At 40.9% G+C, this 69,212-nt stretch overlaps 1 protein-coding gene across 1 annotated transcript; it reads left to right on the top strand.

Moving 5' to 3' along the window:
• Positions 1-10,374: 10,374 nt before the first annotated feature.
• On the top strand, positions 10,375-65,377 carry TUBGCP3 (tubulin gamma complex component 3). The gene is made up of 22 exons (XM_082756259.1): positions 10,375-10,613; positions 19,610-19,717; positions 21,552-21,619; positions 22,592-22,669; positions 23,250-23,467; positions 29,010-29,182; positions 32,229-32,347; positions 35,808-35,933; positions 39,335-39,403; positions 43,572-43,704; positions 45,042-45,208; positions 48,822-48,932; positions 49,326-49,434; positions 54,215-54,404; positions 56,243-56,378; positions 56,791-56,859; positions 58,022-58,157; positions 60,677-60,765; positions 60,902-61,033; positions 61,455-61,595; positions 62,261-62,377; positions 64,070-65,377. Exons 1-22 carry the CDS (start codon positions 10,538-10,540, stop codon positions 64,226-64,228), a joined length of 2,724 nt encoding a protein of 907 aa, XP_082612385.1. The 5' UTR covers positions 10,375-10,537; the 3' UTR covers positions 64,229-65,377.
• Positions 65,378-69,212: the final 3,835 nt, after the last annotated feature.

Here is a 69,212-nt window from a genome sequence, read left to right as displayed (position 1 = left end):
CATCTCAACCTCGGGCTCTCATGCACAGGAGCAGCGAAAGCAGGTGCTCTGCACACCTCATCTCACGCACCCTCATGTGACATTGTGATTTTTTGGCTTGGCACATCTCCTCTGGCATGCCTGCCAGTGCCATGTCCTCTCATGCACTTGGAGAATTTGTTGATCTAGGAGAGGAAAAAATAAAGATTGATTATCTGCAGTTCCTCTGCATAGGGCTGAGACATGATGGTTTGATAGACTCCAGGGCTCAACGCAGCCCGAGAAGCGTGTCATTGTATCAGGCTTCTAAGGAAATGACGTTGGAGGTGCTCAATTATATATTGTCTATAGTTAGATCTGACTTCTGCAAACCCTTTTATTAGCGTCTGAAACTGAACATCCTCTTGAGATTTAAATTGGGAGTGTTATTGTCTCTCCTGACCAGCACTGATGTCACCAGCCGAAATCTCGGATATCTACCTAAAAAGCACTGACAAGTCATTTGACACCGAACAAATTGCAATCCTCCAAATGTATTTCTGTGCTCATCCTCTTTCCACAACCTATTCTCCTCCCCCACTGCTACAGAGTCCTGCTGCTCTGGTTCATATGTGGCAGAAGCACAGCCCGGCAGATGGGCCTGCTCCATATTTAATGCCTTCGGGGGAGAGGAACCCAGGGAGATGCGGAGCACGTGTGCGGTCCAGCAGCAGTCTCTCAAGTCAAACCCTCTTATGTGAACGAGTTGAATGGCCCAAGCAGCTCAAGGAGCCGCACTTCAGGTGCAAGGAAACTCACTTCTCTCTTAGGAAGTTATGAAGCGTTCAATAAAGAGCAGCAGAAAGAAAAGAAGAAATGCAAGATGCATTTTTTTACCAGCCGAGATGATGATGTGCGAGTCTGGAGAGCGAAGCTGCTGCTGTGTGGTTTTGCCTGAGCAGAAGCAGCAAAGCTTGGGGAGGAGCCCGAGCCCTGGGGTGCCCGTCGGGAGGTTTGCTTGGTGTCTGGGCTGTCTCTGGGTGGGCACCACCAGCCGCAGCCTCAGACAGCGGGCAGGAACCAGCACGGCGCGGTAAGCACCTAATGCACCCTGTAACAGCGAGGCAAAACCCAGCAGCCCTCTTCCTCCAAGTGAGACATACAGTTCGCACTCCCAAAACCAGCACCACATCCGTACGGGCTATTTCCTAGCTGGATGCTGCGTGCCCTTCATCTTCGCTGCTGTGCAGCAGCCGCCTGAGACCAGCGCTCCCCTCCCTGATGCGCCTCGGTTTGTGCCCTGCCTGTGGCAGAGGAGCCCAGCCGTGCGGGAGGGTTTTCTTCCTTCTTTCTGCCTTCTGCAGTGCCACCTGGCGTCCTCGCTTTGAATGGGGATGAGCTTCAAACCGCTTCTTGCATTTATCTGTTTATTTTTTTAATTTACAAGGCACGCCGGAGCTTCCTGCCCCGTCTTTTGTACGTACGTGAGCCTCCTCTCCCTCTGCTGCTGCAGGTGCACAGCTCAAGGGTTTGGGGGCAAAGCACGTGGTTTCCTTAACCACAGCTCTCCTCCTTTCTGCCCGCTGGATACCTTTAGCTGGAGAGTCCAAATAAACCTGCTTTTACATTCCTACACCAGCCACCCTATAACAAGGCTAACATGAGCATCACCAATTTCGCAGGTTCGTGCTGAGAGGCAGCAACAGGTTGGTGATGCAGCTTACCAGTAAGCTGCCATGGCACAGAAACAGCTTTCAAACATGAGGTTTGCTTTCTCTGGACAACTTTTCCCATTCCCTAAGCCAAGGCTGACTGCGTGGCAGTACTCCAGCCTTGCTCATGCAAGGTAGTCCATAGTTACACAGGCACAGGCTTTCTTGAATAACACCATTTTTTTTCCCAGCAGCTCCATATTTGTGAAGTTCTCCCTCGATGAGAATGACTGCCGTGCTCTTAGCCGAAGATACCTGGGCACCTGGAGTCCTGAGGTGCCCATAACCGAGTGCAGGTGCCTCACATTACGTTAGTTCAGGAAAATTTCTGACTTTCATCCAACATTGATGTTTCAAGTGTTAGCTCATGCAAGTCGAGTTGTTGAAATTCTTCCTTCTTTTCAATCAAGTGGACAGCGATGGTCTTATTCTGCGTAACGCTCTCCATCTTATCTGTTCGATCATCAGTTCCGCCTGTTTTCTGTTCTGTTTCTCTGCAGCAGAGGAAGCCACTGGGAAATGAAATGAATCTGCATAGTGTCCTGGACTGGACTCTGCTTTGTTTGATTATTTGATCACGTATTTGTCTCATGGTGTCTGTGTAAGGTAGGATGATAACCCATGCTATTCAGGTCTGTAAGAAATCTGAGACAACTGAAGGCAAGCCTCATTTATTCAAATTACCAGCAACTCATGTGGAAGAAAAGATTTTCCTAAAGAAGATTATTAGAAGACTTTTACACAGAGATTATGTCGCTGTTACTGTACTCTCCTTCATAAAGCACTAATAGTAGCTGTAATCATAATCCTGTGAATCCCAATCTTCACGAGAAAAATGAATAATTTCCAATTATTTGGAATATAATGTTCACTGTTCTTAGACTGAGGAGAAGAGGAGTTTCTGACTTTTAGAATGCTTTTGGCATTAGAAAGATAATAATGATTTCTTTCCTCAGGTTTAAGAAACGTGAAAAATCTGTTCATAACAAACATCTGTTGCTGGTGTGTGCTCTCGAGATGTGCCGAGTACAGAGCCCCATCTTTAAATAGAAAGCAGTCAAAGGATAATTGCAGCTTGTAAAAACACTGAAAGCATTCTAAGTAGGAAGGAAAAATGGTTCTGTGGTTAAAGTATAAGAACAAGAGAAGATCGGGGTTGTCTTCTGGGGCTGGCCAGATATTTCCTTTATAACCTTGGGCAAAATGCTTCACCTGTGCCTGTCCACATTTCCACATTTGATTCTCTGTGAAATGGTGACTCTAACCCTTGTCTGCCTCCGAGAATGCTGAAATTGTTTGTGTAGGGCTGAATGCACTGAGATAGAAGGTGTTATCAGATTATTGTTATAAATGGAAACACAAGGTATGTCCACGTAGGTTCTCCGTTAAAAGCTGATCCAATTACACGGAGGAAACCCACAAAACAGAGTTAACAAACCTCATTCTCAGAGGCTCCAGTTACTATCTGCACGTATCTGCTCCTGTGTGTTTATGTCTGTCTGTGGGAGCCTGACTCTTCTAGAATATGCTTTCATCTCTCCCAGATTTTCAGGAGGAAGAAAATGGTAAGATTTGTTTCTAACCCACTGTAATTAGTACCTTTAAGAAACCTTTCAACAGCTGAATGCAGTGGAAGTTACCTACAGAAAAACTGCCCTCCCACAGGAGAGGGAAATGTTCAGCAGTTAGGAACCAAACGTGGCTCTCCTGCTAAACCACATGCTTCAGAATCAGCAAACTTGTAGTTCCAGTGCTGCTCTTTTTATCTGTAGTCCCACTATTGCTGCCTGTTCAGCGGTGGTGGTAACAAGCAGCGCTTTGACGTTTTATAGCATCATCTGCTCACCTCAGCACCCAGAGCATGTGATTTAAGCTTCAATGCACAAAGACACTCACAAGTCTGACCCCCACCGATGTTATAAGCTAGGTTTAAGACAAGGAATGTATTCCTACATTCCTTTGTAAATTCAGGCCTTAAAAGTCACCTTGTCGGACCCAATTTATTGCACCTCTTAGCTTAACAGAACATGGTAGCTTTTTAACCAGGCATAGCAAAGTGATTCAATAGTTTAGTATAGGAAGCAGAGAAAAATACCATATTCACTAATTTAGATACACAGGATGTTAATCATCAGGTTACAATGTGGCAGGAACAGTAGGAATTTTTCTTATTCTCTTAAGAGGGCTACAGACTGAAGTTAGTTTATATCCTTCCTTAGAAACATCCACAGGTTCTTCCTAATACTGTGACTGAAGCCAGTGATCTTCAAGATTTCTCATGGAAAAAAGCTCAGGCTGGTATCAGATGAGCTTTATAAGACAGATGATCAGCTTCAGGAACATAAATGGTTCACTGAATGAAGAGCAGTTTTTATTCCAATATTTGTAGGAAGATGAACCTCGAGATGTGTTCTGCAGGAGATATTGTTACCTTGACAATCAGTTCTTTCTGGAAATGCACGTATTGTCAAAAAAATGACTAACAGCTGTAGTCAGAATAGACCTGCAGGAAAGAAAACAGTTTTAATCTAGTTTTTGAAATTGTTCAACCTGTCCATTTAACACAGCTAGAGATATAGTTAGTTTCATCATTTCCTGACAAGTTCATTAGAAAGGAAAAGAACAAGTATCAGGAAAACTCTCTGAACACTGAGAGGGCAGCAAAAAAATCAATAAACATTTTTAAAAGCATTACAGAGCAAAATCTTCAGACTGACCCCTTAAAGAGTACCCTGTCAGAAAACTGCATAAATAAAGCTGGTTCAAATACAATCAAAAGATGTCATTTGTTTATCAATTTACACTTTTAAAAAAGCACGGGAAGAATTGGTTCCTCCTATCCCAACTGGTTGCTGTCTCTTCTCCTCTATGATAGGAGGAAAAACCTAAACCTTGACCTTGAGGCTTTCACGCAGACGTGAGAGTTGCTACTGGCATGAGACACATGCACCTGGGGAAAAGAGTAAACAAAGTAAGGTTAATCAAAAACAAAAAGTATCTCTGACCTTATTGCTTTATATTGAAATTAGCTACAACAACAACAACAACAAAGGAGAAAATTGATCCCAAAACTCCAATTACCCTGTCGTTCCTGCTTGCAAAGTATTGCAGTGCTTTGTAGAGCTTTGTTATTGACTTATGCTATATTTAATGAGTTATTTTTGCCTCGTGATATTATCACATTTATAGAAGTAATCTCATTACAAATGCACAAGTACATATTTTTTGATTGGTCTGCTAGATAGCATCTTTGGATTCAGCATCTTATTTTGGTAATTTCCCCTCCTCTTTCTTTTAGGGCTGGGAATAGAGCAGTGTCAGTTGGGAAGGACCTTCAACCTTCATCATCGAGTCCTGCTGTCAGACTGCTGCCAGGCAGACCCCAAGTTAAAATGTTATTCAAAGCATTATCCTAATGCCTAATAATCCTAATATCTTAATATCCTAATAATCAGGACAAGTAGGCATCAACCACCTCTCTAGGAAGCCTGTTTGCCCCCATGTTTGACCACCCAAGTTTTACCAGCCTTTTCACCAGCTTTGTTGCCCTGGCCTCTGGATGCATTTGGGTATCTTCACGTCCTTTTTAAATTGTGGAGCCCAGAATTGCACACAGTATTCAAGGTGAGGCCACACCAATCCTAAATACAATGGGAGAAAGACCAAAAGCCTTTGCTCTAAAATACTGAAGCCAGATATGGTCAAAACTCGTATTGAGAAGCTGATGTTGTACACCGAATGAAACATGTATTTGGAAATATTCATCCAGCTTTATTACAGAGTTTAATTTTCCAGGCTCCTTTCCAAAATTATTATTCTGTTTTAAAAAATGAAATACTTGTCACATTTTGAAAAATATTTTGATGGCATTTTTTTTGGACGAAGTAGAAGTGTTCTTGCAAAACGTTCTCACCAAATCACTTTGTGATGGAAGATGACTCAATGAGATTTTTTTTTTTTTCCTAAAGCTCCATATATGTAGCATGACTGTGATACTATGGGCAGCACAGGAACTTAGAAAATGTCCAAAACGTCAAAAGTAGTTTGAGGTTGTTGGAATACCTATTTGCTGGCTCCAGTTATACTATTCATTAGAAAGATATATAATGCCTATGTAATCAATAACATCTAATATTGAGTGAGTTTCAGTGTACATCTGTGTATCTTCATTTTGGAAAGGAATTCTGTTCATGGCTAACAACATCTTTCCTGTGAGAACAGGCTGAGAGCTGGGACTGCTCAGCCTGCAGAAGAGGAGGCTCAGGGGGATCTCATCCATGTCTGAGGGGAGGCTGCAGATGGGACAGAGCCAGGTTCTTGCCAGAGGTGCCCAGTGCCAGGACCAGAGGCCCTGGGCACAACCTGGCCCCCAGGAGGCTCCCTCTGAGCTCCAGGAGCACTTCCGTGCTCTGTGGGTGAGGAGCCCTGGCACAGGCTGCCCAGAGAGGCTGTGGGGTCTCCTCCTTGGAGGCCTTCCAAAGCCGCCTGGAGATGGGCCTGGGCAGCCTGCGCTGGGTGGCCCTGCTGGGGCAGGGCTGGGGCCTGGTGGCCTCCAGAGGGCCCTGACAGCCTCAACAGTTCTGTGGTGCTGTGAAGTACTACATTGGTCTGAACTTATCAGAGGAGAAGAAAGACAGATGTGCTGAGAAGCAAAACACAGTATGATAGCTAGTATTATTTGTCAAAAATGTTATTTTACTATAAATACTCAAAAAAGTTGCAAAATATAAAATAAAAATGTCCTTCATTTTGCCTTCACATAGCATACATCAAAGCTTCTGACATCTCTTAAGTACTTCAAAACAGGTTTCTTTTTGGATATATCTGTCAATTCAATAGACTTTGTGTAGGTATACAGCATTACGGAACACAGTTCAGGCTCCTCAACAAACAGAACAGCTTAAGTGAAGAGTTTTGAAAAGAGAGAAGTGGCTGAGATATTGTTAAAGTTGCAACAAATAGGCTGCAACACATAGCTATTAAGCTTAGGATGATGGTTAAACTGTTCGGATCAAACTATCTCTTCATCTGAGCCCTACTCTTGCATAGGGAAAATTTCAACTACCCAAAATTGAGTTGCAACAGCTCACCCTAAAACACTCAGAATTTGTCTGTCTGGCACAGTGAAATGCTGGAGGCGTCGGCATGATGTTCTGCTGATCTTGGTGTGTCCCACCAACAGCTAAAGCTGTGTAAGGTATTGCACCCTGCAGACATAACCATAAAGAAGTTAAGAAAACAAGAGCAATTAGCCCTCAGGGTTTTTATAGTAAGAAGCATTTTCTTAGCATTGCTGCTTTGATTTAAACAGATGAACACCAAAAAGGGCTGTGATGCCCTCTAGTCTGATCTTGTGTGTAACACACACTCAACAATTACTCAGTAGCTTCTGCGTCAATTTGTATTTGATTGCTAAGTTTGTAACAGAAGGCTGATTTAAAATGCTGAAGATATGGAGAGAGTGTCATGCCCTTAAATGTATTTCTCTACCGATTAGATATCCCTACTGAATTTAAACCACAGATTTTTCTAGCCTTAGTCTGCCAAGCTTCAGCTTCCATCTTCTGCTGGATCTCACTGTACATTCTTCTGTTACAAAGCTAAATAGCTTTGTATCAGGACTATCAGAACTATCTCCCTTATAAGCTTCCTTCTTTAAGCTTCTGTGGATGAATTAAATTCCTTGTTTCGTCATTGTCAGACATTTAAAAGCACGCACTCAACTACACTAACTGATGTATTTTCTTCTGCATTAAAACAATCTGAAGGGTAATTACTTTTTTTTTCTTTCCTTTTTTTTTTTTTTTTTTTTAATTGTGCAATGCTCAGAGGCCAAGCACAGCATTGTGGATTGAGCTTACAGCTGTACAATAGGAACAAATACTTGATATTTTTTATTTCTCTTTTCAAAAATAAAACAAATTAAGACGTGATTCTGTATGCCCATAAAAATGCAGGGGAATATCTTAAGTTGATTTAAGTGACCATAGCTGTGCTGGAATTGGTAGAGCCATGACAACCTCCATATGCTAGCAGACTGCTTCATCAGAGCTAGCATTTCTAAGGCAGGATTGCCGGGCCACTTCTTTTCATGAAGAAGAAAAGCAAGGAGCTCTGCGAGCAGTGGAATTAATGAAGCTTTGTCTCCTGTATTTCCCAGCAGCTTGTACCTTCCTGTGTCTTTCTGACAACTTCCCATGGTATTTCAAAAGCTCTCTGTCCCGTACATCTTCAGTTCCTGCATCCTGCAGATCTGTTGGACCAGACAAGAAGTAGCTGGTACTTCAGCTAGCTCAGATCTAGCTGCAGCATGCTGACCTGGACGTGCATACCAATTGGGCAGTTTGCTAGCAGCAAGCAGAATAGGGAGAACCAAGTCCTCCTGTCCTTTCATTTTGAGTAGGCACTAACTTAGACTTTAGTACTCTCAGCCACTGACTTCTATAACATTTTATTAAGTATATGTATGAGCTCTCTCTACTAATTTTGTTTGAAGTTGCTTAAAAGATCCAGCAGTTATGAGGAGGCACTGACACATACAGCAACCATATAAGCCTGATTCCTTGGGAAAAAGAGGCTAGAAATTAAATAATATATTCCCAGTAATGTAACAGAATTGACTGCTGTTACACTATTTCAGCAGCATAACGTAGGATGTAGTTTTACTGGGGCTGAAAAGCTTAAATTAGTACTTTTGCTTGCAGACACACTTGAGTAAGGCCATTTTAACAGCATGTTCCTATTGGAGAATCACAGAATGGTTTGGGCTGGAATGGACCTTAAAGATCATCTAATTCCAACCCCTGCCATGGGCATGGACACCTAGGCAGGGCCCTAGGCAGGGCCACCACTCACTAGATCAGGTTGCCCAAAGCCCCATTCAGCCTGGCCTTGAACACCTCCAGCGATGGGACATCCACAGCTTCTCTGGGCAAACTGTGCCAGTGCCTCACCACCATCCGAGGGAAGAATTTCCTTCTAACTTCTAGTCTAAATTTCCCCCCTCTTTTAGTTTAAAGTCATTACTCCTTGTTCTATCCCTACATCCCCTGAAAAAAGAGTCCTTGCCCAGCTTTCCTGTAGTCCCCTTTAGGCACTGGAAGGCCACTGTAAGGTCTCCCCAGAGCCTTCTCTTCTCCAGGCTGAACAAGCTCAACTCCTTCAGCTTGTCTTCATAGGAGAGGCACTCCAGCCCTCTGATGGACTTGCTCAAATACATCCATGTCCTTCTTATGCTGGGGGCCCCGGAGCTGAACACACACTCCAGGTGGGGTCTCACAAGAGCAGAATATAGGGGGGAGAATCACCTCCCTCGACCTGCTGGCTACACTTCTTTTGATGCAGCCCAGGATGTGGTTTGCTTTCTGGGCTACAGGTGCATGTTGTTGGTTCAAGTAGAGATTTTCATCCACCAGCAGTCCCAAGCCTTTCTTTGAAGGGCTGCTCTCAATCGATGCCCCATTGCTGGAGGTGTTCAAGGCCAGGCTGGATGCGGCCTTGGCCAACCTGATCTAGTGGGTGACATCCCTGCCTATGGCAGAAGGGTTGGAACTAGATGATCTTTAAGGTCCCTTCTAGCCCAAGCCATTCCATGATTCTATAACTCATCACCCAGCCTGTATTCACGTTTGAGATTTCCCCAGCCCAGGTGCAGGAACTTGCACTTGGTCTTGTTGAGTGGCACGAGGTTCATGTGCGTCCACCTCTCAAGCCTGTCCAGGTCCAGAGGGATGGCATCCCTTCCCTCCAGTGTGTCGGCTGCACCACTCAGCTTGGTGTCATCAGCAAGCTTGCTGAGGGTGCACTCAAATCCCACTGTCCTTGTTAATGAAGGTATAAAACAGTACTGGTCCCAGCAGACCCCTGAGGGACACCACTTTTCACTTTTTGAGTTGTTGACATCAAGTCCCTGCCTGCAGCCATCCAGCCTTTTCCTTATCCACCCTTCATATCCACACCTCTACAATTTAGAGACAGCCTTGCACCTCTGTAACATCTTCAGATTTTAGAAACATAACAGAATTAGCACTGCTAAAATGGCCAGAAGGGATTTGTAATATCCATCCACAAGAAGTAACAGAGGATTTATTTGCCAGTGACCGGATTCCCTTAGAGCTTTTAAAGATTTTGTAGAGCAACACCACTTCCTGACACTTTTTATTATTATTATTATTTATTTATTTATTTGTTTATTTATTTTTGTTTGTTTGTTTGCGTGTGTGTAAACGTGAACAAACTGTTTTTGCTGCCTGGTGGAGCAACCCCTTCCACGACACTGTGCCCACATCAGGTAACGCTGGCAGCGGTACTGCGATAACCACCCTTGGCAAGCCACGGAGAGCCGAAGGGAGGCTCTTTGGGCGTTTGGCACCAAAAATAAATACATTAATTAAGATTTGAAGCCTTCCCTTCACCTAGCGGAGGCGCAGCCCCCGTTTATTGACGCGGGATGCCGTTCTGCCAACCCCACCGAGTTCCACCTTGCTTCCAGCCGCCTAAACCCAGCACCCCGAGGCCGTGCAGAGCCACCCCGTGCGCTCTAAGCCCGCCACACTCCCGGGCTGTCCCCACCGCCCCTGCAACACCGCTCCCACCCCCGAAGCCGGGCGCCCGCCATTTCCCTGCCGAGGAGCCCGGGGCGGAGCCGGGTCTCGGGGCGCGGCGGGGCCGCCCCTCGCAGCGGCGCGGTGGGCGCGGGCCGGCGGCGGCGGCTGCGGCGCTGGGCGGGCTCCGTTAAAATGGCGCCGTAGGCGAGCGGCCCAGCGCGCTGCCGGCTGCTGGCGCGGGGCGGCGGGGGCCAGCCTCTTCGCCTCCCTCCCTGCCGTCTTCCTCCTCTGTCCTCCTCCTCTTCCTCCTCCCCGGCAGCGATGGCGACTCCGGACCAAAAATCCCCCAACGTTTTGCTGCAGAACCTGTGCTGCCGCATCCTGGGCAAGAGCGAAGGTAACGGCTGCCCGCCGCCCACTGCCAGCCCTCAGGGGGGGCGGCGGGGTCCCCGGGTCCTTTCTGAGTTGTTCTGTGTGTGGGCAGTGCTCGGCGGGGAAATTCATGACCTAGCTTTCGTGGTATCCCTTTTATTATTATTATTTTATTTTTTTTTTGAGCGGGAGAGGGCTTTCTGCCATGTTATGGGTCGCTCTGAAGTGCCTCACGCCTTCGCTTGTCTTCTGAGAAGTCCCTCCAGGTTGCCTTGGGGTGTTTGCATGGCAGTAGCTGATACCTTGGGGTGTTGACCTGTTGTACGAAATGTGCTTCAGACTAAAAATGGCCTATAAACGAGTTTTCTTTAAAAGGTAGAAAACAAGTGATGAGGTATAAATACTCCCGCCCCCCCCCCCCCCCCCCCCCCCCCCCTTCTATGCTTTTAGAGATCTGAGCCCATCTTCCCTCTCCATTTTAAAAAAAAAAATGACCTGCAAAGCCATGAACATCCCGTTTCCAGACCTGTCAGTCTGGAGGAATTCAGTGTCAGGAATCTCTGGTGTGGGGTTTCTCTCAGGATGCGGCTCCTGCTCTTCCCCTGCCTCCCCCAGATCGCTTCTAGCTTGTAAGCTGTGTAACACCTCGTGTGCTTTTATGTAATCACATTTATTTTGGTAAACTGGTCTAATTGTATATTAAAGGATATTTCACATCAGCCTACAGTTCCAAGCTGCTGTTAGAGCTTTGCTTTTAAAGCTGTTTCTCACTTTTAAAATCCCTTAGAAAACATTTCCCAATACAGTTGATGTATGCTCATATGTAAGAGCGCTTCAAACTTTTTCGCTACCAGAAATTCCGAATTTGTTGTGCTATTTCTGCTTTAAAAAATAAATAAATTGTATTTATGGGAGCGCTGGAACCCTCTTCTAGGCCATTATCTCTATATTGCTGATGCTGAATTGCCTAATTCTGTTCTCTTAGATTTAAGGGTGAATTTCAACGTAATCCAAGCTTGTTTCTTGGTATTGGACATCTTATTTAGGTTTATTATGCTTAGAAAAATCCGTGTTTGTCAGTTATGGTACAAGTATTGGGGAGAGGTGGGCCACTTATACTGACTTTACGTGTAGCCTTCTTTTTCAAGCCTCAGTTTCTGTACATCTTTTTGTCTTCTGACTGGAGTGTGCCGGCAGTACGTGTGAAAACATGGAGGAGAACTCTGTTTATTTTTAATAATAAATGCCAAACCTATTCCTGTACGGTGAGATGCCACTCATGTAACTAAGATGTCTCGTGTGTGTGACAGGAGAAATTTTGCCCCAAATCATGGTAAGCTGCTGTGTGCAGCCAGTAGTTCCCTGTCTGCTCACTTCCCTGAGCACTTGAATCCTTCAACTCCTACTGAAGGATTTCTTAAAGTAACAACTTTTTCTTTTGAAAAGAAAGCATTATCTGTTATACTTCCTGTAGCCCATGCTTTTATGTCTGTGGCAGATAGGAGGCCTGTCCTTACCTGCTCTTTATTCTTGTGTTATGAGGGACTTGAGCACTAAAGGCTCCCCCTTCTAACATGAGGCTTCTGAAACAGCCAGCTGTAGCACGTGTTAGTGTGTCAGCAGCCCAGCTACTGATGGACAGTTCATAGAGACAATAATACAGGAGGCCTTTAGATGAAATCCCAGTCAAGAAAGGTGTGTACGGCTTTTTTCTGTGTTAAGTAACATCTAACTGGTTTTCAAGCTTTTAACTCTGATTTCATTTCAGCACTGGACAAGTCTGAAGTACGGTACTGGTGTGCAGTTAGTGGTGTGTGTGCAACTTCTCCCATCCTTGGGTACTGATGAAGTTAAGCTGCTTTGTGTACACATTCTTTTTTTTTTTTTTGCAGCAGGTTTTGCAAGTATGATCAGTTTGGTTTCTGTTAAATGATTTATGATGTTTAATTCTGTGGAGTATTTTTTTAAGCATAGCTTCTTCAGTGATTCTACTAGAAATTCCTGTAATAAATTAGAAGCAAGAAGCTGTAGCTGGGTCCACCCAGTCATCTTTAACTACTTATGTGGTTATCCTACTGTGAACTTCTGGAAATGCTAGCTTTTGATACCTTCCTAGAGTAAGTGCTCTAATGATCTAATGGATCTTCCTGCCTGTACACTCCCTGTGTTTCTCTGTACTTCAGAAGGCTTCAGCTGCTTGCCTACTATTGTGCTCAGCACTTGTTTGCTGTAATATTTGCAAGGAAACTATGGCTTCAGTGGGTGCTGAAGGGTTCAGTTTATGTGATGTCTGTGTTCTAGTAGTGTGCTGCAGTGGCCTTACTCTGCAATGCCATGCCTGAAGCCTTCAGCAAATCCGATCGAGCACATTGTCAGCTGGGGGATCTGCTTCTACATGTGATATCCTGCGTTCCCCACTTGTCCGAGATCTGTGTTGAAGTGAATTTGTGCAGAGCTGTCCAGCAGTAGAGCTGTTCTCTCCCTTCATCCCTGATTTTTGGGACCACCCACTACATAGATGGATTCCTGCGTTTCCAAAGTCAATCAGCTGCATAGACCTAGCTGCTGTTTTTTGGCACACTCTTCTGCCTCTGAGAAACGTGTTTCTGTTGAGGTATGTAAAGAACTCAAAACAAAAACAAATCAAAAAAACCCACATACATCAATACTTTTGTTAGAATGAAGGCTTGAAAGACCTCTGTTCCTGCGCAGTAGCCTCAGTGAGGGTTTGAATCCCTCTCTTTTGTGGTACCATGTGTCTGCAGGGACCCTAGTGCTCTGTGGCAGGAGCGAGTGCCAGCCTCGCTCTTCCTTACGTCCTCACAGCATCTAAGAGCTGGTGGGCAAGTTCTGCATCATCGACCTTTCTGGGTTTATCCAGCTTATCTGCCTCACTTTTACACTAACACCTGATCTCCCAGAGAACTTGTCTGCCTGCACAGTAACTTCCGTAACTTATTTTCGTCCTTATCTGTGGACTCCAGCAGTTGTACGAGGTTGCATGCTGCTCCCCGAGCATGAATTTAATGCTCCTGACAAAGCTTCTTGTTCTTAGCATCTTTCAGGAACCTCTTGGAAGTCTCAGGCAGTCAGACTTTGTAGGCTGCTGTACTAGCGTGTCAGTTTTAAAAACTTAGTACATCAAATGATACAGCTGTTAATATTCAAGCTGTATCTCCCTGTTTTTGAAGCCTAAAAAGATCTCTGTATGTCAAACTCATGTAGTGTTTGGAGGTATGCGTGCTCTAGAAAGCGATATTTCAGTCTTTAGAGAGGAATTTGCAATCAGAGGCCCATGCTATGGCCTTAACTTAATCTGTCATCTCAGTGGTTTTCTTGTTACATTTTTATAATAATAATGTTTGTGGGCTTTTTTTGGGGGGGAGAGGGGGTGGGAGGGGAACACTGAGTTTATTCAAAAGTTGAAATGGAGGTTTAATTGTATATACTAATAGAAGGAAATGCAAAGTGACAAGTTAGATGAAAGGTCATAGCAAGGGGAAAGTTACAAGCAGACCACCTACCGATGTTGCTGATAGCTCACTGGGATGTTCCTCAAACCTATTTCCAGACAATGCAACGAGAACCAACAATATTAACAGAATTAAAGAATAGTTGTGTTTCCTGTGCTGTGTTGCAAATTTTGTGCATCCTGTAAGTAAGGAAAGGTGTGCGTGTGTTAAGGACAGGCGTGTGAATACTGAAAGGACTGTTAATTAAAAATAAACTCTCAAACACTAGTTTATTGAAGATTTAGACTATTTTTTCATATAAATGTTATATATTTTTATTACTCTTAATGAATTTAACTATCTTAAATGTCTTTAAAGCTGAAGGCCAATAGAAATAGAATCATAATGTTGCTTGGCATTTCAGACTGGTATTTTAGTCTATCAGTATGTGGCATCTTTATAGTAATATAATTGTATTCTTTCCTGATGATAATTCATACTGGCATAAAACTTTTGATACAGCTAAAATGCATAAAGAAGACATAGCAGCATTACTATATGGATGAAATCAGGAGCTTCTCACAGCGTGTGTGAGCAGCTTCTCAAATTTTACAGCTTTGATGCTTAGTTTTGCAACAGTAGCACATTAGGTGTTTAGCAAACACACTGCTACTATTAAAAAACCCTTTTTTTGTGAGCATGTGTTAGCTTACAGTAATGGTGTTTGAGTATTTTTCAGTATTTTGTTGTTCATCACCACCCATGGAACATTGCATGCGGTTTAATGTCATTGTTTTACAATAATGCTGTATCTCTATTTGAACAGAGCTCTTGTTTGGGAAGAGGCAGCTGTCTGGAAGGGGAAATAATGGAGAGCTTGCTAATTTCTGAAGTGTTTCAAGAAAGTGATTATTGACCGGTCTAGATGAACTTTTTTTTTTTCCAGAGATGTTCTCTAGGGTTAGCTTACAGGAAAGTTAAAATAATCAAGTGTTTCATCTCTAACAATCTTAATATATTCATGTTTTGAAACAAGTCCTGAAAACAAAAGCAGCAATTGAAACCTTTTTTCCCCTTTAAACTTAGAGGCCCATAAACAATGATGCTAGAAAAAAATGTAAGACTGAAGTGAATTTCAATTCATTTCCTAGAACTACAGGTAAAGTTAGAAGCTTCTTCTTAGCAAAAGACTTGCTGAATTTCAGCATTTCCTCTTAAATACTGGCTTCTTGGAAGTATGCTGGCCAAGTGATTCTACTTTTTCTTCAACTTTTCCTTAGAACTTCACTTTCTTGTACTATTCTCCATTCTTTCTTACTACCAAGTTCTTCTTATACTGCTTGTTTTTTGCTTGTTCTACACTTGCACTCTGTGTGACTTTAAAATGTTACCTACCTTTTGGAAGCAGTTCGGTTTTTACACCTCGTTGTTTTTAGGAGGGTATAAACAGCTGGGTGGACTGTGGAAAATCTGAACTATTGATAGCTTGCTCTGCTCAAATGAGAGACTTTTTAACTTTTCTTGTGATTTGCGAGTGCTATTGCTTTGTTTAACTGTATGGCTGCCTACAGGTATAATTAATTTTCTGTGTATGTACATATTACTTAAAGGGTAATGTTTGTCTTTGTCTGCTTCGAATTCTTTGATCAGGCCTTTGGAAAATGAGTCCTGCTCAGTATGGTTTCCCCCTTTTCCGTGTGAACAGCTGTATCAGCTCTGTGCATCGCATCCCTTGAACTTGCTCTTTCATAACAGATTTATATTGAATCACTTTTTGATGGAAAGGCATGTGCACATACATAGGTACACACCTGTGTATTTTAAACCTGCCTGCTGTCTCAGTAAGTGGTTTTTGAGGAGGGATGCTATTAAAAGTATCTATTAGTTACACATGATGCAATTCTTTATTTTACTGACAGAGATCAGTAGTAAAGTCATGTTTAATCGCTTTAGGTACTGAAGTTATTTTACAGACTTGTAAGAAGTAATTTGCTGCTGAGGAAACTCCCTTAGCAAGTTTTGCTTGTAAAAACAAAAAACAAACAAACAAAAAAAAAAAAAAACAAAAAAAACTGGACTCTATATGACTAAAGTAAGAGAAGCTGAATACAACATAGTAAAAATAATAATAAAAAAACCCACAAACAATGCTTTTATGACAATGCTATTGAATTTCCAGTGCAAATCTGTATGTGTAAAGAGTGGATAACTTTGGGCCATACCATTAATAGTGTAGTAGGTTTAATCTCCAGAGCTTTTTTGATAGAGTTGTAGTCTTTCAAATAAAGATCTTTCTCACATGCCTTCTTAGGACAGTATGGAAAAACTATACTAGGTTTCTGTGTTTAAGTAGTCTTGCTATAGTTAATGTTGAAATAAGTTATTTATGATTTTTGTTAAAGCTTCCCCCATTAAGTAGCAGATTTTTTCTTGTACTGTTGATAAATTAACAATTGTTTTTTTTATTAGATCAAGAACTTAGGTTTAAATGTTCAAGATTTTTGGAAATCTGCATGAATATTTTTGTCTGTCTTGCCATCAATATTCCATTGTAACAGAAAATGAAAAACATAGCTAGTCTTACTGACTCCAGTGTCAGAGGCAGATTGGAAAACATGCAGATAGTCAAGTCCATGCTTTTTCTTCCATTATTTTGAAGATAAGCCCTTACTCTGATATCTTTCATTGTGCACACGTGCATGAGAGATACAACAGCAACAAAAAAGCCTTGCAACCATTTATAGCTTTCTTCCTGAGTCAGGTCTTTGGAGAAATGAGACTCCAGAGAGTCTTCAGAGGCTTTGTACGTATCTTTGCTGTGTTTTGTGATCATTGCATCAGGTGATTATGAAGTACCAGATAATAAACTCACTTGATTTCTCTTCATATGAATCTTGGTTCATTTTAATTTAATCTAAACCTGTAAAACCACAGGGAGCATCAGAGAAGAAGCATAGCACATTAATCTTTTTGAAAGACTGATACTAACTTCTTTTTTCAGAAACAAAAGAAGTGAGTTAACAGTAAATACACCCTTGCTTACAAGGGAAGAACATTATGTGTTGCTGACTGGTATAAAATAAAAACAATGCTCTGATTTCTATTTTTTTCTCTAAGCACTAAACTTAGTAATAATCATAACATATACTAAGAAGTTAGCAGAAGCAGCTGAATGAGTAATGCTGAATTATTCAGATGTAGCAGGATGTTGAACAATAGAATATGTAGTAGAGTTCCAAATAAAAATACTTATATCATAGGACGTGCATCTTAATATTGCAAGATTACGAATGTGTAGGAAATTAGTTGATTGTTTCAGGTCTTCTCTTCAGTAGGACCTCAGCATTCTTCAGCTGCAGTGCTGCCAGATTTCCCTTTCTGTACTTTCTCTCTTCAACAATTTCTCCTGTCAAACATCTCACATCCTAAATGTCTTTGTTCCTCCACGCTCCCTGGCTTCTGTCTGGGCAGGAGGCAGTACCTGACATTGCTAAACCTGTGCTGACAGACCAGAGACTGAGCTTGTGCTGCGTGCTGACCCCTGGCAAGGTTATTAGGGTGGTTGTTCTGCTAGTCCCCTCATAGAGACCTCAGGGACTTCTGGTTTTTGTTTTTTCTTAAAGGTTGATAAGAGAGGGTAGTGGGAGTGGGCGTAGAAATGAACTTCCAAACATCATTTTTCTTAGAAAACCAGAGTAATACAACTCTTTAGTGAAGAGAAACTCTATGGGAGGTGCTTGTGGCTTTGCTGTGGCTGAATTTGTGTGTGTTTTTAAGACATCTCTCTTTTTTTAATTGCTTCCTTTTTATATTTTTCTATAACATTGACCTAGCTCACTGGTAACTTTTTTTCACACACTTTTTAGTCAATAATCAGTTTTTAATTATTTAATCTAGGCACATTTTGTAATGATCAAGTACTCTGACATTTAACCCTTGGCCTCATCTTGGCTTCGGTTAATCTGGGTCATTTGACTTGAAACTCTCTTTAGCAATTTTATTTTTAAATTGTAGTTCTAATCGAGCCACTATAATTAAAGATATCTAAGAAAAGATGCCTAAGAATAAGTAGAGAAACTGAACTGTCCCAGCTGCTCCTGAGGACACAATCAAGGAATTAATGAAAGATACAATAACTCTTATTGTCTGGAATAATTTAGTGCAAATAGTTAACTGGCCCAGCATGGTTTTTAGGGGTCTGTTTCCCTACCTGCCACTTCAGGAAGTCAGTGAGTATCTTTGTTTCCAGTGGACCTTTGTCCTATTCCATTTCCCTTTTCCTTTCAAATGTGTCTGTCCAAACCAGGATCCCTTCTTATTTTCTTGGCTGAACCATTGCTGTACCAAGTTGAGTTTGCACTTTAGTTTTCTCTGTAAGTTGACTGCTTAACTGAGTAGAACATGCTTTGGCATGCAGTGTTTTTATATATAAAACAGACTTAAACACTACTGAATCCCAGGTATTTTCCCTGAAATCAGGAAATGTGTAGCTGACACTACACTTTGCCCAGAGAAGCTGTGGCTGCCCCATCCCTGGAGGTGTTCAAGGCCAGGCTGGATGGGGCTTTGGGCAGCCTGGGCTGGTAGGAGGTGTCCCTGCCCATGGAAGGGGGGTAGAACTGGATGGGCTTTAAGGTTCTTCCAGCCCAAACCTTGTATTATTACAGTTATTCCTATATGAGGATTAGAAACTTATCCAGCACTTCGCATTTCAAAGGGCACGCAACATGTCCATAGGGTTACTGCTTGACTGTCTTTCATATCAATACGTGTGACTGTGACTATGCTACAGAGGCATTAATGCTGAGCTGTCCATATCTCCGTGTTACCAGATTAATAATCTTCCCACAAAGAATACATTGATGCAAATACTTGCATTAATGTTTTTGGTAACAAGATTATAATTTCAATCTTTGCATGATGAAAGAGCAGTGCAGGGAGGTGACTAGCTTGTGGGTTATGCATTGGAAGAAGAGCATAAGACCTGAAGTGATAAAACCATGTAAACTGTTTTTAAGACAAACTAAAACCACATCTGAAAACAACACACAAACTGGTAAAGCCACTGTTGCAGACATCTGAGTTCACATCCATAGGTAGGATAATCCAGTTTGGTGCTGGATGAGAACATGGTGCTGGTGAACATGGCTGCGTTGTTGCTATGTGTACCCAAACTGTGTGACTTTGTGCCCAGTCCTGCACCTCTTCAGGCTGTGGAGAGCTGCAGGACAGCTTGAAGATTGCTGATGCTCTCTTAGACTAGGCAGGCCTAAATCAACACAGAATAGGAAAGGTTTATTTACAAGTTTCTGTGCAATTCTTTTTGCAGAGTATGTACAGGTGAGTATGTTTGAAATACCTGCTCATGGGTAAACCTGACTTCACTGCCCTCTGGTTAGAAGTGTGTCTAAGGAATATAATTCAACAGTACGTGATCCAAGCTGGGTACATCTATGCCAAATTCAGTCATAGCAAAGCAAACTTGTGTCTAAAACTTTTGTTCTTTCACTTCTAAGCAGACTGCTGAATTTCTATTAACTGAGAGGGTTTTTTTCTTTCTTTCTTTCAGCTGATGCAGCCCAGCAGTTTCAGTATGCAGTGAGAGTTATTGGAAGCAACTTTGCTCCCACCGTTGAACGGGATGAATTTCTTGTAGCAGAGAAAATCAAGAAAGAACGTACGTGCATCTTTGTTTCTTAGATATAATGCATGGAAGTCTTTCACTAACTTATTTTATTCGTCTGAAGACGGGACCACTCTGCCTTGCAGACAGTTCTGTTGTTATGGCTGTCCTTGAAAATCTTGTGATAAAAATTCCAGGAATCCCCTAGTTACTGTCTCTGAGTGGCTGTTTGTATTAACAGTTCGGATGCTTCTGAATGCTCAGCTTAAATCTTCCCTTGCTGCAGTATGAATCATTTTCTTTCTCAGCCACTACAGAAAGAATGATTTAATATTGTACTTCTTTAATTTTAATATTTCTTGGAATTCATAAATTCATATTTATTTTTGGAAGACTGATATTTTTGAGGTGTACCTTAGCAATATTACCATTTGGCATAATGAACTTCATGAGCAACTGTGTGAAACCTAATGAATGAGCATTCTGGGGATGGATGGAGTGGAGTCATTGTTCATGCAACTTTCCTGATATTTCTTGACTTCAGTTTTTCTACAAGTTCATCTACAACCACCTTTTCAAAGCCAAAACATTAGACTGATAGTGTAAGTGAAGCTGTGGTTATATTATGTTGAGCTCTATGCTGCTTTTTCAGTCAAGTGTTACTCGGTGAATCCAATGAGGTTGTGAGGCATTCCTTTTAAAAAGCCAAGTAATGCTTTCAACAGCTTCTCAGCCCTACAGTAGAATGTCCAGAAGCAATTACTAATTAACTTAAAGCCTCCTATTTATGCTTGGGAGCTTCAAACATTCAGTCAGTAGGGACAATAGAGTTAGGATATCTGAAGCCAGTGGCTGTAACCTTTTAAAGCATGTTTGTTTGCTTTTGATAAATTGGAGCTTCCATTACTTCCTGATAGGCAAATAAGCCCATCAGAATTTCTCCAGATGGACCTCCAAAACACTGTACTCTACAATAAACGCTTCTGCACATTGAATTTCTGTATGATTTGGCCAGTACTAGGCAGCACGTCAGCATATATCCTTGTTCTGCTGTTGCCTATTCCCTCAACAGGCAAGGAACAATGCAGCTGATTATCTCCCTCATCTTCTTTCTCCCCAGCTTCGCCTCGTAGTTAAATGTTAATGGTCATGGAATAACTGACTGGGTACATCCCTCTAACTTTATATTTATTCTGGAGTTGTTTTGCAGTAGGTGACTCATTTGTTAAAATGTACTTTGCTGTGGCCTTTAATATTAATTAGCATTTCTAATGTTAAGCATCAATTGTTTTCCTATTAACGCTTCCTTAGAACTTGTCTTACCTCTTTTTTAAATGTGACTCTTTCTGATATAAAGTTGGTTTTCTGAAGACATCTTAAAGCTTTAAAGTACTCTTCTGGGCAAAGACTTCTATTATATAACTGGCTGTGATCAAAACTGTTACTTTCCTTGATATATGGAAGTTCTGTGACATTGAAGTTCTGCTTGACTTTGACCAAATGACATTGCTATTTTTGTTTCTTTCATTGCCTAATATGGAAATCGTGCTTTATGGCATTCTTACCCGTATCTGTTTGCAGTTGTGTTAATTCCCAAAACCTACAGAAACGTAAGCTAGACTTTAAAAATAAAATAATAAAAACTTCTTTAAAAGATATCTCTTGTTCTAAGAGAAACATTTGCTTGCATTAGGTCACTCCCACTGCAAGAACTTTCAGGGGCAGGAGTGCAGATAGCATGAAAACAGGCAGAAGTCCGAGTGACAAAAGTGAAACAGTTACCCAAGAAAACATAATTATGCTTATGTTTTCCAATTTACCACAATATGATTTCTGACATGGTTACTATACTTGTTTCAGTTCTTTAATCTATATATTTTTTTTTCAGTTGTACGACAAAGAAGGGAAGCAGATGCTGCTTTGTTTTCAGAACTCTACAGAAAACTCAGTTCGCAGGTAGTGTAATAAATGTGTAAAGAAACAAAGCACACAGGCATTCTTTTGATGTTAGAGCTGTTTCTGGACAGCTCTGTCGTCTCTGTTTCTTCTTCTTTTATGGCAATGCCTTGCAAGTTTTTATTTTTTATTAATCTAGGGTTTAAACAGGCCTCATGCTTCTGAATTTGTGTCACAGGTTTTTATTGTGAAAGGTTAAGGGTTTGGCTTTGGTTCTACTGACATAAATATAAATCAAAGAGCACTGTGTTGGTATACTGATTGGAAAAAAATGTTAGTGTATAGAAGCCCATGATTCAGGGTAATGAATTGGGTAAAAGGAGGTGAAGATGTGAGGACACATTTATCTGAGGTAGGTGAAGAATCCAGAACAGATTAGCAGCAGTCAAACATTTAGCACAGTAGAATATGCTGGGCAGTAATAAAATAGTTGTCATTTGTACGTCTTTTTCACAACAAAAAATAATGTAAAAGATGTCTTCTGTGTAACAGAAAATTTACCTTCAGCTTGCTCTCACCCTCAAACTTCTGAAGCCTCCCTGAAAAGGAGGGTGAAGGGGAAAGGGGAGAAGAGACAGTTCTTTTCTAGCTATTGTACCAAAAGTTTCTTTACTTTTAGGTTAGAGTTGGATCCAAGTCAAAGATGTTTTAAGTAGTGAGAGTGTGGAGGAGTGTTGGTAAAAGTTTAGATCTATGTAATTGTTTTTCTTAATAGCAATGAACTTTAAATTTAAATACTTGCTGATCTCAGAGCATGCGATAGTTCATGACATGAACACAGTAGAGAAAGTTCATAAAATAGTGTTACAGAGGCTATACTGCACATTCTCAGTTTATTTAGGAATGCAGCTCCAAGTTGGTGTTATCGTATGTTAAATTAATTTAAACGTGCACATTTTAGTAGATTGGATAATAAAAATTATAAATCAATGAGTTGGTTGTAACTCTTTATAAATCCTTTTTCTTTTAAAGGGCATTTTGAAAAATAAATGGTCAATACTCTACCTCTTGCTTAGTCTCAGCGAAGACCCCCGTAAGCAGTCTAATAAGGTAAGTGAGGAGATAATATGCTTAGTTTTCTGAGAACTAACCATTGCTTAGTTCGTGTGTCACTGAGTCACTATCCAGACTGAAATAGTTCTAGAAACCAGATCATGTGTGGTGGTTGTGTGTGAGGCTAAAAGGAAGAAGACATTTGGCACAAGTGTTTGCAGCTTTTTATATTAAGTGAATGCAAAATTGAGCTGTCTATCACTTGTAGCTTGAGCTGTGACTTCGCTAGATGGTTTTGTTTTCTGCTTGGTGGTGTAATGTCTGCTCATGTACTAATGAGTTTGAAATGGAGTAAGGAGAGGAAAATTCCTTCTCTGGTTGCAGCTCTGCTAGAGCCAAAGTGCTTTTACACTTATTGCTATTGACAGTTCACAGTCAAAAATAAGCGATGTTGCTAAAAGGGTTTTTGCTTACTGTAAGGGACTTGCTCTTTTGTCATCTTAATTTTAGCAAAGAATTTCTTTGCATAATCATAGTCTTCAGTTATTTTTTGCGTTCTTGAATATTACACTACATGTTAACTTGAGACATGACTTACAACAACTCACAACTTTTTTCCAATCCGCTTCCTTTTCAGGTATCAAGTTATGCCACGCTTTTTGCTCAAGCATTGCCACGGGATGCTCACTCAACCCCTTATTACTATGCCAGACCTCAAAGCCTTCCACTGAATTACCAGGACCGCAGTGCTCAATCCGCCCAGAGTTCTGGCAGCATGGGGAGCAGTGGGATCAGCAGCATCAGCCTATATGCCCTCAATGGGCCAACACCAACTCCACAGTCGCTCCTTCCAGGGTAAATTTAGCCTTTTAAGTTCATAAATAAGTATGGAGAAGCCTAGAGATCATCTGCTTTATTTCCTCTTCTAGCTTCCTCCACCACCACCACCTCTGCAGTTTTATGTAATCTAGGATAAGCTATCTTTGATCACCTCTTGATATCACCTCTTGATGATTCTCATACAGCTAGTTGGAGAAGAAACTGGGGACTGTTTAAGTATCTGTTCCTAGGGGTCACGGGGACAGGGATTTCCCCTTGGAAACAAGGGTTCCTATATGCTTCCTTGTTAGGATGAAAAGAGTCGGAAAAAGCCATCTCCTATCTTGAAATATATAAGTTTTTAATCTTTGAGTGGTTTTATGGGAATCCCATTGCTTTTTCAAATTATTTTTACTTGAAAGAAAAAAATCAAAAAATTTACTTTGTTAATGTAGGATACTACCAAGCAGTACCTCTTCTACCAAGGTCATGGGATGATGGCCTATTTATATTGAAAAGAATAAAGGCATGCCATATCTAGGTCAATGTCAGCATCCTTTAACTGATTTTAGTATCAGTTTAGCGTTTTTGACCTGTGATAAATGATACAGTACAGATTAGTGTCAAAATAGATTATCTGTGCGGGGTTTTGTTACAAAATCAGCTTTTCATCTAGATTTTCAGTGTTCTGTTCTTCTTATTGAATCAGTTAAATCCTTAGGACGTCTTGTCACTGTATTTCCTTTGTACAGTGTTTTTTTGACAGTTACAATACACAAACCTGATCGTACTTACAGGCATAGCTCATGTTCTAGTGGGAATTGCCAGGGTTTGTTTCTGGCTTCTGTTTAACATGCAAATGTTCCTAAGAACAATGTTTTGGAGAACTAAGTTCTTTGTGCCAAGGATTTACCTCTCTTTCACCATGCCATTGTTTGTAAGAGTAATGACAGGTTTATTGATGTTGGCCTGAGGAGTTGACTTCTACAAAAAAGTAGACTACAGCAAACAGTTTAACCTAGATTTAAAATCAATATGCTGAGTGTACGAGCTCTTCTAGTTGCTTATTTGTAGCTGATGTGTACGACTCATCAGAGAATAATCTTCCGTGTAAACAAGCAAGTGAGAGCCATGTCCAGGCATATTCTAAATTCTCAAATTGCTGTGTTCACATCAGTCCAGTCCATTACTAATATCTATAGTCCTCTTAGGTTCCATGATGTAGTGACACAGCTGATATTTTGATGTTGAAAATGCCCATCAGAAGGTCCGGTTGTGACCAGACTTGTTCAAGTGCCCAAATATCTTCTAAAGACATTCTCATCAGGTTGATGGCAGGTGCCTTTATGGTGACTTTGGTTTTGCATAGGTATATAAATGCAGACATTGGACTTTACACATCATATGTCATATTAGTAATCAAGCTGTAACTGGTTCCTCCACCTTCTCTGGTTGTCAGCATACTTCCAAACTTGCATTTTTTTAATTACAGCCAAAAAGCTGTAATGAAGTGACTCATTAAAGCACCCAGTAGTTCATGGGTTTGATCCAAACATTGGAGAAGGTGTGGAAGAGAAGGAAGGAGTTAAGTGGTCTTCTTGACAGCCAAGATATAGGTTGAATGGTTGTCTGAGGTAAGTAGGAAATTGTTGAACAGACCCTTCTCAGAGCCTGGTGTTCAACATTTTTTACTCAGGCTGGCAGCCTGTCATAAGTTGTGGTCCCACAGGGACAGCTGCTATGCCCCATGCTGTTCAATATCTTCGTAAGTGATCTGGATGATGGGACTGAAAGCACACTCAGCAAGTCTGCTGAAGTAGACGTGGTGGTTTTACTCAGTTGAGCAGCTGAACTCCACCACAACCACTCTCTCACTCCTCCTTAGAAGAAGAGGCCGAGAAGAAAATATACTGGGGAAAAAAACAACTCATGCTGAGATAAGGATAATTTAATTAAAGGGAAAAGGGAGGGGGGGAATCAAGCAAAGGCTGCATGGAAACATAGAGAAATTACTTTCTACTTCCCATCAATGAGCAATGCTTGGCCATGTCCCAGGAGGCAGGGCCTCAGTACACATAGCTGTCGTTTGGAAGGATGGGTGGCTTCATAATGAGAGGCCCCTTCTCCTTCCCTTTAATTTCTGAGTGATGCCACATGGTATGGAATATGCCTTTGGCTGGTTTTTTAGGGTATCTCCTCCCTACCTCTTGCTCATCCCCAGCCTCCTGGCTCTGGGTGGGCTGGAGAGAGTCCTGCTGCTGTGCCAGCACTGCTCAGCAGCAGACACAGCACCGGTGTGATACCACTGCTGTTCTAGCTTCATGTGCAGAGCTACACAGCAAGCTATGCAGCACTCTGTGGGGCACTGCATGGGAAGTCCCCTCCATTCCAGCCAGACCCAGTACAAATGTCAGTAGGGAGAGCCATCTTACTGAGAGACCTGAACAGGCTCAAAGAGTAGGCATGCAAGAATTGTACTAAGTTCAATAAAGACACAGACAAGGCCCTATGCCAGAGACAATGTATCTGAAGAGCTCAGTACAGACTGGGGTCTGTTGGCAGTGTGCTGCAGTGATGAAGGCAAATCAGAGGCTGTATCTGCAGGGTTATTACTTGCAGAGATAGAGATGTGATCATCCCCCTGTACTGCTCAGTGCCTGTCAGCCTACAGCTTGAGTACTGTGCCCTCTTTGCATCCCCAGAGTTCAAAAAAGATGTGGGCAGACCAGAGAAGCTCCAAAGGAGGGCCACAAAGGTGATTGAAGGGCTGCAGAATGTGCCCTGATACATGAGGGGATAAAGTGGCAAAAAGAAATATTGTGCAAGAACCAGCAAAGCTGACTTGTCTCTACACTCTGTTCCCCTTAAGCTCCCTGCACCCTAACTGTTGCTTTCTGCACATTGGATAATGCACCTTTGCTCATCCCTTTTTAATGGCAGTTCACAGACCTGCCTTCAACATGCTTGTCTAATCATCTTTTCAATCTGTTGATACTGCCGTCTGTCACAACACCATAGGGAAATATACTTTGCAAGATGGCCACTCTTCTCTGTTTGATGCCAGTCTCCCCCTCATTTAACAGAGTGTGTCCTTTCCTCCCACAGCCATTCATCGCATCCCACAACTTTGCATTGGGCTTGTCCTCCATTAGCCTGGAAGCTTCAGCCACAGCCCCCCTGAGCCTTTCCTCTTCAAGTGTCACAAAACTCATCCTAGCTACCCCCACAGCACTTGTCCACGCTCCTGAGGACTGTAGCTGACCTTCTCCCTCCTTAGTGGCCCCCAGCACTGCACAGAGCCCTCCAGCTCCCCCTGACACCTGCTGCCTTGTCCCCAGTGCCCACCTTCTTGGCTTCTGACTGCACAGCAAGCCCAGCCGTGCAGATAACCACCTGTGAGGACACCAAGGTTTTTCCCTGAGCTGGGCCTGCAAACAGCAGAGAGTCCAGAGACCAGACCACAAAGCTAATGAAGGGTTGGAGCATCAGACACGTGAGGGGAGGTTGAGGGAGCTGGGACTGTTCAGGCTTGCGAAGAAAAGGCTCAGGGGATCTAACCAGTATGTGTCCATACCTGACCAGGGGAGCAGGGAGGACTGAGCTTGAGTCTTCTCAGTAGTACCTAGAGAAAGGGCAAGGGGAAACCGGCAAAGCTCGTGCCACAGGGAGCCCCACTGAAGCATAAACCTTTTACTGTGAAGTGGCTCATGGAAATACGTGTTGTGAAACACTGCAGTGGGTTGCCTGGAGAGGTTGTGTAGTGTCCAGGCTTGAAAGCATTCAAAACCTGACTGGACAAGGTCCCAGGCAACTTCATCTAGTTGAGCAGGAGTTTGAGTACGTGATCTCCAGAAGTGCCTTCCAGCCTCCACCATCCTGTAATCCTTATACAGTATAGGCAGGTATATCAGTGAGGTTATTTCATCTGTCTGCCTGTTTAGGAATATCAGCAGAACCTGTGATGTTCCCAATTTATTCTTCGTCTGACCTGTTCAAACTGTTTCGCTTTATAACAATTCCACTGCTTTCTCCTGAGTCCTGTAGCCAGTGAACTGGGCAACCCAAATTAGATCTTCCTGTGAGCATTTGACCCCACGTGGGCCCTACTCCTGCATTCAGCTTTGGGGTCCCCAGCACAAGGACATGAATGTATTAGAGCAAGTCCAGAGGCTGGCCACAAAGATAATCAGAGGCCTGGAGCACCTCTCCTCCGAAGACAGGCTGAGAGAGCTGGGATTTTTCAACCTGGAGAAGAGAAGGCTCTGGGGAGACCTTACAGCGGCCTTCCTGGGTCCTACAGGAAAGCTAAGGAGGGGCTCTTTGTCAGGGAGTGGAGTGATAGGACAAAGGGGAATGGTTTTGAACTAAAAGAGGGGGGAGATTTAGATTAAAAGTTAGTAGGAACTTCTCCTCGGATGGTGGTGAGGCACTGGCACAGGTTTCCAGGAGAAGCTGTGGCTGCCCCATCCCTGGAGGTGCTCAAGGCCAGGCTGGATGGGGCTTTGGGCAACCTGGTCTGGTGGGAGGTGTCCCTGCCCATGGCAGGAGTAAACTTCTCTGTATATATCACACCCTTTTGTTTCTTACTGTGCTTTCTTGTTGAAGTATAACAGCCTGAATTCAGTGTCATGCTCTTGCTGAGGTGTTACAAATGCTACACACAACCCTGTTGCTGTCTTGCTTGCTGCGCTCTTGTTCATCAGTTACATGATGCTGCGTGGCCATGCCATGAACTATGGTGTGGTGAGTGAGAGGGCAAATTCCTTCACCTCCATACATGAATGTTTGCATTGCAGTCTTGTTTTATCTCTCCCTGCAACTGTGTTTTCACAGCTTTGTGGTATTGTTTTAGTGCTTTTTTAAAAATTATTATTTTAAATAAGTGAATATTTCCAGATGTTTACATTCCGGTAGGGGAAGATGGAGGATCTATTGGGGTAAAAAGTCCCTTGCAAATATTTTTAACTTTGTTTTCATCGTCATGGTACAGAAATCAACTTCATCACTGTGGTACAGAAATAACCAGGAAGATAACTCCTAGTCGTAACATTTTTTGCCTTTAAAGCTGTTTTAGTGAGAGGAATGACAGGTTTGGAAGGGAGGGAAATTGGAACTATCTAGATGCTCCCTCCTCCATCACATCTTCAGGCACTTGATACAAACTACCTGATATGCAGTAGCATGAAAGTGAACTTTTTCCACTTTCTCTACTTTCCTTTAATTCTGTCTTGTGTGTAACTACAAATTCAAGTAGCAATTAATTTTATTTCTTTGTGGTTCGAGATAGGAACAATTGTATTCGCTTCTAGTCCATTTCAGTGTATCCACGCAATTCTGTAAATGAAGTATCTCATCCTCTGATACGAGGTTATATTTATTGAAATTCATTTTCCCCTCATTGCTTTTTTTTTTTTTGTATGTGTGGATTTTGTGTGTGGACCTTTGTTAATATTCCTATTTTCAATAAACAAACAAAAGCCCTCAAGTTTAGGGCATCTTTCGTAATTTGCATACCCCAAACCAGCTGATGGATATAGAGTCAAGGTTTTCAAGATGTTTCTTCCTTTTGTCCTTTTAGACAATCCTATCAAGCTCCAGGTGTTGGAGACTGCCTCCGTCAGCAACTAGGGTCACGCCTTGCATGGACTCTAACGGCAAGCCAGCCTTCTTTACAAAGCGCTACCTCAAAAGGCTTTTCAAATACCGTCTCCCGTGGTGTGCCAAGGTCAAGGCGAGAAGGGGACACAAGTGGTAAGCAAAGATGCATTTGTTGAATTTAACTTTCTACAGCTCAAATTGTTTTATCTACAACCACCAGTATTTTTTGAAATAGTTTTATAGCATGTTGAATTTTTTGAAGAGTTTTTCTAAAATGTATTTGATAGAAGGATAGACATAAATATGCAAGACTGTAGTATATTTAACCACAGTTGCTTTAGTTGGTTGCTAATTCGTTTTTGCAACATTTGATTTGATGTGTTTTGTTTTTCTTAAAAGATTATGACTTTATTGCAGTGTTTGTCAGAATCAACTGATTGTGGTTACATGGAACAGATACTTTTGTGACGATCAAAAGATGCTACAGCTTTTAAAAAGTCAGAACAACAATTCAATGAACAGAACTTGCTGAAATCCACTAAGCCATTTGTGATTCAGTCTTTTAAAACTTGGAACTGTGCATTGGGATACAGAGCCTTTAAAACTATTTATTTTTTAATTAATAGATTGTTTATGGTGGTTTTATTTAGAGTAATTGCCATGTTACTGTCAATTAAAAAAATAGACAAGTATTACTAATTTATTTCTTTATGTGGCTGTAAACTTGAAACTGATGTCTGGAGGATGTATTCTGAATTTACGCAAGCGTAGCTAAGGAGGAATTGTTTACCAGATCATCTCTGCAGCAATTGTTGTGGAAGTTTCAACCCACTCTGCCTTTACTATAAAAGTGGGAGACTGTTCTGAGTAAGAGAGCTAATGGCAGATGTTATCATCCTACATTGCTGTTGCTGGCTGGTTTAAAAAGAAAAAAAAAAAAAAAAAGATGAGGTGTTTTGTATTTTTAATAACTCTTCTGTAATGATGCAGGGATAGTTATAAGCTTAAAATATGCTCTGTGAGCCCCTGCAGAAATTACCATGTATTTTAAACTCCATCTAGATTCTTTACTGCTAACAGTGCACAAAGCAAATGGAACAGAGTTGTACTGGTGTGGCTGAGGGCAACACTGGGCAGCTAGAACCTAATTAACACTACTGTTGATGTGTAAGAGGATGGACAGACTTTTTCTCTCTTTCAAATCATAGAATCATACAGTGGCTTGGGTTGGATCAGATCATTCAGTTCCAACCCCTTGCCATGGGCAAAGATGCCACCCACTAGATCAGGTTGCCCAGGGCCTCATCTGACCTGGCCTTGAACACCTCCTGGGATGGGGCATCCACAACCACTCTGGGCAGCCTGTGCCAGTGCATCACCACCCTTTGAGTGAACAATTTCATCCTAACTTGTAATCTAAATCTTCCCTCTTTTAGTTGAAAACCATTCCTCTTATTTTTGCTGTACTAATTGCTCTAAAGAGCAGTAGGTCTTGTTTTTGTTAACCATCCACGACTCCTCATTCCTACATGGAATAGCTATAAGGACCGAGTTTTCTTACATGTAGGCACTTGCTGAAGTAGTAGAACTGTACTCAGAATATGAAAGACTATTTTCAAGAAGATACACATTTCTGTGAATAAAAATTCTTATAATTCCTAATTTATTTTTCTTTTAAAATTTGTTGCTGTTAACTAGAGCTCTCGTATAACTGTACTTATACAGACAGTGCAATCTGGAGCATTGTAGTACAATTTAGCAATTAAAGAAGTGTGCACTTCAGTCTTCTACCATTTCACTAAGACATCCTAAAAGGAACTAGCCACTCTTGTGTACATCTTGGACTTATGAAAGGAGTGTGAATTTTAAAGAGCATTTTAAGGTGATGGCTACTTTTGCCAAAATAGGAATACCATTTGGTGTTACTGTTGTTGTTTTTATGCTGGGATCTGTTTGGGAGGCAGACTGATGAGAATAAGAGTGCTGTCAAATTTGGAAGAAGTATGTTGAAGCATCTCAATTTCTGGATTACTATCAACAGGAGAGTTGAAATCCCTACAGTCTTGGTGTCATAAATGAAGTCACAAAAGTAGATGGTGCTGTCTAGCCCAGAAAATGTGGGAATAGTTGCAGGAACCTGCATAGTATCTTCTTCAATCTTTTATTTCCTGTAAATCAATTAGTATCCCAAATCTCAAATGTAATCTAGCATTTAACTAGTTATATGAGCAAGACTGCAGAATGTACCTAAAGGGGGGGTCTACAGGAAAGCTGGGGAGGGACTCCTTGTCAGAGAGTGCAGTGATAGGACAAGGTGGAGTGGTTTTAAACTAAAAGAGAGTGGGTTTAGATTAAACATACAGAATAAATTCTTCACTCTGAGGGTGGTGAGGCACTAGCACAGGTTTCCCACAGAAGTGTGGCTGCCCCATCCCTGGAGGGGCTCAAGGCCAGGCTGGATGGGGCTTTGGGCAACCTGGTCTGGTGGGAGGTGTCCCTGCCCATGGCAGGGGGATGGAACTGGATGGGCTTTAAGGTCCCTTCCAACCCAAACCTTTCTGCGGTTCCGTGAATGCTGCAATAGTTTTACTAAATCAGAGATTCATTAATTGTATTTACTTTTTTCTCTTTGCCAGCTCTGTAGCTGTTATGCAGCTGGCAGTCTGATTTTGATTAATCTTTTTACACTGAACAGTGGTGTTCAGCATTGCATAACGCTTTTAAACAGGCAGCTCTCCATTCTGAATTAACTCTGATGTTCTCCTCTCTAAGTCCAAACTAAAAGCTTCAACTGTGTTGATTAAGAAAGGTGAAGTTACTGTGATGCTTGCCTCAGAACTTGTTCTGGTGATTGAATTAGAGAAGATAACAAGTTTAAGAACTCGCTGAAGTGTTTGTTAAAACACAACATGCCCCATGTCACACTAGCTGACCTGATCTGACACAATTCAAGGTATTGGTAGAGGCAGGCACGGGGAATTACCAGCTTTCCTGTCAGTTTGTTATATTAAATGTCAGAAAAAAAAATATATAATTACAGGTTATAGGTTATATGTACAGATTTTCTGATTTCCTTTTTTCTTTTCTTTTTTTTCTTTTTTTTTTTTTTTTTTTTGCTAGGCATCTACATAGTTTGTTGAATCTGTGATCCAACTTGATTGTCCCACCAAATCTAAATCCTGTTTTCTTTTCTTTCTAGGCTCTGTTGAAATAACTGAAGCAAACCTTGTAAGAGATGTTTTGTATGTCTTCCAGGGAATAGATGGCAAAAACATCAAAATGTGCAATTCTGAAAATTGCTATAAAGTAGAGGGAAAGGTACTGTATGGGGACTTGTCTTTCATATGTCAGCAGAGTGGTGTGTAAGACAAGAATAGCAACAACAATTATGTAGATAAAAAATACTAACCGAAGTCATTACTTGCTCTGCACCCCCCCGCCCTTTTTTGTTTGAACAACAGAGTAGTTTCAATTACTATTAAGCAATCTTCTATTTTCAGTCAAACACAGTTCTTTGATGCCTTCAGCAGGATGGAGGAAAGTCACCATCAAACAAATGCAGGGGCGATATGAAACAAAATTGCCTTTTTTGGAGGATGACAAGGAAACCCAGATGGTTGAAATTTGTGTGTGCTTTTGCCTACTTTAACATTCGGAGGCAAACACGTGGAATTCTAATATTTTATGTTGTGGCTGAAAGATTGAAAAGAACATGTCTGTTGCTGTTAGCATAGTGCTCAGTCCAAACTTTTGTGCGTACATGTGCATAGAAATAGGCACAGAAACAGATACCAGGCCTATTATTATACTAGGGAAGTATAATATCAGAGTTTAGAATTGAAGACATTTTGGAGCTTGGAATTAGTTCTGACTGCTTTATCCTAGCTGCTGCGAGTGAAGGCATGAGACTGGGGAACAACTATAGCTATCATAGTGAGGACTGAAAGTTCTTACGTCTTTCTGTTTTAAAGAGCAACATAAATATGCTGCTATTAATTTAAAAATAATTGGCTGGGTTAGGTCCAGGAAAGAAACCTGCATTTCATAAGTTGTCCAGAGGTAGTACCCAAGCTGACCTGATCTAGCTACCAAGATAGACTCTCAAGAATTAAGCCAGTACAAAGACTTCTAAGTTAATGGCTTAAGTTGAGTATTTTGGTCATCATTTGCCTTCATCAGTATATAAAAATGAATGTCAAGCAGATGCAGGTTTTTGACCACGTTTTTATTGGATAAAAATGAGCAGCCTGAGTAATGGCATGTATGCTAGGCACTTGGCATTATGGACTTGATTACAACTTAAAAGAGATCAGATGAGGCCATGCAGCTGGTGCTACTTGCTTTAGTATCTTCTTACTATTCAGTATTTAGAGGATACTGCATCACAATTCAGTTTCAGCTCACTAATTGCTTTTCATGTTCTTGTTCGATTGGGAAGACAGTGCTTCTGATTGCATTAGGAACTTTATACTATGACAATATGACTTACTCCCAAAATAGCTGGGAGCTGCTTTGGGGTCACTTCATGTTCAAGAGCACAGTAGACTTATGATATCTGAACTGACTGCCTGTTTTTCTCTGTAATAATAGCAAAAATTGAAATATGTAATTGCTCCCCTCATAGCTTTATAATGACTTTTAGGGCTGCTTAGTGGCAGGGTAGTGGAAACCTTATGTTCATTCAAATCTTGTTAATAAATGTATTGCTAAGGATGACATCTTCTACACCTGCAGATGCTGCAGAGTTTGTAATTCCTCCACACCTTCACTGTGTTAATTAAGTTCTGTATATAGATTAAATTATATATGGCAGAGGAAAGATAGGGTAATGGATTTTTCTAGAGGAATGTGGAGAAAACATAGTAAGTGGTATTGCTCATTACTTCTCTGCATAAATTCCACATCCAGTAGGCTAGTTTGAGGTGAAAAATTGTTTCACTTCAATCTCACAATTATGCTAATACAGGGAGTTTGGTTATTCAGGTGCTTTCTGGTCAATAATGCTGTTTCCTGAGACCTCAGTGTCTTTTGGGTTATTTTTGTGAAGTCAGTTGTCTTCCATCCTTCTTTGTTGGCACTTGTACTGAGCTACAGTGAAGACTACATTGACGACCTGCAGGTGGAACTTGTCCTGATGAATGAGGAGTAGCAAGATCATACCTACTCTGGTTGTGTTGCCTGCATGTTTGGCAAAAAAAAAAAAAAGTCAAAGCACATAGTTTTCCCACAGCTGCATGAGTTTGAACACAGAAAAGAAGCAGTCTTCTATTTTTAAAAAAATATTACTCAAAGTCTATTATTTTATTCCCAGAAAGTAACATATTTAACGATCTGTTGATTCTTGCTTGAATGTTTTCTAGGATCAATCTTCTTATTAGTCTGCTGTTGACTTTCAGCACTGTGTAAGCCAGCAGCTTCCGATTGTATCTAACAGATACACATATAATAACTCTAAGCCAATTTTGCTTCTTCCTCATTTGATTCTCAAGGATGTCTAATTGTGCTTAATGTTTGCCAAGCACTCCTTAATGGTAGATTTCTAAATAGCTCTTATGTCATCACTTTGGTTATAACCGTGGACAGTATTTCTATCTATGTCAAATCATAATGTATCCTACAGAAACGGCTCAAGTAGTGAAAGCTGGTCTGTACAACCAAACAAAAGAGTCAGGGGCTGAACTCTGGTCTTACAGTGAAGCAGTGCTGCCTGGTTCAAGTCCACACTGCTGTGCCTATCCCCCTCGGTAACTGATTTTTATCTTGGAGAATGTACTGCTAACTAAAAGGCTTAATGAGTGAGGTGGATCTCTAGTTGGCTCGTTAGTGCCCTTCCTTGCTTTTGTTTGGACTGTTCTGGTAGCTCTCCAAGTCAAAATTGTCTGTAAAGATCAGGTAGAACCAGGTGTTATGGGCAAATGTCAATCTCTGCCTCTTGGCCTAATGGATAAGTCATATTCTTTGGTTTTATTTGTCAAACAAAATTTTGCAAACTCATTCATGTGCGTTCTTGGGCAATGTGATGAAATGGGGTAGAAGCAGATCCTAGGCAGGACCAAGAGGATGAGCAGCATCTTACGTGCTGGTAATTTGAAGGAAGAAATGTACTGTTTAAGAAGAGAGTAATTGTTAAATAGGTTGCTGGCAACTAAGGCAGGCTTGCAAAATTAACTGAGATACTGTATAAAAGAAAAGGAGGAACAAACTAGAAAAGCTCAGAGATACTCGTGATTAAACAACTTGTAAAGCTGTTACTGGTGCATCTGAGTTAAACTTGGAATTCAGATTCTGTAAGTTTTGGTTCCTGATGCCTAGTCTGGCATTGGGTCATTTATGTTCTATTAAAGATTTATTTCACATGTAGTAGTAACTAATTGTTTTCTTCAGGTTTCTTTACTGGCTTCGGTCATTGACACCTTTTTCTAGAGACCTGATATTTTCAGCATATCAGGATAAGATGAAGTGTGATTCTGAATCACCGTTCTGTTACTGTCATAATTGTCTAATGTACAAGGAATGTACAGTGTGAATACTGTAACGTTAAGATTCCCAAAAGGGAAGATCCTGAAGTTGCCAGTAATATATTTGTTGCTGCTTTCTTTCCATGGCTTATATGTATAAACTTTATGCTAACTACATGGTTGCCTGTGTTTTTTGGCACTGTCTCTGCTGTAGAAGTTAATATGATGGTTTCCTGAGTTGTCTTGTTTTATGTGGAAAAGAGACTTCTGTGGTGTGATTTGACTTCAACTTACAACTTCTGTTTCTGTTAATTTTGTAGGTGAGCTTGTCCAAATCTCTCAGAGATACTACAAGTAGACTCGCAGAGTTGGGATGGCTACATAATAAAATAAGAAAATACACAGACCAGAGGAGTTTGGATCGTGCGTTTGGACTTGTGGGTCAGGTAGGTCAGCTAAAGAAAACTGATTTTGCTACAATATTTCAGTCTTCTTTCCTTTAGAAGCTGCTGAGTAAAATGCAGTGCTGGAACGGTGGGTAAACTTTGGAGAACTTGTAGCTTGAATCATTCATCCTTTCATTTACACCTTTCGTGGACTGCTGCTGTTGGTATGGGTCTGAAGGCAAGGGAAAGGCATTTGCCCTTGATGGTCCTGAGAAGGACTTGCTTCATTTATAGCTGGAAGGTCTCATGCATAGGTTCCTTCTTTTTGAATTTCACATATTTGTTGAAGCGATAATGCACTTTTATAAACAAAAGCATTGCTTAAGTGGGATGGTGACATTTTGAAGCTAATTAATCACTACTTCAGTTGTTAAGGTGACCTATGCCGGAGATGCTCTTGTCTTGTCAGCTAATGTTTTGCTCATGTGTTAACACTGCACTAACTACATGAAAATGCAAATACCCTGTTATCTGCTGCTCTTTCTTTTGAATACAGCATCAAAAGAATGTCAAATTTTGTTTTTATAGGTTTCATCAGCATGATTTGTAGTCTACAGTAACTTCACAGCTGCTGTAATACCCAAAACCACATTTACTGCTAAGGCATTCCCGTTTCCTCTCACTTGCTTCCTCTGTAAAACTGGATATTATCCCTTCTGAGTCGACAGAAATGTTGTCCTTGCCTCTAGGCATAACATCCTACCTAACCTGCAAAGAAATTGAAGTGCTTCTCCCTTCAATCTAATTTTTCTTAAGAGGTCAGTAGAGACACTGTAGTGCTTCCTACTTTTCTGATGTTCTATTCTGTTCCCTTCTGTCTCTTATTCTAAGTAACCCTTTTAGTTACATATAAATTATTTTTCTAGTGATCCAATGCTGATTTCCATGGTTTATATAGTAGTGTTACTGTATATTCATTTTTCTTCACTCTCCACCTTCTGTCTGGGTGAAGTTTCTTATTCTTTATCTAGTAACTTCTTGCTTATGCTTATTTTTACTGTCTCTGCCTTTTATCTTCAAGCTTATAGTAAGGAGAGAACTTTAATTCTTCAGTGAATTTAAATGTGCAGTATCTCAGATATCATATGTAGCAGAGCAGAAGGCTGTGCAGCTAGTTAGCTGAATCTGCATAGCTTTAATGCTGTTAATTTTGCTCGAGGCAAATATATATTATATTTTTAGTGTGTAACTGTACAAAGAAAAACATATTTCTACTCCTACTACCAGTATCTGGACGAAAAGACTATGTGTTACTGCTCTTCATTGCTTTTATAGCTGACAATTTCAGGTGCTGCATAAGGTGCTTTAAGAATTTGTGCACAAGAATATATTGTGCATTCTGAAGATTATTTTGTTACTACTTTAAAAGAGCACTTGTCTAAGCACATGTTTAAACCACATGTAGGATAAGATGTGTGCAGGATAAGATGATTGCTTTTTACCAAGCAAAATAACAGGAACAGACAATTATTGAAGTAGAGATACACCAATATACTGCACTTTGACATTTGCTGCTTAGTGTGGAAGTTTTACTTTGTCCTCAGAAACCAAAAATTATAATCAGCAATGACATATAACTTGCTTTATATTTTGACATTTTACCCATTTGGAAAAAATATCCAGTTGAGGTAATGGGCATTTTAAACTTTTTCTCTTGAGCAAGCATCCTTTTTCTTTCCTGAATCCTCTTTTGCTGTAGATGAAATCAGAATTCTAGGATAATGTCCAGTTTTCTTTGGCATTTTAGGAAACAAAAATCTGTAGTTCATAATGCAGGAATTGGTACTGGATATAAATTTTAACTTCCAGAACTTCTCTGAAAAGTAGATGGATGGTTACATCTTAAATCTTTTGAACACTGAAGTCAGTGGTACTGACCTCACTTTTTCTGTAGATGCATACATGGCATATTTGAATGTTTTCTTGGAGTCTCTACTCTGCCCTCTGTCTTGACAAATGCTACTTTAATAGGTTCAAAAATGTACTGAAGAAGCAAGTGAGAAGAAATGAAAAGTGCAGTTACACATGAGGGGATTTCTTTTTGCCCTTCAGTATTCTCTGGAATAAAGTGAATTTTGTATTGCTTCCTAAGTGATAAAGTTGAATTGAAGAAAGGAACTTTCTTTCTTCAATCAAGGATACAATGACAAGATTAATGATTTTTTTTTTCTAGGCTTCTTAGCATCTTAGCAGGTAGGCGTCTTAGCAGGAAAGAAGATATATTTTTTTCTTGTGCTTGTAGTAGTGATTTCTCCCTTGTACATGCTGCAATGAATAAATATTTTACTTCAAGCTCTTGGGTTTGTGTGAGGTTTTTCTTTTTCTCTCTCTCTTTTTTTTTTTTTTTTTTTTTTTCCAAATTACTTAAAATGGGTTGAGGGGAAGGGCCTGGGGAAACAATTTAAAAAGAAAAGAAAAAGGTTGGGTGCTCTTGATGTTTTAAGCTTTCATGACAATGGTACCTCTATTCTGCTTGCAATCTATTAAAATAGAGATCAAAATAATTACCTGAGAATTGTTTGAGAAATCAGTTCTGAAGAATTTGTGCGCACGCAAGCACTTCTCAAACAAACAAAAAAATGTTTGAAGTCAAACACTTTCAACTTTTTCCAAAATTAATGAGCTGTATTTTTATTCAATTTTAGAAAATGTTGCAGGATTTTTTTAGTCTATCTGTAAGTTAAGAACAAAACGAAAAAAAAAAACAACAGGTCTCCCAAACTGTAGAACACTGTCCATTAAGACAAGAATTCCGTCAGGAATTACTTAAAAAAAATCTTTATATATTTATATTTAAATAACGCCAAGTACCCATTCTATGGGTTTCTTAGGTTATACTTAGTATTATTTATTTCTCGAGTGTCAAGTGAAAAGTACCCATTGCATGGCTGCCAATGGGTAAAAAGCCAAAAGCTTAGATTACTTGATCCATCAGCACTTAGTGGGAGCGTTCTTTTATGACCATTATGTTTTCTAGTTCATGTCATGTAGTCTATACTGTGCATATGATGACAGCTGCCTGACTTAGATTCTGTTTTTAGAGGCCTTTTTGAAAATGAAACTATTACTTTATCACTTAGTGTCTTTTACATAATTCAAAAAAAGCTCTTCGGGGTAATGTTTCCATTTACACATCCCTATTGTAATTATGAATGTCTTTATTGAGATGATGACACAGTCTCACGACAATGTGCATGTTCTTGGAAAAGGACTGCATCTCCACTGGAAGCACTTATATGTTGGAACATTTTCTAAGATTTGTCCCCTAAAAATGTTATTTTTAGCTCAATTCCTTTTAGGACACTTCTAACTACCTTCAGAGTATGATGATGGGATAAGAGCTGCTCCAGATGAAAGCAGAAAGATATTTCCTGATGATTTTTTTTTTCTTTCTCTTACAGAGTTTTTGTGCAGCCTTACATCAGGAACTCAAAGAATATTACCGACTTCTGTCTGTTTTGCATTCTCAGGTAAACTAGGAGGCTCTTATTAAACTTTATAATTCAAACAGTGTAAAGCACAGCAACTCCTAAAAGGTAGTACCTAGGAGTCCCTTTGGAAAGGGAGGGATGTATAACAGTTGCTATTGACAGTGGATACAATTCTCTGTAACGTGTGCACTCCTTGGATATATACGTATGTTTATATCAATGAATATTTTTCTTAGAAATTCACTGTTATGTGATGTTCTACACAAGCAAGAAATATAAGCTGTGTTTCTGTGTTCCCTTTTTGCTTCGCTTTGTCAGTTTCATTGCGTGATACTTCTATCATTCAAATCCCAAGCAGCATGACGTGTTTGTGAATGGTGAATAATGTTCCTTCTGTATTTCAAGCAGTGCATAGTTCAGTAGCTAGTAACAAGGACAGTTTCAACTTTTTGTTTTGTCTGAGGCTGGTTGTGCATTTTCCTTGTCCCTTCTGCTGATCGAGTCAGATGTTTCAGTGTTATATTATTTTTCTGTGCTGCATAGACCAACTCAATGCTGATAGTCTGCAGTTTGTCCACAAATTTATATAGGTATGTGCATCTAGATGCTAGCTCTAAAATATTTTTTTTCTTTGATATGTGCTTTTTTTTTTTTTTTATATGGGACTTTCAGGGAATTCATTATTGCTAATTGAGAAAAAAAATATTCTGAGAATTAACCCAACATTTAATTAAAATGCCATTTGAAAGAACAAAGTAGAAGAACCTATCATTTAAATCATAAGCTTTTATATGATTTTTCAAAGCCTCTAATCCTTTTTTCACTCACTTGCAGTTCCTCAACATTTCTAACTTTGGATTGCCTGTCCTTTGTACTAATGTTTTCTTCCTGGCTATGATCGGGTTAACCTTTTTGTAATTATTTTCTGCTCTGTCTATAATATGTCTGGTCTCTTGGGTTGCTGTAGCTTTGATTTATTCTAACTTCCAAAACGTTTTGACCATGAAAATATTACACGTGCTTAAAGCACATCTTTCAGACCCCTTTACCCTTCCTGCTCCACTAAACTGTTCAAAAGGAGAGATGAGTCTGATGGAAGGAGATGCGTGTAAGAGAAAAAGGAACGGAAGGTTCTACTGTCACCTTACAACTACATTTACCTCTGTGTTGGGTTGACCACAGCAAGCAGCCAAGCACTCATTCTGCCTCTCACTCCTGTCATTTGCAGGATGGAGAGAAAATGGAAGGCAAAAACACTTGTCAGTCAGGTTAATGATGGTTTGATAGGGAAAGCAAAAGCTGTGTGCATAGGCAAACCAAAAAGAGGTTTCACTGGTGTTTTTCCAGTTGTAGAAAGAAGTGCAAAGTTGGTTTTGTTTTTCTCAGACATACCAAATAAGATATTTCACTGTATTTTCTAGGATCCCTTTGTCTTATTTCATCGTTATCTGTTTTTTTAATAGCAAATTCTCTCTCAGCTCATACTTATTTTAGATCACTCACACTACCTTGATGTTGTTCTGCATTGACTTTAATCCTATCAAACTTTACTTTTCAGCAATACCATGAAGTAAAGACAAGAGGTGTCATTTCCAGGATTCAGAAGGAGCTTGTCTGTTTTTCTGTTTCTTTTGCTGTACCTTCCAAAGAGAACAGAACAAGCCTCTTCTTTCTCTTCTATACATTTTCCCTGTAGAATTGCAGTTTTCCTGGAAGAATCTCTTTGGGAGATAACCACTTAATCAAGTTGTCCCAAATATAATATTCATTCCATTATGAGGTTATATATATATATATATATATATATATATATGTAAGTTAGTGTTTTCAGGAATTAGAGGTATTGGTACGCAGTCTACACACTGGAGCTATCATTTCATGTAGAGATGTACACACCCAAGTGAACCTTTTCAAACATCTTCCCACTCACCTACCTGTGCCATTGACAGAAGAATCTGATATAAAAACAAACAGGTTTTCTTATTTACAAGAAGCTGCAAGTTTTCATTAAGTTGAATTCACTTACGGAAGCATTAGGCTAAATACCTAAGTTATATGATGATAACTCGCCTGAACCAGATGATCTTTGTCCACGGGTTCTGAAGGATTTCACATGTGAAATCGCAGAGGAAGAGGAATTGCTTGAAGAGGAAAAGTCTCAGGGGGGCTGTGGCTGAGACTTACTGGCTAACAGAGGACAAGCCAGATGCAAAGTTGTGGGATTTGATGAACAGTGAAATGAGCAGGAGGTTAGTACAAAACAAGAGTGGTCATCTTGCAAAGTGTACTTCCCTATGGTGTTGTGGCAGAAGGCAGTATCTGCGTATTGAAAAGAGGATTAGACAAATGTGTTACAGGCAGGTCTGTGAACTGCCATTAAAAAGGGTGAGCAAGGGTGTGTCCTCTGACATGCAGAAGGCTACAGCTGGGATGCAGGGAGCCTAAGGGGAATGGAGTATAGGGAGGGGTCAGCTTTGCATGTTTTTGCACACCATTTTTTTTTTGCTATTATTGGAGATAAAGCAATAGTCCATCTAGACAGTGTTCTGACAGAGCATGGCATTTCTTACGTTCATAATCAATGGGACAGAAATTTTGAAGAAACAAGTCAGTGTTCTCAAGACTTCTACCAGAATATCCCCAAGGTGCGCTTGATGACTTGTCTACTTTATTTTAAACAGTGATGGAAAAATCTACTTTTTTGAAAGATGCTGCCTTGCCAAACTTTATACTTTAATTCCTTGACACCAGATAGGGGATCGTGTCTTAGAATTGAGTACATAATGCATTCCTGTATTCATGAGTCCATACAACTTGTTAGATTAGGAGTTCAGTTAGCTGCAGTTCAGGCACACTACATAACAAGAATCTCATCAAAGGGTTCTCTGTTACCTTTTTCTCTCTAACTTTTTTACATCTTCAGAGCTTTACCCCAAACATTTTCTTCCTCTGAAAGAGTCTTCCTATATGTACCACATACTATTCCATAAGTTTTTCATGTCTTTTCCTTTCAGACTCTTTTCAAATTATCAGCCCTTTCAAAAATACACATTCATGATGAAGATGTTACTTCAAAATCTCTTCCCTAGTGACAAAGGGCAGTTCTTGCTTACATCTGCTTATTATTGTCAAGTTCTAAGTTTTTCTGAGATGAGTTGTTTTCCTTTTTTTTTTTTTTTTTTAATAAGACAGACCTGCATTATTAGCAGTTATTTTCTTCTGTTTTGCTAGACTAAATGGGTCTTGAGTTTTCTAATTGTCTCTGCTTTTGTTCTGCTTGCATTTGACAGCATTCTCTGCGCTTTGTGGCTATGCACGTTCTTGAGCATTGGCAACCAAAAATCAAATGTGCATAAATTCAGCCAATGCATTTGACAAAATATGTGCTAGATTAGGAAGCAAAATCAGGAAGTTGAATGAATTGGTTGTAGCGTACAGGAAGAAATAAATCATTTTTTTTCCGAAGACTTTATCTGCTTGGACTGTTTTAGGACTGCTTGCTTCTGTATTCTTAGCTTGTCTTCCTGTCCTGCTTACTCCATCTGTGCTTGTACGATACATCTGCATCTCGAATGCAAGAAATTCATTTGTATTTTCCATGGTGTTGTGAGACTCATGTGTGGTAGTCACATCGTGACAGTTATTTCTCACCATAGATGTTTGTACTGATGGTAGCAATTCCTTGATCTTGCTATATAGCTAATTTAAGTTCTGATGGCTTTTCAAGAAAGACGTGAAACAGAATTTGTACCATGTTGAACTAAAGGAAGTTAAGTTGTCTGTGCAGTAATAAACACTGTACCTCCTATACCCTTCGTGTTTTCCTTCAGATATTTTCCTTTACTCTTTTCTGAGTATCTCTTTGGCTAGTGTTTGCTGTCTTTCAGGATCTCTGTTCTCCTTTGCCCTTCTCTCTTTTCGTGACTAACACCTTGGTTTATTTAACTTTCTTGGTCTTTGCACTCTGTCTGTCCTATTACACTTCTGCTCATCTCTATCCTTTCAGCTGCACTTGATTCTCTGTTTCCACCTGTGTGGCTCTCAGGTTTTGGACCAATGATTTTTATAAGAGAACATATAATGGTGGGTATTTCAAGTGTATTAATAAAGAGCTAATGTCAGAACAAAAAGTATGAAACACCATTTCATGCTTCAGTACTTGCCAGTTTTGTTCCTTGATCTATCTATCTGTTTCTAATTTGATCAGCTCCAATTGGAAGACGATCAGGGCGTGAATTTGGGACTTGAGAGCAGTTTAACACTTCGTCGTCTTCTAGTCTGGACGTATGATCCTAAAATAAGGTTAAAGACCCTTGCAGCACTTGTTGATCACTGCCAAGGTCTGTTTAATGTTCATTTGCCATTTTGGGGGAAGTTATTTAACTTTTGAGTGGTTATGCATGCCAATTATAAATATCAATAATGTTACTGATGTAAATGTTGTTTTTGAACATTTTGAGTAGCTAATCCTCAGAAGTATCTCTTTTTCTCATTTTAAACAGAAAACAATCAACTACAATGCTGTTAATATGCACTTAAACTTGCTTTTTTTTTGTTTTTAATAAGGGCATGCTTAAGATATTCTTCAGATTTTGGGGACGTGCTTTTCATACTGTTTCCAGTTCAATTTTAGGTACCTTTCAGAGAATATTATACTGCAGTAAATCCCACTAGCATACTCCAAAATGGCTGGCTCAGTCTTTTCACTGTTACGGGTGTTCCTCTATGCATGTTGCCATGTATAGGAGAGATTTGCAGCTTTTCTGCAGATGTGTGAAACAACAGAACTTCACAAAGCTGCAAATATCATGTGGCTGTGCTAGCAATCCACAACAAAGACCTGAGGAATGGTGTTGGAGTTGACCAAAAGTTTGGCCACTAACCAACCTATAAGTTATGCTGCTTCTTGAGGGTACGTCAGCTTGGCTGTCTTTGAAAATAAATGGAGATTGCAGTCCTTTGGAAAGTTAATCTTAACTGAAAACGCTTGTATCACCTGTTCTACCTTGATTATTGAAATTGGTGACAATTTAGGGAGGGGAAAAAAAAAAAGAAGGCTTCACTTTGAAGACATTCATGAAAACTTTGAATGTTATAACCTGTGCTGCAAGGAACACTTAAGCTGTATAGCATAACAGCAAAAGAAGTTCTAGATCTATTTTTTTTTTCTTGGAGGGAGGAGATGTCATTACAAGATGACAAGATCCTGCCTAAAGGGGAGCTACTGGGGAGACTAACTGAGAAGCAGAAAAGATGTTTATGATTATGATGCACACAGAACATCTGAGGAAGTCAAGACTGAGGGAAACAAATGCTGAGGCTCGTTTAATGCCCTTCTAATTGGCATGCTGGGGAAGAAAAGAAGCATAAAGTCCACCTTTGTGGATGATCTGGCACTGTATATTTTGGATTCCTCCAAGCTGCCATGTACTGGACAGAATAACGTGTCAAAAAACTAGGCTTAATGCTTCAGTGAGATAAATGATTCATGCTTTAAAAGCTAACCATTCCCAGTCAATGTTTAAAAAAACACTTACTTTTGCTACATTTTAGAATCACTATTCAATAAGCCCTGAATGACATACGGGTAGTTAAAATTGATGGCTGCTGAATTTAAGTGTAGTGTATATATTTTTCTTTCATACATTTTTTGTTTCTCTCTCTGATGATCTTACAGGGAGAAAAGGCGGTGAACTAGCTTCAGCAGTTCATGCCTATACTAAAACAGGAGATCCCTACATGAGGTCTCTGGTTCAGCACATTCTTGGCCTGGTATCCCATCCTGTGCTGAATTTTCTTTATCGGTGGATTTATGACGGGGAGCTGGAGGATACATACCATGAGGTAATTCTTATATGAGAAATAATTCATCTCTTCATTTGCTTTATGGGAGAGTCTGTGGGAAGCTTAGAGAAGAACTGGAGAAATAAACAGTGATATAAACATATATTAATTGCTCATATTATACAATAACAACATGAAGCGTGACACTTCTTCATGGACTGATTATTTTTGTGGTGTCCAAATGTTGTGGAGATGCATTATGTTGTCTTTGATGAATCGTATCCTGGGTCTGTTTAGTAGAGGCAGAATAATGGATTAAGGGTAGATGCTTGCATCTGAAGAAATTGTATACATTACTATTACTACACAAAGCAAGAAAGAAGACAGATGACAGAGTTCTCTAACTATTTAGAATGCAAGTCTTGTATTTGGATAAAAGCTTAATCTCTTCTGAAGTAAGAGACTGAATATTCTGCTTTGACTACCTGTTGTTATCCCCAGCTTCATAAACAACTTTAGTTTGTCAAATGGGGTAGAACAGCTTATGGTTGCAGATTTTCTTTAGAAAATCTACATGTATTTGTTGTAACTTCTATAACAGCACATTCTAGTAACACTCCTTTTCTTCTTAAAGAGTTTATGTCGTTTTAAGCTGTCCCAATTATTTTTCCCATCTCCAATCAGTACAGTCTTGTTAAATTGAGATTTTGTTTAGTACCAAGAAGCCAAAGAATCATTTTCAAAATGAATTGACCGGTCCTGAGAAGGATTTGTGTAACTTGACTTGGATGTGGAAAGTGCTGTCTGATTTCTGAAACTGTCCATCAAAATTCAAATGAGTACAAATATCACACATGGCTGATCTTTAAGGTCATCTTGAGCAGACTTGCATAAAATATCTATGAATCTTTATGTCCAAAAGTGTAGAAATGTAGCCTTGTCTTTCCAGCTACCCCTCGGACTTGAGAGGTTGGGGGTTTTGGTTGTTTTTAAATCATTCATTAGCTTTCAACTCTTTGTCTGCTTAAAAATTTATATGCTTGCTCTGAGGGTGTTCTTAATACTGCAAATCACTGTTGGATATGTGTATATTGAAAGCTACTATTTATCATAGGCGGTTTTCAAACAAAAACAATTGACCATTCTTGCTTGAAGTGGTATTTGAAGGGGGTGAAAAAGTTCTTATTCCAAAAATGGACGTCTTGTCTGACTGGATGAGGACAGAATCTTTCCACAACTCGTTTTAATAAAACTAATTGTGTAGATTTAGTTTCTTACATATGAAAGTATTTTATTACATAGAGCTGAGAGACCTTGGCATTTGATTCCTCACTTCATAGAATCATAGAATATCCTGAGTTGGAAGGGACCCTTAAGGATCATCAAGTCCAACTCTCGACACCGCACAGGTCTACCCAAAAGTTCAGACCATGTGCCTTAGTTCACAGTCCAATCTCTTCTTAAATTCAGACAGGCTCGGTGCAGTGACCACTTCCCTGGGGAGCCTGTTCCAGTGTGCAACCACCCTCTCTGTGAAGAACCCCCTCCTGACGTCCAGCCTAAATTTCCCCTGCCTCAGCTTAACCCCGTTCCCGCGGGTCCTGTCACTAGTGTTAATGGAGAAAAGGTCTCCTGCCTCTCGACAACCCCTTACGAGGAAGTTGTAGACTGCGATGAGGTCTCCCCTCAGCCTCCTCTTCTCCAGGCTGAACAGGCCCAGTGACCTCAGCCGTTCCTCGTACGTCTTCCCCTCAAGGCCTTTCACCATCTTCGTAGCCCTCCTCTGGACACTCTCCAACAGTTTCATGTCCTTTTTATACTGTGGTGCCCAGAACTGCACACAGTACTCGAGGTGAGGCCGCACCAGCGCAGAGTAGAGCGGGACAATCACCTCCCTTGACCTACTAGCGATGCCGTTCTTGATGCACCCCAGGATACGATTGGCCCTCCTGGCTGCCAGGGCACACTGCTGGCTCATATTCAACTTGCTGTCTACCACGACCCCCAGATCCCTCTCTTCTAGGCTGCTCTCCAGCGTCTCATCGCCCAGTCTGTACATGCAGCCAGGGTTTCCCCGTCCCAGGTGCAGGACCCGGCACTTGCTCTTATTGAACTTCATGCGGTTGGTGATCGCCCAGCTCTCCAACCTGTCCAGATCCCTCTGCAAGGCCTTTACGCCCTCATTTGAGTCCACAACTCCTCCAAGTTTGGTGTCATCAGCAAACTTGCTCAAAATACCCTCTATTCCTACATCCAGATCATTTATAAAAATATTGAAAAGTACCGGCCCTAAAATGGAGCCTTGAGGGACCCCACTGGTGACCGCCCGCCAGCCTGACGCAGCTCCATTTACCATAACCCTTTGGGCCCTGCCCGTTAGCCAGTTGCTCACCCATCGTATGATGTTTTTATTTAGCTGTATGGTGGACATTTTGTCCAGTAGGATCCTATGGGAAACCGTGTCAAAAGCCTTGCTGAAGTCCAAAAAAATCACATCAGCTGGTTTCCCTTGGTCCACCATACAGGTGATCTTATCATAAAAGGAAATCAGGTTAGTTAGGCAGGACCTACCCTTCACAAACCCATGCTGGCTGGGACCAATGACTGCTTTGTCCCCCAGGTGCGCCTCAATGAGTCCGAGAACCAACTTCTCCATGATTTTACCAGGCACTGACGTGAGACTGACAGGCCTGTAATTGCTAGGGTCTTCTTTCTGACCCTTCTTGAAAATTGGCACAACATTTGCCAGCTTCCAGTCTACTGGGACCTCTCCAAATTCCCAGGATCGTTGAAAAATAATTGATAGAGGTTCCGCGATGACATCCGCCAGCTCTTTCAGCACCCAGGGATGAATCCCATCCGGACCCATGGACTTGTAGGGATCCAGGTGGAGTAGCAAATCCCGCACACGTTCAGGGTCAGTTGGGAGTTTGTCATCCCCACCGTCCCGGCCCTCCAGCTCAGGGCACCCTGGGTCCCGAAGCCCATCATCGGCATTGAAGACAGAGGCAAAGAAGGCGTTAAGCGTCTCTGCTTTGCCTACGTCATCGTCTGTGAGGAGACCTTCCCTATCAAGGAGCGGCCCTATGTTTTCTTTAGTTCTCCTTTTTCCATTTACATATCTAAAAAAACCCTTTTTATTTTCTCTCACAGACACAGCCAGCTTCAACTCTAGCTGTGCTTTGGCCACTCGAACTTTCTCCCTACAAACACGAACAGAAAAGAACTTGCTGAAAGATTTCTTATTTTCTGCAATTCTGCATCTCCTAAAATAGGAAAAAGTCCAAAGGAGGAGTGAGTGAAAATAGAATGAATAAAATAAAAGCATATTGCAGTTATATTCTGACATTTTTCTCCTACTCTAATTGCCTGAAATACGTATGCTTCTGTATTTCCTAGTGGATGTTTTATGGATAGCACATCTTTCTTGAGGTAGCCAAAGTTTCATAATGTACAGAGGAGATTAAATTATATGAGTCCAATTTTCAACTTTTTTCTTCAGAGTTTGTATTGGACAAGATCCAATCTGAACATGAGCTTCCAGGACAACTTTAGCTTTTCTAGTTAAAGGAACAACTAAGAAACATTTTTTTTTCAGTTTTCGTAGTTCACAAATGAAAAACGGGGGGAGAAAGTTTACCTTCCTTTTTTAAATATTTATTTCAATCTACAGTTTTTTGTGGCTTCGGATCCTACAGTGAAAACTGATAGATTGTGGCATGACAAATACACTTTGAGGAAATCAATGATCCCTTCTTTTATTACAATGGAGCAATCAAAAAAGGTATGTATTCAAAAATTAATTTTCTGATGATTTGTTTGTCTGTGCTGCTATTTTAGGTTCTTATTAAGAAAATGGAGACCAAATTTATCAGTACATATTCATCTTAAGAATATCAAAGTTAATAGAATTATTTGCTGAGGAAGACTATAAGACTGTGTTTATTTTTTTTCCATTCTTTGGCAATAATCTTTGTTTAAGGAGATCTTGAGGGGGTAAATGTTTGTGTTTCACAGTGTTTTGTATTGGCAGTGAAGTTCTGTGGTTGGGATTGTAAAGCTAGGATTGAAGAAATGTGACAAAATACTGTGTTGTCCTGCTGGTTGTGGGTGGCTTTTTTGTTAGCTTTTGCAAGTCGCTATTAAAATTAAAATAAAAAAAAACTCTCATTTTCAGGTCCTCCTTATAGGAAAATCCATAAACTTCTTGCATCAAGTTTGTCATGATCAAACTCCATCCACAAAGATGATTGCTGTGGCAAAGTCTGCAGAATCTTCAAAAGGAGGTAGGGTATCAGTGTTGGTCAACTTCTTCCCTTTGAACAGAACTCTGTACAATATGTGGTTTAGACTATAAGCTGACATTTTTGATAGTGGGGTGGAAAGGAGTACAAAAGTCCCTCCTGTTTGCCTTTGTAAGATAGCTTTTAAATGGATACTTGCATTTTACAGAAAACGTGTGAAGATGAGCATGCTTAATTTTCTTAATAGGTTTGCTGGGTGGTTGTTAATGTACTGGGTTTCTGAATGAAACCAGGCACGATCAGCCTGCTTTCAAATGACTTCAGGTGGGTGGGTAGGATGAGAGCAGGGATGTTCTTGAGTCCCTCTGTGAGAATGTAGTACTTGAGACACCTCCTCATCAAATACTCTAGAAGAATAGTGTAAATTAATTCTGTGATTAAAAAAAAAACAACAAAAACCCATTAGTTGTAAATAAGAGAATGAACAGTAAAAGCAGTCAGGATAGAAGCCTTTCTGTAAATTCATTCTATCACTATAATATGCCAAAAGAAAATTGAGCATGCGGGAGGCTAGTAAAATCATTTTGGAATTTTATTTGAAATTGAAGTGGCTGGTTTTTGAACATTTAAACCAAATCAATTTAATTTCAGACTTCCTTCAGATTATTTCCTATTATTTAGAAGAAATTTCAGTTCAAATGCTTAAGAGTTTATATGCCATTTATAGTTAATCTTTGGCATATTCTTTACAGTCAAGTTAGCATTGTTATGATGAAAGACAGCAAATACCCATAGGAAGTACTTGTTTTAGAGGTTTTAAAAATTAGCGAAGAAGGTAAGGTAATGCCTATGATGCTGCTACATCAGGGAGAAAGTTTCTTCTGGTGAAATGATATTTCACTTTAACTTCCTGTAACTTATTTAATATACTGAGGAGAGCCTAATGGTTAAGCTGTAGATGACTGTGATAATTTCTCTGATGCTATTGAATACGTAGGTTCTAGAAGCATAGTGATGTCCTGCTAGTATATCCAGCTTTTGTTAAATGCATTAGCCAAGTATTTTTCAATCTAATTCTTTACTTAGTTTTCTAAGAACATCTTTCTTTGCACTTTTTGACCTCTTGTACGATACTTTGTGTTGTTCCTGCTCTCAAATACAACTTTATTATAGCTAACTTAAAACCCCGGCTTTGTGAGGTTCTTCTTTTTTCTTTTTTTCTTTTATTTTTTTTATGATGAACCTTGGATTAGTTATATTAGTTTATATTAACTCTTCACAGCACAGCATTTTAGCATGAGCATATGTATGAAAGTTGTTCTAATAATAAAATCACATTTGTGTCTGCAAGAAGATTCCATCTAATGCTGTGGGGTGGGTGTTTTTTCTCTTGTACCAGTGGTTGCCTAGTCAACTAGCTGCTCTTAAATTGCAGAGAAGGGGTCAGGCTGAGGTGAATAAGGGCTGTAAAAGCATTTGAAACATCATCTTGCCAGTCACTCCTGAAAAAGGCAAAAACATTATTGGAATACACTACTTTTATCGCTTTACTCAGAGCTTATGGCCATGCTTTTCTGAGTTTTTTTTCTTGTCTGTGTTTCTCTCACATTGATTGTGTCGATGTTGGAAATGCATCCTGTCCTCCTTGTTTGTGCCATCTGACAACAAACTGAGCATCTCTTCAGATAATTACTTCAGATATTAATTCAGATAATTACTTCAGATATAAATAATTCAGATATTACAGATAATTAATAAAACGACAGAAGGATAGAGTGCCAGACTGAGTTTGGGTGCTTTTTCTCACTTTAATTCTGAACGTTTCATGGTTTTGGCTGTAATTTTAACTTGCTTTGGAATCTTAACTTGCAAAATCACAAAATCAGAATGGTTGAGGTGGGAAAGGACCTCTGGAGGTCACCTGGTTCAACCTGTTGCTCAAGCAGGTTGCCCAGGACTATGTCCAGGCAGCTTTTTAAGATCTCCAAGGAACATAACTGGACAACCTATCTGGGAGACCTCTATCTGCATAGTAAAGGAGGGCTGTCTGATGTTCAAATGGCTCCTCAGTTTCAGTTTGTGTCTGTTGTCTCTTGTCTCGTCACTGGGTACCATTACAAAGAGCCTGGCTCCATCTTCTTTGCTCCATCATCTTTGCACCCTCCTGAAGGGGTGGGTGCAAAGACGTTGAGGTGCACCCTGAGCCTTCTCCTATAGGATTAAAATTGCCACCTCTCTCACCCTAGGAGAAGTGCCCCCAAACCCTTCATTGTTTCTGTGTCCCTTGGTTGGACTCTCTCCAGTATGGCCATGTCTCCCTTGTACTGGGGAGCCCAGAACTGGGCACACTGTACTTCCAGGTTTGGCTTCACCAGAGATGAAGAGGGGGGAAAGATTGCCTCCCTTTGCCTGGGGGCAACACTTTGTTTAATACACTCTAGGATAACACTAGGGTAAATGTGCCTTTTTTATGGCACATTGCTGGTTCATGTTCAACTTGATGTCCACCAGGACCCTGACCCCCTTTTCTGTCAGGCAGCTTTCTTACTGGGTGGCCCCTGGCGCGTCCTTATGCCTGGGGTGGTTCCTCCCCAGTTGGAGGACTTAACACTTCCCTTTGTTCAACTTTGTGAGCTTATGGTTTTAAACTTCTCGTCTTTTCCTCAGTTTTCTTTTGATGACGAAGTAAGAATGGTGTAAAAAAAAAAAAAAGCTACCGTCTGAACCTGTGTTAAAAACAGGAAGCCAGAGGTGCAGGATAGAGTAGAAGCTGGCACTCCAACCTCAAGCTTGGGAACTTCTCAACCAGGATTTGCCCAAGACCACTACATTCAATAGCAACTCGTAGCCCTGTCAGTGCTGTTTGCCTTTTTCTTTCCAAACCCACTTCTGTCTTGCACTGTGCCCAGAGATAAATTTACACAGCTTTAAAAACTTGTGTCTAGGCTTCTTTTCTTGTTGATGAAAGCAACCTTTTTGAAATAGGGATGGTGCATTGCCTGTGCTGTTGTGTATGTATGCAGAGATGATGGGTTACAGCTATGCAGGCAAACTGCAGGCTAGTTTGTTCCTGCTTTGGCTCTCAGGCTCTCAGCATCCTGTGAAAAGACATTCAGGAACAGATCATTGGGGTGTTGTAGCTTACTGCGATCTCTCTGTGAAACTCTTCTTTTAACTTTCCCCTTCTGGAAGTTCTTCCTTTCTCCTCTAAAGCCAGCCATGAGGCACATCAAATGGCTGACACCTCTGTGTGTGCAAGCAGCCACGTTTAAACTCATCCTTTGAAGACAGCAGCTAAGAGGCCAGGATCTGCTGATGGGGAGAGGCTAGAAGAAAACTGGACTTGACTGGACTTCCTTAATGCCAAGTTGCCCCATAGCAGTGAGACAAGTGCATTTGTACCAGTGAGACAAATGTGTTTGCACCAGCTAACAGTTATCCCTTTCTCCCAGCCATGGGTATGGTGTTGCTATGTGCTTCCTTATGTGAGCAATACAAGAGTTGCTTTGTCAAATCACACCAGACTTCTGCCTTGATCAGAGTGAGCAGAGACTTTGGTGAGGTATTTGTCTCTCCTGGTTTGCTGTCAGTGACAGGAGAAAGAGTACTTTAGGGACTCCTTACCTATGGTCTGTATTAGTTCTCACATTTCCTAAGTTTCATGTGTTTCACCTGACTAAGTAGTACTCTGCTGGTGTAGGGAACTTGAGCATAGCAGTGCTTTATACAAGTAGCATATCTGTGAATGCTCTGCATATGCTTGCACTTGATGTCCCATGGAGAGCTTTACAGGTTATTCAATGAGAGTTTGGAAATCTCAGTGAGTCATTGAACCAGTCACTGTGAGGTCTCCCTCAATAAACAGTGAATTCTTTCTTAGAATAATTGTTCATTTACTTAGTTTAAAAGCAGTTTACTAGTAGATGATAAATCTCAGCAGAACAACAGGTCAAAATTGGTTCTAATGTTTAATGTCTGCAGTATGGGTTGAAATGAATCCTTGAGCAGGCAACATGCGGTCTTACACTCATTTGGTGTCTGGACCTTTAGTTTCTACCTTTTAGTGCAATTGTTGTAGAATTAAAAACTTGAAAATGAGAGTATATAATGCTGTGGAAGGTAGGTAAGCCACCTGGCAGTCCAGTATTTGGAGTTTTGCTCCATGTTGCCTGAAGAAGCCATGCTTTTCTTCTTGTATCTCATAACAGCATTGTTATAATCCCTTTCTTAACAAGCTCGTAGTTGTAGTAAAGAATGAAACACACTCCCTACTAAGCAGTTATGTCCTACCTTCTGCCCCCAAATTGCCACACATTATATGTGGAGAAGAAAACACCAGGTTGCTGACTGCCCCCCAGACAATGCAAACATATTCCCTCCTCTCTCTTTCTGACTTCTGTGTGGGAACTCTTTTCTGTTGAATGCTTTGAGTGATTCTTAGAAGATTTTTTTCTCCTGCCCTTAAAAGTGACTTCTAATTTAGATCTGCCTCCACCAACACTTTTCTCTAACTCTGCTCTTTTTGATGCCTTTTAAATAATTTGATTCTGTAAACTGAAAAATTTCAGCAAACTAAAAGAAATTTACTTTCTATGTAGAAGTGATAAAATAATGAGTTCATATGGGAAAGTACAGGCTGAGTACAAATTAAAAGCAGAGCTACGGGCTGCTTTAGACTTGCTTTCACTTTGGCTATGCCTAATGTATAATAGAGTGGATGAGAATAAATAGCAATTTCTCTGCTGGTATGTTTCAATTTCAAAGCTTGTTTGCCTCTTTTTTGTTTGAAAAAACACTAATTTAATTCTGATTTCTTTTCTAGCTGCTGATTTGTTCACAGATCTGGAAAATGCATTTCAGGAGAAAATTGACGCAGCTTATTTTGAGACCAGCAAATACTTGCTGGATGTCCTTAATAAGAAGTACAACTTACTGGAACACATGCAGGCCATGAGACGCTACTTACTACTTGGTCAAGGAGATTTTATCAGGCACTTAATGGACTTGCTCAAGTAAGAGTTTAGAAGGGTAATTATGTTGAATTTCTGATGCTCCCAAGTATGCATGATTAGCATAGAAACTGTTTTGCTCAGAAGAGGACACCTTAATTATCTTACTACTCAGTGGTTTACTTGAACATCTTTTAATTTCTATTTGGGGTTGAGTTTCTTTGACCCTGAGGCTGAAATTTTGTTCTTTTTGGTAGGAAGTACATACAGTACCATTTTTGCAGTGTCTTGAAAAGCTGTACTAACGTAGCTTTACACTGAGTTTGTGACAGCCCCAAGGATGTTTGCACTTTGCTTCCTCCTGTCAGCAAATTTAAGCCAAAAAGTTCCGTTTCTGGTACTCTTGATGTCACGAGTTAGTATTGTTCTGAATGTTATGCTTCTATATTTTGTATGCGTTTGGTGTAAAACATTGTGTCAGAACCTCTCAGTGCATTTTTAAAATTTAATTGTTGCATCAGCAGCCTCTGTTTTAAGCACTCAAGTGTACCTGCAAGTATCAGTTTCAGTACATTGTGTGTATTTGCCAGCTGGCTGCTTCTACATGCTGGTGCTTCTGATAAAACTTAGTCTACTAGAAAGGTCCTTTGCAAAGTTTTCCTTTGGACTAGGAGGCAGGCTTTGCAATAAAGCTTCCATTAACTTGTTTGTACGTGACCAGGCTTTTTTAAGTGAAAAACAGGGTGAAGCAGAACAAGGTCGGGTATGTAGTGCTGGTATTACATGTGAGGTAAAAATAGTGAGGGGATTTCCAGTGCTGATGGGGGAGAGGATTGCAAGGCATTTGCTACTTGCATGTTGCAGCTCCTTGGAAAGTTTAAGTTGCGTGGAGGTGGTGGTGTTTTTTTTTGTCAGCAGTTCTAACCCCATGAGACTGCTATCAGTTAAGTATCCCAAAATTGTGAAATAAAATTCGTGTTCTGTGCTAATGAGTAAATCTGCCTCATTTTAGATACAAATGCAACTCAAATGTCAGAATAGCTATGCTAGCAACCCTGGTAACTTGAAATGAGTGGCATTAATTCAGGATTAATTTACTTCTCGTGCTGATGTTCAGCTATATAGCTGCACACAAATAGACAGAAATGTTTTGATCATTGATTTGCTTTGTGGTTAAGATTGAAACAGTAATATGAGAGGTTTTAAAATTTTCAGGAAAGTGTTTCACTGTGTGCTGCAGTTAGTACCAAATTGCTGTTGCAGAGTATCTCAGTAACATGCCAGCACAGCACTCTAGGCAGTTGAGGGAAATGCATTTTTTTTTCCTGCTCTATTCTGCACCAGTGTGTCTGCACCTCAAGTAGCATGTGTAGTTTTGGACACCACAGTGTGAGAAGGATATAGAACTATTAGTGTCCAAAAGAGGGCTACAAAGGTGGTGAAGGGTCAGGAGGGGAAGAGGTGTGAGGAGCAGCTGAGGCCCCTTGGTTTGCTCAGCCCCGAGCAGAGCAGGCTGAGGGGAGGCCTCATGGCGGCCTGCAGCTCCCTCACGAGGGGAGCGGAGGGGCAGGCGCTGAGCTCTGCTCTCTGGGGACAGCGACAGGACCTGAGGGAACGGCATGGAGCTGGGACAGGGGAGGGTCAGCCTGGGGGTTAGGGAAAGGTTCTGCACCCAGAGGGTGCTCAGGCACTGGGACAGGCTCCTCAGGGCAGTGGTCATGGCACCCAGCCTGCCAGAGTTCAAGGAGTGTTTGGCAAATGCTCTCAGACATGTGGTCTAATTTTTGGGTGGTCCTGTGCAGACCCAGGAGTTGGACTCCCTGATCCTTGTGGGTCCCTTCCAACTCAGAATATTCCATGCTTCTATGACTTTTTTTTTTTTTTTTTTTAATAACTTCCAGGCCGGAGCTTGCACGACCAGCTACAACCTTATACCAGCATAACCTGACTGGAATTCTTGAAACAGCAGTGAGGGCAACTAATGCGCAGTTTGATAATCCTGAGATTCTCAAACGATTGGATGTTCGACTTCTGGAGGTCAGTTGCATCTTGGTGACTCTCATATGAAACATAAATGAGTAAAGTTACATTCTGTGTGTATGTGCGTGAGGACACAAATCTACGTGAAACAAAATTTTGGTATGTGCATGTGGTAAATACCATTTTGTCCCCTCTTTTTCCATTGAAGCTTACTCTGAATTATGTAAACCTCACTTAATAAGTCTTCTCTTCCTATCTTAAAAACATCAACAGTTGGGTGAGATGTATCCCACCCTTGTGTCAAGGTTTATTTTGGCTTAATCTGCTGCTTTTGGTGACAAACTCCTGTACCCCGTATTGAAGTGGTTGCTTGTTTTTTCATGGTCTGTGGGGAATAGAAGAATAAGCAACTCATGAGCACTAGCACACTCTGGTTATTCACTAAAAGTAGTGTATCTTTTAAATACAGGTGTCTCCTGGGGACACTGGATGGGATGTCTTCAGCTTAGACTATCATGTTGACGGACCAATAGCAACGGTAATGCTGTATATTGCTGTTTGAGAACATGTCTTCCTGCTGAACTGGATTGCTAAATATTTTGTTGTTGAAATATCCTTTTTATTTTGAAGTGTATGATCAGATAAACCCCTTTTTTTGGCATCAAGGATGCACTCACTATATAAACCGTAAGCCAAAATCTTATATATTACAATTGAGTGCTGAAAATGTACATTTAAAACATGAATTACTGAAAATCAGTAATGAATTTGTTCCAGCAGAGATTTTAGCATGTACTTAATAAATGGAGTGCTCCTCTTCTGCCATTATTACTAGGCTGTAGCAGCTGCTTTGAGATAATTTGAAGGGAACTGGAAAATGTATTTGGAGAGAACCTATTTATATTACCTAAATAAAATTTCATAGATGTTCATTGGAACAACTGAGAAAACAAATATATTCATAGAATCAGTAACACAATTGATCAGAATGTATTTAGCTTCTGTAAAGATATTCTAACATCAAGATGTGAGTCTGACCAGCAAAAGGAATTGTCATGTATGTGTGTAATTTGAAAAGAGTGAAATGTTTTGTCTTTATTATGCTTATTCTATATCACATTTCCTCCCATATGGGATTGGAAGTGCTCAAAACCTCCTAAGAAATGATTTTGTCCTAGTATGTGGACTTCTAATTTTTTTTTTTCATGCCTTTTTAAGTTGGCATGCTGGTAGAACAGTAAATGCATTGGTACTTTCTCAGCCTTCAATGAAATGGAACTGACAAAAACATCAGAGCAGTGCTATGCCTACGTGGAAGAGTAATTTATAGAAAAACAAATAAGCTGTAATGCATTTCTACTTCATTTTTCTTCAGTCTTAGGAATGCAGTGTGAAAACAGTGACAATGTGGGAATCCTTTTGGTGTTAAAATGGAAAAAATAAAATGGCAGTGTTGTAAGCAGGCATAGTTGAAGGGCACTCTGGACCAGAGCAGTGCTTTTATTGAATGTTAAATAACTCGGTTCAGGTCTTGAAGGAGAGTCTTCCTAGGAGCTCTGTACTTTCCAAGGATTTGTTCTACCAGTATTTACCGATAAACTACATGGGTCAGAATAGACAAGACTGCAAAAATATTCTTTGTCCTTCAAAACACACGGTGTCTCTGTTAAATTTGTAGTCATCTTTTGTTCGTTTTATAGGTGTTTACACGTGAGTGCATGAGCCATTATCTGAGAGTATTTAATTTCCTCTGGAGAGCGAAGCGAATGGAGTATATCCTTACTGATATATGGAAAGGACACATGTGCAACGCAAAGCTTTTGAAAAGTATGCCAGGTGAGAGGCCTGAGTGGATGACATACTTGTAAACTGCATTTAGATTGCTGTAGGTTATTTTTAAACTATTTAAAGAAAAGTCTGTTATTACAGAGGAATTTTATATTTTGTTGCTCTAACTGACTGGCTAATGACAGATGATGATGAAGATGAAATAGCATTGCTGGATATGGAGGTTTCCTGTTACTTAGTCCTTGATTATGAGTTTTTGTAGCAACAGGCAAATGAAACATCCCACGTCTCTGAAAAGATTGTTACTCCTTCATCCCCTTTTCTTCATCTTCCTTGATGACTTTCCATCTGTACCCTGTGCCTCCCTTTTACTTCTGCTGGAAGAACTGAGTTTCACACATACACACTTCCAAATTTACCAGTTTTATCTTCACTTGTTCATTTTGCATTTATTTAGCAAAGAACAGAAGAAGCTAAGATAAAAACAAACAGGTGTTTGAGCAGAAACAAAAAAAGCTCGTGAGTATAGAGTGACTCTGGCATGTGCTTAAAGGATTGGGACTTTTTGATCCCCCTTCTCAGTTGAGAATACGGTGGGTTTTTTTGAGCATTTGTACAGGCTTAATCTTGACTTTTCTGACCTAGCTACATATTTTTTTTGGTAAAAAGTAACTGTTGAGGCTTACAATTCTTTGTGGTGTAGTAGTGTTAACAAAAATATATTTGTTTTTGTAATTGGAAACTGTTTGGATGGGAGTGGACACCTTGGCCTCAGGAAGTTGCTGGTAAATAAACTCTTAAAACGATGCTCCAGTGTGAAAGGCTGATCTCGGGGACTATATGGGATGACTTTCTGTTGCCTTTCTGCTTCTGTGAGATAGGATTACTTTACTGTCATTTCCCTGTCCCAAACAAGTGCTTGTTTGACTCAAAGCCAGCAGTCTACTGTGTTCGCTCCTTCTGTTCCCTTTGAGTCAAGGGTACAGTTAACAGGTCTTATTCTCATCTCTGTCACTTGAGGGTCTTCAGGCTGGAACTGTTTCCTACTGCTAGAGTTTTGTTTATTCTCAGAAGACCTGCTTGGGAGGCCTTTCATATGCTTTAATATGGAACAGTCTTCTGTAATCTTTCTGAGATGAAATCTCAGTTGCTTGTCACCTTCAGTTTTGGCTACTTTTTAGTTAACACAAGTATTTAAAATGCTAGTCAAGATCTTATAGCTATTGTTGGCAGAAAAAGCCTTTTGTTCTATTTCTGGGTGTGTGCCTCTGAGAGAGGAGAGTGTGTTTTACAAAGACCTGCCTTCTGCCTGGAGGGACGGGAGTCTTTCTCACTATCTGGCATGTCTAGGTTGGAAGCTGTGGATAGATTTATTTTTTTTCCTGCAGCACTTGGAGAGTCCACCCGAGCACTGATTTGAAAAGAAGCAGAAGTTGCTTTATTTTCTTTCTTCCTTCAGAATTGTACCTTGCGCTTCTGGTCACAGCGCAGTAAATGGAAAACCGTAAGTGATAGGAGAAGCAGCTGCAGGGTGTTGTTTTTTTTTTTCCAGTCACCAAGAGGTAACACTGACTTTCTAGGGTATCTTTATTCACCATTTCCAAAACACCCTAACAAACAGCTAGAGATTTTAATGTTTTAAAGGAGTTCTTCTAGACCATAGTGTCAAGCTTGATCTTTTCCTACCAGGAATTTGAATAAGAAATTTACAGATGTACCCAGCTCGGATACGGTGAAGAATTTCTGTTGTGTAGCCAGACCTAAACTTTTTTTCATTGACCCAATTTAAAGCAGATGCAATAAAATACGTTAGGGATAGTTTTCCTGCAAAGGCATAAGAAACAAAGAACGGAGTACCTTGTGCTGTCATTCAGATCGTTGGATGGTTCTGTAACATCCTAGATATGAGAATGTAAAATTCCTTTTGTAGCAGCCATGTAACTTGGTAAATCACTTCGGCAGCTTTTTAGAAGTGAATGCCTCTGTTTGGACATCTGCCTGATTCCTGAAGGATGAGTGATGTGCTGTCTTACACATTAACAGCTGAGGCCAGCAGTGACTTATCCGTGGGTCTCTGGTGGATCAGGAAGTTGAGCCTGGGCAACCAGAGTCACAAATTCCCTACCCCTGTTGTAACCACCCTCTCTTTTGTTCTCAGTGTGGTAATATAAAATATGCCGGCTGCCTTATGAACTCAAGGGGTATGAGGGACAACAGAAGCAACAGCAGATCTGTGGCCTCAGATTTGCAGCCAAAAGACAACATGGAACATTTACTGTCTTTTGGTCCCTTGGGACTGAAAGGGTCTTTTTGACTTTATGATGCTCTGAAAGTTTCCAGCAGCCTGAGCACACAATTGGTGTGGTCTTTGGCTAATGTTTTCTAGGAGTTAATGGTACAATGTTCCTTGCTCATCTGTTGCCTGCCAATATTGCTGCTACATTCCAAGACTAGCGGCTGTTTTATGATGTATTCAATTTGGTAGAAAAAAAAGAGTATGAGGCTGGTTTGATGGCTGTGCCTGTCCTTGCAGTCTTTAACATGCCATCTCTTTGGATTTTTTACAGAGCTTTCTGGGGTGCTGCATCAGTGTCACGTTCTGGCATCAGAAATGGTCCATTTCATTCATCAAATGCAGTATTACATTACATTTGAGGTATACTCTATCCACACAATTGGTTGCTTAAAAATGAAATACTTTTAATATTCTGTATGTGTTGTGTGTCTTAACTTTCAAAGAGCTTGTCATCTAGCAAATCAAAACAGCCCAATCCTGAATCATTGTGCTCCAGGTGCTTGAATGTTCGTGGGATGAACTCTGGAACAAGGTCCAGCAAGCTCAGGACTTAGATCATATCATTGCAGCTCATGAAGTTTTCCTGGACACGATCATAGCTCGGTGTTTGCTGGATAGTGATTCTAGGGTAAGTCTTCTCCTTTGCATTAAATTGTAATCTGTGTGATCTTGGCTTACGGGTTAGGGTTAGGACATTCTTCCCTTTTGGTACAGGAGGAAGGGGAAAAATCAGTTTTCTCCCTGTCATATCAGACCTTGTTCAGTAGGCTGTGTACTTACTCCTTGCACACGTTGACAGATGTTGATTTTGAAACTTGTTGCACTTTTGGTGAGTTTCTTTTGGTTCTAAGAAACTGCATTGTCCTGCAACAACTGACTTGGAACTTGGCAAAATAACCTCTGCAGCTGGGTGTGGAAACATTTAATTTACATTTAATTTTAAAAATAATTTTAATACATTAAAATTTACATTTCTCAAGAGTGGTAGTAACTTAAAACTCTTTTGCTGTGGAGCGCTTTCATTGTTTTGTTGCTGAATTGCCTCCCAGGTACTTCTCAACCAGCTTCGAGCTGTTTTTGATCAGATCATTGAGCTCCAGAATGCCCAAGATGCAATGTACAGAGCTGCTTTGGAAGAGTTGCAGCTGAGGCTACAGTTTGAAGAGAGGAAGAAACAGCGTGAGCTTGAGGTACAGTAAGGAGATTCCTAAAACATGAAGATGAATTGAGGCAGATATATTTCTCTTTTGATATCTGATATGGAGTTTTTTGATGTCATCTACAGCTATGACAGAAGTGAAAAATGTATCAATACAAACATAAAAGTCATCATCAGTAGCTAATGTATTCAGACAGAATCCCTGACTGTCACTTCTAATTTCTGTCTTGCCCAAAACCTCTAGGTAAATAGATTTTTGCAGTGGTCTTTGGAGGACAAGAAGTTTAGGGCTGTGAAGGAAATGATACAATCTTGAATATTCTGAACCTTCTTGCAAAGAATGCCATAGCTGCACGCCTGCCTCCATACTGCCAGGCCGTGGGATGTGCAGGGCTGGTGGGAGACTCACTGGCTTTGCTTGTCTCAGTTTTCCTTAGTAATGGCATTCTTTCTGTGAAGAACATGAGAACAACTTCTATAACTTGCCATTCCAGAGGAGGAATGTTATTTACACACCTTGAATATTTTCATGTGCTGTACAGCCACCAAGGGGAGAGATAATGTCAGTATTAGAAGCTCCACATTTGGCTCTCCGTGGCGATGTTTGGTTTGTGTGAGCATGATGGTTCAGCCAGGCAGAAGGTGGATCCAGTTGTTGTGTAATGTTTGACTTCTTACTCATTTTGTCTGTGTTAGGGCAAATGGGGTGTAACTGCATCAGAAGAAGAAGAAGAGAACAAGAGGATAAAAGAATTTCAAGACTCAATACCCAAAATGTGCTCGCAGCTGCGAATACTCACTCATTTTTACCAGGTACCCCTTAGCTATTCTTTTTTTTTAATATGGACAATAAGTTAGTTAGAAAGAGAGGACACAGCACTGTGTGCCACAGCAGCCCTTCAGGGGTAGAGCCCAGGTCAACTGAAACCCAGGACCTTCCCCCTAACCCTTCTCGTGGCTTTCACACATGAGAAATTTGTGATGTGGTGTAGCAAGACTTTTAACTACTCTTATTTATCACCTTTGGCAAACCTGAAGTTAGGCCTTTTTTTATGATGTTGATTCTGAGTTTGACTTAAACCTCTAGGGTCTGCTTGTTGTCAGTATTTCCTATATTTTTGTAATTAATATCTGTAAACACACATTTAAATGTAGTAAATGTAAGTATGCATTGTTTCCCTAGCTAAATAAATGAGCTTGAAGTGGTTTTGCTGGGTTTTTACCCAAATTTTCATTTTTTAGCTTGTAAAAGTAAGCTAGGTTCTTAACAGCAGTTGTAGTCATGAGTTAGCACCTGTACATGCATGTGCACAGCATTTTCCAGCCCTTCTATCTGATGGTTTCCACCAAATCCATTTCTATATTGAGTGTAGCTTTGCCAAGCTATAGCTGTCCTGAATGAAGTGCTGCATTGTCAAAAGAGGTAGTTCACGTGGAATTTTGGAGGAAAACAGAAATAGAAATATTGATGGCTTTTGTTGGCAGCTGTAGATATCCTAAGCTTTGATATGAGAACTTCAGATCTGGGAAGAATTTCCCTCCTATATCCAAATACTGCAGTTCTCCCTCCCAGCAAAAATGCAACCAAATACCTTAAGAGTTGTAGGCTAGAATAGATTGTAGTTTGTGTGCTCAGTGGGACTGCTACAAGTTGGCAACGTACCTTTTGTAGATCCAATACAGCTTGGACTGCAGCAGACCCTGCAACAGCCCTATTTTTGAATAGGGCTTTTTAAAAGGCCAGCTTTTTCATGTGGTGCCTTCCTGGCCAGCCTTGGTCATCTTTGGAAGTAAGGAGGTAGTAAATGGGACGTGCCTAATTCTAGGCACGCTCACATTAGTATTTAGTGGAGATCAGGAATAAGCTCTTGAAGTGAGCTGTCCCACTCCCCCAAAGCTGTGTGCTCTCCTGCGTGCTGTGGAGCTCCTGCAGCCCCTGGGCTAGAAATGTGCCTCCAGCTTCCTGAGTGCAAGTCCCGAGTAAAAGCTGCTTGAGGTATCTAGCCTAGCCCAGCTCTGCAGGTGCTTTGCTGTTCTGGGGTGCTACTTGGTTAGCACAGTATACATCAGATGCGTATTTTTAAACAAGCAGTGGTTTAATGCTGGGCTGGCCTGCATTGTACCTGCAACACAAGAACAATAAGGTTGCCTGTTTGGGTAGGTTGTGTCCTGAATGTCTCCCAAAAATGGCAGGAGCACAGAGGCGCTCCTCTCCAGCCCAGAAGCCAGACTGGAGAGTCCCAGCTGGGCAAGTGGGGTGATCTGTTTGAAAGCATGAAGTGTGTGTGGCAGAAGTTTGAAGATAAAATGAAGTTACAGGCTTTTTGGAGAAAGAGTGAATCCCACATAACTTGATTGCTAAAATTTGAGTACAAATTCTTGTGCTTGCCATTTTGTGGCTTCCCTCTGCCTCCTTGCCAGGCTCAGACACCACCTGGCATGCCTGTGCAAAACACACCGCTGATGTCACCTTAGCGGTCTCATTGTTTTTTCTTTCTCGTTCAGGGAATCGTCCAGCAGTTCTTGGTCTTGCTGACAACCAGTTCTGATGAAAGCCTTCGATTTCTTAGCTTTAGACTGGACTTCAATGAACATTATAAAGCAAGAGAACCAAGGCTTCGTATGTCTTTGGGCACTAGAGGCAGACGGAGCTCACACATGTGAGACAACTGCTAAGGACTGCACCTCGGTATCCGAAGGATGTTGAACCTCTTGTTGGACAAGGCAATCAGTGTTGACGTAATAAAACCAAATCGTGCGTGATAGGTGTCCACCATTTCTGCAGACAACATGTTTTCAGTCATGTGATCGTGTGACACTATATAGCAGAGAGCAAAAAAAGTAGTTGTTTTTTTTACACTAACGTTTATAGAATTATCAGAGTCAATGGGCTTATTGAACCTCTTCGAATCATCCTTAGGTCATCCTTTTAAACAAATGCCAATTTTATTTGAGGCTTTGTAAGCTCTCTCCACTAACTTATATTTGTGTTGAGGAAATCACTTCTTTTGTTTTAGAAGGCATCATTTCCTTTTTTAACAAGAAAATAAGAAGGTTATTTTTTCTATATGTAATTGTTCTATTTGAAAAGAGCTTTTGTTAAAGCCAACAGATCAGGACACAGACCTAATGTCCTCATTACGAAGCTATCCAGCATTTCATTATGCTGATTTTCAGTTTTGTGATGTGTTTGACTGTGTAAGAAACTTTGTATCTGGAGACATAGACTTATATTTAATTTTTTCTTTGTTTTCAAGGTTTACAATTTGAAATAAAAAAAAAATCTAATAGGTAAATTATGTGGTTCCTGTACAGGAGAAACCTATAGAAACAGAGCCAGGAGTGAATCTATTGCACAGAAGATCTAACACAGAACAGAAGTTAAAGCCTCAGTACAATAAAGGGAAAGTGTCAGTTAAGACTGAAGGGATTGAAATAATTAATGTTCAAAATCTGATGTGTAGAAGCAAACTGAATTGGGTAATGTTGACTTCATTCTCTTCCCTTGCCTATTTTTTCATTGTAAATATTTATATATTGCTGTCCAGATGCTGGGGAGAGGAGGGGTTCTTCTTTTGCAAAGTTGTCATTCTATCAGGTCATTTATTATGTTTCACAAGTACAAGCTTAGAAAAATAAAAACACAACTATCTTTCAAACATTTGGTTTGCTTTTTGTAATTAACACATTATGATTCTTTGACAGGGCAAGGAAGCAGGGGGTATTCACCTATGGATTCTGCACTGCAGTCTTTTGGTACTAGTATTATCTGTACTTACAGCTGTGTGCAATTTGTTAATGAATAGTTCCCCTCAGGTGAAACAAGTCTGTGGCCTTTTTTTGTCTTTACCCTTCTCAAATCCCTGGGAAGCAGCGGCAACAGCCAGGTTGTTGAGGCAAGGCTGGATGTGGTGACAAGGGAGGTGAACTCCTCTGGGAATGATGCATAAAACTTTCAGCTCTAAACTATCAGGTTTGCCTTCCAGGATTCTGGTGCTGGTGGAAGCAGTGCTCCCCAAAATGTTACAGTGCAGGCCTTGGGGCTCTTGGCTTTTGTTTAATGAAGCAGGTAACCCTGGGCCCCTTAAAGAACCTGTCAGTGTGCCTAGATTCAAGGGAGTACTTGCAGGCAGCATTTCAGCCGTAAGAAAATACGGACCCTGAAGCAAGTGATAATTGGTGTGCCAGAGGAAAGCTGGAGGATTCAGAACTCAGCATCGTGTCCTGAGTTGCTTTACAGGTAGGAATACTCTGTTTTGGTGTGTGTGTGTTGGGAGTGTAGTATTCTTACAAAGTCTGAGAGAACTAAGAAGGTTATGGGACTGTGTTTTGACCAATACCTTTCTTCCACCAAAATCACTCAAAAATTTGTCTGCATTAATATTCTTTTCCCCACTTCCTTGAGGGATGTGTTACACGACCCTGTATGTCATCAGACAATCCACAGGCCAGAGATGTAGCATAAACATCAAAGCTAGAGGACAAGATCTAGAAGAAAGTTTAGTCCTCTTTGCTGCTAAAATTATTGCAGCAGGACTCAGAAAACTCTATGGTAGCTATCAAGCTGAGAGCAATCATTTTGGGGTGATTCCACAGAAATCCATTGATTGGGAAGAGTCATCGGTTGCTCTCTCTGCCGGCCACACTGAGGGGAAGGAACACTTTGAACACAAGGCACAGAATACCTGGGCCAGCAGGGACAGGGTGTGATCAGGCTCCCCCACCTACCCTCGTCCTCACTGCTCCTTTGTGGGTGGAGTCGTGTCTTTTACCCCATAACTCGTAGCATTAACATTTCTTTCAATCTACAGTTTGTTTCAGATCCTACAGTTGAAACTCATCAATGGTGGCGTAATAGCCACACCTTGTGGAAGTCAGTAGTCCCCTTTTCAAGTAAAATGGAACAATGAAAAAGATTTACGGATAGATATGTGAACCTTCTAATCATCTTTTGGCCCTCTACTGTTATGGCCAGATTCATATCAAGAGAATGGATCAGAAGTTGAACAGTATCTACTTCCAATCCTCTTTTAGGCATGGAAAGAACTATATTAACAGGTTTATTCATGAAACAGGACTCAAACTATTTAGTGTTTTTTGTTTTCCTGTAACGGATCCTCCTTGGATCAACGTATGTAGGCAAGATTTCAATTCAGTGAATGAGAGACTAGGAAATTATGGCTATTCTTTGGTGGCATATTTTCAGCAATCGAGTTGATACTGTGATAATAAACTACATAAAGAGCAAAGACTTCAAAGCAGAGTAGAAAACTGAATCATGAAATACCCCAAGTTGGAAGGGACCCATAAGGATCATTGAGTCCAACTCCTGGCACCACACAGGTCTACCCAAAAATTCAGACCATGTGACTAAGTGCACAGGCCAAACGCTTCTTGAACTCTGACAGGCTTGGTGCCGTGACTACATCCCTGGGGAGCCTGTTCCAGTGTGTGACAACCCTCTCGGTGAAGAACCTCTTACTGTTACCCAGCCTGAACCTCCCCCGTCGCAGCTTGACACCATTCCCATGGGTCTTATTGCTTGCCACTAAAGAGAATAGATCAGCACCTGCCCCTCCACTCCCCCTCATGAGGAAGCTGTAGACTGTGTTGAGGTCTCTCCTCAGCCTCCTCTTCTCCAGGCAACTCCAAGCGCGACCTGATTCATTTATAATTAAAAGCTGGGCTATGGAATAACCCAACCAGCTCTGCAGAGAAATACTCGAAGTAGATGGAAGCAGTTACTGAGAGCTTCAATTTCTTGGGCAATAGCACCCTCTTCTAAGTCTGCATTGGCATTATGTGTACCTAGGGAAGAGTCCTCACCGTGCTCTGTGTGCATCTGGCTGGCAGATGGAGAGGACCCTTCTGAACACCTAGCAGGGAATGAGCGGAGCAGCACTCGTCTCTTCTTCAGCAGTCATTTCACTGGGTAGCCCAAAGCCACCAGAAAGGAGCAGGGACCCTGGGACAGCCAGCACCATAGCTGCACATTGTTCTTCTGCATCTTTATGATCTGCAGCTTTGAGGTTTTCTTAGCACCAGTACCTGAAGGAAATGAGGCAGTCTCGCATGTTTGTGAGTTCTTGCAAATTCTTGGAGGCGCACACTGGTAGAAAACTAGCCATGCGCGTAGCCATCAACAGGTCCCACTGCTCTTGTGCATGGCAAAGCAGCAGCAGGAAGCAGTCTTTTCTATCCCACGTGAACAAAAGATGGACTTTAAATGTGTATTCTGTGAAGTGAATGAAGAGTGACAACTTGCCCCGCGGTCCCACTGAGGCTCAGGGAGTGGAGCAAGCTGAGAGGCAGGGTAAGCAGTCTTCTGCCAAAATGGAGGACATGCACGGTTTTCTAGTGCACATCTTGAGCTGAAAAATTTCCTTCCATGTTGCAATAGGCTGCATGAGAGAAGAACTGCTGGTAATGGAAGGACATGATGGAAGGATAGCTTCCATAGGGTGGAAGGAGCTTCATGCATAGGTGGAGATACCCACAGCAGTAGAAGGGCAACACTGAGCTTCTGAGAGGAAGAAAATAACAGAAAAACAAATATGTAAGGCTTTCAGGAAATTGACATTTATAATGTGCTCCTGGGGTGCTCATGAAGCTGAAGAGCAGTATCCAACTGCTGGAAAAAGTTGGCATTACTTCTTTTGGTAGACTTCAGCAGCAGCAGCTGCACAGGAGCCAGGTGACCTCCTGGGTGTGGCCTGGCAGCTCTCAAAGGAAGGGACTATTTCATGAATTACCCTTGTGATCACCCCAGGCGTCAAAATCTGGATCTCACTGAGAAGAATTAGACTAAGTCAGAAGTAGCAGCAACATCTGCAACCAAAGGCAGAAGAGAACGGCTCTTGTGTGATACTCCAGTATTCCTCCTCAGCTCTGCGTAGCAGGGAACGCAGCTCAAACATGCAGTTACTGCATGGCACTTGTCTCCTCTCACCACTCACAAGCATCTGGCAGAGGGTTTCTGTGTGTTGGCACAGAACCATGTGTGGAGCCGCTGGGGGAGAGGACTCCCAGGAGTTCACACAAGCTGTAAGCTCAGCCCCAACCAGCCACTGCCAATGCAGCCAGCAGTGGAAGGAACACAAGGTTGGAGCGGCTGGTGTGTCTGAGCTCTCCTGATTCACGCATGGCTTTTTGGCATCTCTGAGCAAGAGCTGAGAACTTAAGAAAGTACATTCCACATGAAGGCAAGACCAAACATCACGGCTCACTCTACAAAGTGAGGAAAGACAGACTGTTTACGTTGGGGATAGATTGGAAGCTCAGGAAAATGGTAGTGCCAAGATGCAGAGCCTGCAGTCGGAGCTGTAAGCAAACACAGAAGGGAGTTTTTCTTTCCATGCAGCGTGAGGCTTCTACGTAAGGGGCCAGCAGAGCCTGTCCAAGGATCATGCAGTGCTGTGGGAGCCACACTTCAGCTCAGCTTCTGCCAGGTGCAGAGGGGCCCGTGTGAGCTGTGGCCAGGGTCCAGGCAGATCTGCAAGGACATTAGCAGCTCAGCCTTCGGATTCTCTGGAGGCTCAGGACCAGCATCCAGTGGAGAAGCGGAATAAGCACTGCCAATATGAGGGGGTCGGAATACAAAGGAGAAAGGCTTTCATGCCGTGTTGCAGTATACTTCATCACAAGGGAT

This window comes from Aythya marila (assembly GCF_965140915.1).
Source record: "Aythya marila genome assembly, chromosome: 1".
NCBI lineage: Eukaryota > Metazoa > Chordata > Aves > Anseriformes > Anatidae > Aythya > Aythya marila.
Note: the sequence above shows the minus strand (reverse complement) of the source record. Positions and strands in the feature narration are given on the sequence as shown.

Coding starts and splice junctions, on each gene's coding strand:
- TUBGCP3 (XM_082756259.1), top strand. CDS start 10,538: ATGGCGACTCCGGACCAAAAATCCCCCAACGTTTTGCTGCAGAACCTG. Junction 48,933..49,325: donor CAATGGAGCAATCAAAAAAG/GTATGTATTCAA, acceptor TCTCATTTTCAG/GTCCTCCTTATAGGAAAATC. Junction 60,766..60,901: donor AGTATTACATTACATTTGAG/GTATACTCTATC, acceptor ATTGTGCTCCAG/GTGCTTGAATGTTCGTGGGA.